Genomic DNA, 52,442 nt, shown 5'->3' with positions numbered 1-52,442 from the left:
CAGAAGGGAGCAGGCCAAACTCTTTTACTCCCAGATGACCTCAGATTCATTCTAGATGCAGCTATATCGACTCAAAGATTTCCAAACCTTTTCAACTCCAGACGCAAATGAGAAATTTATTCTCGCAATAAAGTCCAAACTCATAGATGCACATTATTGAGACCTTTGAAAAGTATGACTGCTATTACTTATTCATCACGCTGTTGCATTATCAAAAAGTCAGTCTGGTCTCAGCTCTGATGAATACGATGGACTTTGTTTTGTTTTTTAATGCACATTCATAGAAGAATCAATCAGCACTTCACTTATGAGTTCATCAAAAAAACATCTGCATTTTCATTCTGTTTATCAATCATGCTTGGATCAAGGGGTATCCTACATTATGCTTGGCCTACACACAAATGAAAATGCATGTGAGTACTAGTTTTTAATATTAATGTGTAACTTACAGTGGAAGTTGCAGTCGTAAAATCACAGTCACAAATTAGGCACTGCGGAAAATCACAATAGCCTAAATTATAGATAGATAGATATACTTTATTCCAGACTCAAGGTCCATAGCAAAACACACAGTATATAAGATTAAAAACACAAAAAAGAGGCTTAGAAAATCAAGTAAATATTGTGTAACTTTGAATTTTCTCTTCCCACACTTCCTTTTTTATGCCAGTGATTAAATAAATCCATTCTGCAGCATTTTTAAGTCAAGAGATAAAATATCACTTGTAGGTTTTTAAGAAAAGATAATTTGATTCATTCGTTTTCTGTTGGGGGTGGGGCCGGGGGTCGGGACGGAACCTATCACAGCTGACTTTGGGCATGAGCCGGGGTACATCCTAGACCTAGACAATGGTCAATGGTCATTTAAAGTCACCAGTTAACCTAAACTGCATGCCTTTGGTTGTGGAAGGAAGTGGGAGAACACCCATCCTCAGACATACAGAAAATGGGGATTAGAGCCCAGGACTTTCTAGTTGTGAGGTAACACTGCAACCTATTGCCCCTCCAAGTGGCAAGAAAAGAAAAGATTCCGTTTGGAGTAAATTGCTCTTTTAATTGTGGAATATGAATATATTAATAATAAAATCAATCAATAAAATATCTTTTTTTATTTTTTTTATATGGGAATACCATTTGTGATTAAATCTTGCAGTCAAATGAAGCAGAGCAGAGCAGTCCGTTTGGTTCACTCTAATTCAATTAATGAACATGCATCTGATCGGGTGCAGGTGGCTGCTATCAAGTTAAAATGAGCAATTTATGACCAATTCTGTGCGGTTGAGAGAGGCCGCGACTCGAGGAGCTCCTCTGTCTGGAAAAAGAACAAGAACAGTGATGGGATTTATTTTTCTTATTTTATTACATAAAGGATTAAAGGTTTCTCAAGACCTCAGGTGATTGAACTGTGTTTATTTCTTTTATCAGACCCTGAACTGCTACGACAGCAAATATGTCAAGTGCCTGAAATTGAGATAAATCAAATGCTCCTTGAGTATTCAAAATATTTTCAACTTTTCGTTGTACTTGATCTGCCAAGCCATTAAAATCCTCGCTGAGTCACTCTACTGTGTCTTAATTAAGGAGACCACTTTGGAGATTTATTCTTGAGACCAATTACAGCATCTATGACTCGACGGTGAAATCAATCAGTGCTGGTAATATGACATCATAAGTGACTATGCAACTCTCCTGAATGACATTATGGCAGCAATGAAAAGAAATGCCTTTGGGAGAGCGACAGGCGAGAAGCCAGAACGAGGGTGTCCAGTCGTTTCTTAAAACTAATTGTATTGAAATAGTGTTGAAATTTACTTGAAAAATACACAGCAACTAAATTATATAATAGAATATGTTAAATGCTATGGCTTTAAGCTGTAATTTTCAATATGTACAAAACCATTTTTTTAAGTCAGGATGTGTTGTAAAGTAATGGTGGAGGTAGATAAAGATGCAATAGAAGGAATATTTTTGTTGCTCTAACAACTTTGTTTTTTGTGAAGGGACTGCATCAGATTGATTCACCGAACCACCTCATTAACTCCTGGATGGAGTACCATTAAATCTGAACCCTGATCAGTTCTGTTGATTTATGTCATGGTTCCACCAATGCTAAACATTTTGGTTGAATAAATCAATCCTGCTTTTTTATTTATTTATTATTATTATTATTAACCAGATTAGTCAAACTTGAAAGTCTAACACAAAATCTGTCACACAGTCCAAACAGCTTCAAAATCCAACGAGTGGTCAAGAACCAAAGCTGCAGTTCGCTTCGTAGTGGAGGACAAAGGGCCACTAATGAGGCTTACCTATGACAGCTAAACGCTAGGACGCAGACCTGGAAGGATTACCCCACAGAAACAGCCTCCACATCATAGACTCTATCCCTCGGCCCGTGGAAGTCTTTCATGAACACCTAGTCGGGGGGTCCTGGGATGAAATGTGTTCCCATTATTTGGTATCAGAGCATGGGGAGAACCTTATTCAGACAGTCCCTGCTTTCATGCATTAAACATCTGAGAGCGGGTGAAACATGAATCATCTAAAGCAGCCCAACACACATTCGTGAAGATTAAAGCACATCCTTTCTGAAGCGACAGACACACACTAAGACATGACAAAGCTTTGTAGCTTTTGGCCGTATAGCTGCTTTTCACTCACAGCCGGGTTTCCGGATATAACCGAGAACGGCAGCGAGAGGATTTCAGTCACTCTGCAGGGGGGCGGTCTCTAGTCTCGATGACCTCCCTTTTTCCTACAACCGACAAAGGATTAGTCATTGGAGAAGGGAAGCGAATGGCTAACGAGATAGCACTGAATAGGACACGCTACACTAGAAGTGGACAAGCTCCCATCGCTCAGGTCTTTGTGACTGATGTGATATATGATTATTATTTTTCTCAACACCGACTCACATTTTTCGTCGTATTTCAGGTTACTTTTCCTTTTAGTATAAAGTATATATTTCCAAAGTGTGACGACATTACCATTAACTTTTTTTTGGAAATGTCAGTGTTAATCCTTGATTCATTCTGTGTCCATTAGTTGCTCCTGTTGTTGCCGGGCAGATGCAACTGTAGGATGTGCATGGCGAGGAATTCAAGCTCAAGAGACGCAAATGGCGCCAGGTGTTAAGTTTGGATTGCTCTCCCAAGCTGGTGGGATGGGAAGGAGGTTTAGTTCACAGTTTTCATTTTGTTATTTTGTGCCGTGCACTTTCACATCTGTTGAGCATGGATCCGTAAGAACACACAATGCAGCTGCAAAGTGCTACACACAACTGCAACGTGGCGGACATACAGACCCGCACAGAGTCTCGCCCATTGACGATGTCCTTCTCCATTCTAAAGAGTCATCAACTGTCCTTAACTGTGATGCTCGCGTTATCTGACCTTTCAATACAGGCCCTTTAATTGAAGTCCAGACAGCTTGGAGCTGGAAGCTGCCAGTGATGTAATCTGATGGAGCAGTTAGCCACTACTTGCAACAACCGATCTTAGCGTCGCACTTTTATAGCTCTCTAAAGGCAAAATATGCATCATTATAATCGATGATGGAACCAATGACCTTCAGAAGGAAGACCGGGTACTACTTTTCATGTAGTAATGTATTTCATGATCTTTTTTTTTTAGTTTTTAGGTATAGGATTGTTGTTTCAGTACCTGTCCGGAGTGCTTCAGGTGATCCACATAAAACTATACACTCAATTAATAGGTTACCTGTTTTAAATTCCTGCAGTACATATTTTAGGGGGGGAAACTATATTTTATGTATTACATTATCTGCACTCCAGTTTAAGATTCAACAAACAAGAATGTTATTTTTGCATACACAGTGTTCTTGAACAAAATGTACCTAATTATGTATTTTCAAAAGCGACAAAGCCAATGGGAAAACTACAATAAAATATATTTTACTGACAAGGAAATGTACACGGATACTGAACATGTAAGTGGCCCCTCTGTCGCGAACGTGGCCCCTCTGTAGAGAATCTGGCCCCTCTGTAGAGAACGTGGCCCCTCTGTAGAGAATCTGGCCCCTCTGTAGAGAACGTGGCCCCTCTGTAGAGAATCTGCCCCCTCTGTAGAGAACGTGGCCCCTCTGTAGAGAATCTGGCCCCTATGTGATGATGAACTGATCTGATTAACCAAAGGTCTGAAAACATACAAAAAAACATTTACAGAAAAATCTGTATTTTATATAAACTCTTATTTCTTCTTTTCTCAACTCCTCATTCCTGTAAATAACATTAAGTTAATGAGTAAATTGGAAGTGAACTCATATCAATCCACAAGTCAAGTGTGGATACAATTTAGAAGTACATTTTTGCACTTGAATTGAAATGCATCTAGGCTAACTCTGTGCAGAAGAGATTAGCATGACCTGCTGTGAATTATGGGTAAGGGCCATAACTCTTAGAATGATGACTTTCCTGACAGTCCTCCCGGCTGTGTGACTAAACAGAGATGATTTTAAGCATTTTAGAGGGTTGCATGCAAGAAATAAATAAAATGAATGAACGGAATTAGATTTAAGAAAACAAATAAATCTTCATTGACTGCGGCCCCATTTAATCCTATATCATTCCCATAATGTGACCAAACTAAAAGCCAAATTGATGGATCACACTGTTCAATGCAAAACCTCTTATTTACAATATGTCACTTGTGCTGTATTTACAGTCAGAACAACAAACTTTGTTTTTAGCCTGATGACTCTGCATTTTTACACTCATCACCGGGAGTTGGAAAAGGCTCATAAAAGAAGAGATTGAATCATTTTCAAGCACATTTCTTCACTTCAAGTTCAAACACACAATATTCCAGAAGTAGGAGTTTATCTTCTGTCAAGTGACAACAACATACATCACACATTTCCCCACCTACTGCTGCACCATTTAATGCATATGCAAATGCATACTCAAACTTACCAGAGTAGTTATTCTGATGCTTTGTTTCAAATGGCAGGTGCATCTCCTGCCACTAGGGGCATCGTAATACTAAATACAATACACGTATCAAAGAATCATGGGAGTGAAATGCGAATGGCACGACTTTAAACACGTTTTAAACATGATCTGAAGCATTTTAAATACGCTGAATTGAAAAAGGCCCAGAATATTATTGTGCATGTCATACTTGAAAGTGCTTTTATATCTAATTGCCCCTTAAATGTGTGGTTGAACCTGCATGAAGCCTCGTAAGTCTGTGATTTGGCCCAGCAGAGCGGGGGGGTGGGTGGGGGGGATGGAGATCCCTTCAGTTCCTCGACACAAAAGGTCTCCATTCACATTTTCAAATTTAGCTGACAGGTGTCAAACTCAGTCTGACAGCATCATTAGTGAGAACCGCCGGATGCGTGTCTGATGAAGGAGCAAACAGAGCAGGAAACAGGGCTGTAGCTGAAGGCAGGTGGAAGAAGGGCTGGAGTGACTAATGGACCCCCCCCTCCCCATTCAGGGTGTTGAACGTGACTGGTGTTTGTTCAGGTGAACCGACTGAACTGATCAGTCAATGTGTTGCTCATAACTTACGTCTCCTGCCTGAGGCACCGCACGGAGTCACTTCTGTACATATTTGACTGCAGCGGCTTTATAGCTGGGGCATTATAATGCAGGAGCTTTGATTAAGGGCCATTCCAGCCTGTGGCATCATGTCGGAGAGTGTGGGAGATGATTGGATGCACTTGTGCATGCTTAACCATAAAGCAGGCAGCATTGTGATTGGCTGAACAAATAGCCATTGGAGAATGAGTCAAAGTGTAGCCATACTCCCGTTGCTCCCGACAGTGATTTTTTTTTCCCTTCTCCCTCTGCTGCTGTTCTTCTCATCTTGTATTCCCTCTTCTCCTTCTTCCTTCCTCGAAAAACACTGGCACAGATCTGAGCCAAAACTAATCGTTTTTTATTCATGCTTTTAGCGGGCCTGCAAAAAGTATTGGATTCCTTTAAGATGGAGCAGAAGGCACAGTTTAAAACAGCATTATCCTTCCAACAACCTTCAAATCAATTAAATTCACTATTGAGAAAAGAAAAAAAATGGGGGGTAAAAAAATGCTACTAATGGAGCCGAAAGAGATTTGGCACACACGCAGATATACCGGTAGGTCCTCCTATACGTTTGTAGAGATGGCCACGTAGCACCTCATGTCTTGGAAACACACAGTAGCTTGTTACAGAGGGCAGATGCTGCCGTTTGATAGTTAGTCTAAGATGCTTTTAACACATTTGGAACCAGAGTATCTGATGCCCTATACATGTACACCCAGTCTGACACACACACACACACACACACTGGCTGCAAACCCAAAGTCAGATGGTTCGAGGCTATGCAGAGCAAACAGCTGTTACCATTTTGGACACTTAGCTGAATGGAGCTTGCTGAGTTTCTCAGTCAATTCTGACCCCCCCCCCACAAAAACAAAAAAACTAATCTCCCAAAGGGAATCGCTCCCTTTCGTGGATTTTGACGGGAACCAACAGGCTCGGCTACCTGTGTCTCGTACTAAATGTGATTAGGGTTTTGTGCTGACAGGTGACTGAATGTCTTGACTCACATCATTAGATCACATCTCCAGAGAGGCTCCTCAATTCTTCTTCTTGGTTTCTTCTCACACACTCCCCTCTCTTTGTTTCCCTTACAAATTAGATCTGCTTTCTCGCTCGTAGTTCAGATGGATTACAACGTCTCCTCAGCTGTAAATCTATTAATATTCACTTTGGAGACCAAATTCTATAAAATATAAAAGCCCCACACAAGGGGACACATACACACATACAAACACACCTGGCCGATGTAGCGTGTTTGTTATGTGTGTCATCATGAGACTGATAAGAAATAGTCCACTCACAATGGCCACGGCTCTCAGATCAGGTAAGGACCAATAAGAGGAGATGATATTGTCCCAACTTCCCAGAGTTGTGGGTTTCCCGAGAGTTGTCTTGATTCAAATCCTAAGACTGACCTGCAAAGAGAACTGAGACGTTAGACTTTGGTTTATGACTTGACCTGCCTCTCTTTGCGTTGTATTTCATTTCAACCTTGCAAGGCCTTTATGTGAGGTAGGCGAGAGAGTCCCCCCCCCCACAGTGAGAACATTTACAACAAGAAAGTATATACAAAAAAAAATGCATACAAATAGAGTTTTATCAAAAGCACAAACCACCGCTCTCGAAGTGTGTGTGTGTGATTGAAAGATGTTGTGTTCCTGAAGAAAGAACTTTGTGCTTATCTGAAACAGCACATTGCCTTTCCCTCCCCCTCACTCACTGTCAGCGGATCAAGGAGAGAGTTGGCGAATCATCATGATTCCTTTTTTATTTGTTGAATCTTTTTGGTTACTCTTCATTTGCAATTGTAATTCCTTTGATGCAACACAATTGATGGAAATATACATATTTTTATTATATTATATGGCACCCTTGTCAGGATAGCAAAGACCATAAGCAGCATCAAAAGCCCCTCCGCATCCCAGTTCAATATCTGACACTGTGGTACAATGAGGGAAGCTGTTTGTAATGCCAAGCAGAACCATTAGTCTTAGTTGACTAAATTAATCTTAATCTTAACCAGTTTATTGGTTCATTGGTGAATTTCTGGAAATGTAGAATATGCTTTAGCAGACTTTTCTGATAAAGACACAACTACAGTGGGATGATTTTAATGTCTTCTGAGTGTGTAAACGATTTGTCTTGCTCCTGGCAGCCTGCGTTGTCATGGTAATACATCAAGCTCAACTTGGGGCAAAGCTAAAGATGAAACAGAGAACATGAGACAAAAGAGAAATGAAAGTGTAGAATGAAAGAAAACATCAGTGAAGCAGAAGAAAGCTGCTCAGCGGGCATAAACTAAAAAGGGTTTGTTAGCACAAATAAAGCCAAATGCACCAAAAACAGCCAATCGTATGACGAGAGAGAGAAACCAAAAGGTCGGAAGTAAGAAAAGTGATAGAACTGAGGGATGAGTGAAAGAGAGGCAGGAAAATAGAGAAGAAAAACAGAGGAAGGGAAGAGGAGAGCAGAAAATGTCAAGCTTAAGGAGGAAAGGAAAGGAGTCGAGGAGAGAGGGAGAGCGAGATGCATGGTGGAGAAAGGTGGAGAAGGGTTTGATAGAAACGGAGGCCATTATTATCTCTTCTCATTAATACTGAGGGAGAATGTCGCACCAAAGAAATGAAAAGTAAAAAAAAAAAGAAGTAGAAATGTCTCAGGAACAAACTGGAATATTTTTGTTTTTGGAACATTTCATGGACAGAATAATAATTTGTGAGGCATCTATACTTCTGGGGGTATTGTAATGTATTCACACATGGTGAGAGGGGAGAATCGACCAAGGGGTGGGTCGGCTATAAACCAAAAACCACTCTCATCAAGAAAAACAGACTTACAACCTCATAAAGACAAGCTACATTCAATCATATTCTTTCAGCCTCCACCCCTTCGATTTTGTTTCCAAATATTTCTCATCCCATCCAAAGTTTACTGACATATTTTTTTACACATCCTCTGTGGCGTCTCCCCCGATTAGACGTCCAAAAAGTGTCCCCTTTTTAACAGCTCTCCAGCTCTATTCTCTTATCCGTTTCAATTCTATCCCTCTTTTCCTCTCATCATTCAGTCCCTGTCATATTCATCCATTCGTTCTCTCACCCACTCTGCCTTTCTTCTCTCTCTGGCCTTTTTCATTAGAGGAGCAGCATGAGGGGTGTGTGTGTGTGTGTGTGTGTGTGTGATTGCTCCAGCATATGTGAGGGGTCTGTGAATCTATCATCACACATCAGCCACAGACACACAAACACACACACACACACAGGGAGAAACAATAAGATGCCGACGCAAAGGAAAGGGAGCATTGCTTCACGCGTCCACACACTTCCCTGTTCTTGTGTGGCCTCAGCGGTGGTGTACTTTACAAAGACGATTGATTTTCACAATAACATTTAAGACGGCACACCTGTCAGTTAAGATGGGATCCCTGTGGGGGGGGGGGGGGGGGGCAAAGGTGACATGAGAGGTTCGAACCGTAGTTCTTGAGGCCCCCCCATTGAGAAAAAGCCGGGGAAGAGACGATCAGAAGCTGGTAATTGGAGCACGAAGATGAGTTTCATATCCCCGAATGCTTTCTGGTGATTTATCCGTCAGCGAGACATTCGGCTGTTCTCCGGGAAAATAAAGTTGTTGTAAGATGACAACGCAAACCCCATTACTGCAGAGCATTTTTTTATGAAGGTGTAAATGCGTAAATCTGTTTGAAATGCTCAAATATATCCAGTAACAGTTTTGCAGTGAATGCTTCCCTTCATAGCCTCCAGCATGGAATAAAACTGTGTAGTTTGGAAACGACTGTCTGTGTAAAAATTGAGCTAAACAAGTTGGGAATTGGTACATTTCTTTCTCTGCTAAAGGATTTCAGCGTTCACTCTCTTTCTTCTTTTCATTCTTGAGTTGGATTGTTTCTGAAAATTTTGATTAAATTCTGGATATCATCTTGTATCTTTTGGGTATAAATCTATGTCGTAAAAAGGCTTTTAGTTTCCATGATATGAATATAAAATGTATTGTGCAGCAAAATATACAGTACAACAAACCAAAGCATGAATGTAGTTCAGAGAAACCTGATGAGGAGCATTCAAAACAAAAACATGTTTTAAAAGTGTGAATAACAACTTTTTACATTTTGCTGTGGAGCGCCAGGAATGCTTTGTGGAAAAAAAAAAAAAAAAACGTAATCAACTTCCCATCTGCAAGAGGCAGATGATGACTGATAAGGACTTGATATTTTGGGTGAACTGCTCCTTTAAGGTGCTCACAGCAGAATAAGCTTCTTTAAGACACTGGGGCAGGTGAGTGTTTCATCAATAATCAATACGTTTATAAATGTGACAAACTCCTTTAGAGCAGATATTAAATGGTGCAGCGCTCTGATGTACTCCCCCCCCCCCCCCCGTGTGTGCACCGATGCTGTGATTGCAGGGTCTGGGACGCAGCCTTGCGTAAAAGCCACCGCTTCATTCCGCACTTAATCACACGCTGCAGCACGGAGTAAATATCTAATCACACACAGCGGGCTGCTTGAATGCTGATGAACGCGCTAATGTGTTTATCATGCCGCAAATACATCAACAAGTAAAAGCAGGAAAGATATTGACACATGTCTTTCGGAAATGGATGAGAAATTCCATCTTTTTCCACTTTAAGTAACATCCGATCACACACACACGCAAACACACACACACACACTGTGTGATCTATCTCAATGCCACGCCTCAACAGATTCAATCAGAGGGGAGACTTAGGAAAAAAACTATCTGTGGTTTTATTTTTCTTTCTATACCCTCTCTCCATTCACCCACCCACCCACGCACACACGCGCACACACACACTCTCTCTCACACACACACGCAATCTCTCTTTCATTTCTCGGTTGGAGCAAAATAACTTCAGTCTGAATGCTTCCACAGTCCTCGCTATAAAACTAAATTCAGATTTACAACAGAAGCACACTCACACACACACACACACACACACACAGAGCACAGTAAAACATCCATCCATTTACTTCCGCTTTTCCGCTTTGCAGGTCACAGGAGTTGCTGGAGCCTATCCCAGCTATGGGTGAGAGGCAGGGTACACCTCGCACGCGTCGCCAGCGCATCGCGGGGACACACAGAGACAGAAAATTGTTCACACACACACTCACACACTACGGACAATTTTGAAGTAATTATTTCACCTAAATTACATGTTTTTGGAGGTGGGAGGAAACCGGAGAAAACCCACACAGACATGGAGAGAACATACAAACTTTCTTGCTGTGAGGCAGTAGCGCTACCCACTGCACCACTGTGCCGCCCTGCACAGTATAATGATGTGTATAATATGTAATATCAGTCAAGGAATAGACGTGAAGAAGGTAGATGACTTCAGGTACCTCGGGTCAAAAGTGCAGAGTGATGGAGAGAATGTGGAAAGGAGGTGAAGAATCGTGTGCAGGCAGGCTGGAATGGGTGGAGGAAAGTATCAGGTGTGCTCTGTGATAGGAGCGTGTCAGCGAGGATGAAGGGAAAGGTCCACAAGACGGCGGTGAGGACAGCCGTGATGGACGGCTTAGAGACAGTGGTGAGGACAGCCGTGATGGATGGCTTAGAGACAGTGTCTCTGAGGAAAAGACAGGAGGCGGAGCTAGAAGTGGAGGAGATGAAGATGCTGAGGTTCAGGTTGTTTAGATGTATGGTGTGTAATCGATCACTGCTGACCTCCTGCCTATCACACAGACATTTGTTTCAACCACAAAGATCACTGTACACGCCATTTAAACGCACTGCTGAAAATATGAATACTATATTCTCCATGCTTTCTCCTACAGGTTCAGCCGTCATTAAGTTAAAGTCTGCTTTTTCTATGCCGTTTTCGCCTCTTTTCATGACACAGAATTGAGAAATATACACAATTCACAGGCTGGAGGAATAAACCATGCAGGTGGGGCGCTGAAATACGGCAGCCGATTGACTAATTAAAAAAGGAAATCCCATTTTCGCATCAACTTTTCATATCCCGGGACTGATTTGATACGCTTGATTCAATACCAAATTCCAAAATCTCACCTGAGGCGGCGGATATTGCCGAGTGTCTGAGTCTAAATCCATCTGTTAGTGTGGGAAACTGAGCCTGCTGCTGTCTGCCTCGGCAGAGCAGGTTGCACTGCAGACTTAAGCAGATGCTAAAACTAAATTAAGATGTCTTATCTTATTTCTTCTTCCTCCTCAACTCCTGAGCCCCAATTGCTCCATCCCAGTCACTACTATCCCGTCCTCCTCCTCTTTCCATTAAGTTATATTTGTTTATTTTTCCTCTTCCTCCCGGTATAAACTCTGACACCGAGCCTAAGGAGTATTAAAAGTTTCAGTGGTGGATTAATGGTGGATTAATGCCAGATGTCAAAAAAAAAATTAAAGTGACCCTTTCATTTCTAGTTATTAGGCCAATTTTGTGGACTTAAAATTAACCACGTTACTAAATGAGAGCTGAAGAAGGTGGGGCTAATGGGTGATGCCATCATCAAGACCAATTGTGATTGGACGACAGACTGTGCTTTTACATTTTCAACAATGTCAGATATATTATGTATTACATTTATTTAAATTTAAGACACGGGAGCACAAAAAATATTTGACTGCAGCTGGCATCGGACCAGAATAATTAGATCAGACATGTTTAAGTTAGCAAAGTCATGATTCAGACGAAAATGTTGACCCAAATATTAGCTCCCATATTGCTGGCTTCTTTAAACTGTATTCATCCGGCAGCGCACAAGTTTATTTTACCTCCAAACTAACCATAGACCTTTCCTCCTCTTCAAACAAGCAGACATGGTAATTAAAACATCTCCCATTAATCAATACACTCTCTTCTACTTTGCAGGTAAAGGGAATTGTCGGAGCCTATGCCAGCTCGCTATGGGCGAGGTACACCCTGAACGTGTCGCCAGCGCTTCACAGGGCCACACACAACCACTCTCTCACACCCTCACACACTACGGACAATTTGGAGCAGCCAATTCGCCAATCTTGCATGTTTTTTGGAGGTGGGAGGAAAACGGAGAACCTGGAGAACACCCACGTGGACAGAGGGAGAATGGGCTCATCTGTGGAACCTTGTTTCTATGAGAATGACCAATGAATACAATCCTTTAATTAGATGCAACATTCATTTCAGCGTTTGTAGGAATCTATCCAACAGAAATAAACTTCAGAAATACAAGACATTATTGGAGATGAAGATACTTTAAAGTCTGACTTGGTTATAAGCCAGATATTCCAGGGATGTGCGAGTCGTTCTGCCGGCTCCCTTCCCTGGCGACGGCAGTTTGTTCAGTTGGGTGAGACGGTTAGGGAGGTTGCCCTCAGAGTGACAGTGGGCAGCGGCCGTGAATACAGATGTCAGCTGACGAGGAAGTCATCTTCTCTATTCGGAGACAGCTTTCATGATGCAGTCGGAAAAATAACATCTGTCATCATCATATACAAATTCATCAGACACCATAAAACCCTGGTCATGAATAAAATCATACCTGCAGTTGTGGTGAAAGAGAACCCAAGCTTGTTTCTTTCAGCACAATTGATTTACTAAGCCCAACATTTTAGATTTGTAGGTCAACCACGATCCTCAGACCCCCGGCGGTAACACACCGTCTAACATTTGAGCGTTTTTAAACCACCACAAAGTCTATGAATCAAACCCAAGCACAAAACCTTCCGACAGGAACTCACCGGCTGCTCCAGGGTCTAGAATGATTTTTTTTTTTTTTTTTATTGGCTCCTACCAGAAAACAAAGGTTTTTATTTGCTGTCTAGATGAAAAACAGCCAATGCAAGCGAAATCAAAGGGCGTAGATCAAATCTAGATAAAGGAAATCAGTCAACAGTTTCTTTCACTTTCTGAAATCGGTGTGTTTCAGGATGTCATCATTGGTACAGGACTTTTGTAGGAACGTTTTATTCTAAAGAACAACTGTGCTAACACGGTGTGTTAAACCACAGTATTTTAAACAGATTTTTCCCATTAGAAGGGATAAACAGACACGCCGAGGGTTGTTCCACCTTGCTGGAGGAAGGCCCCGAAAAAAGTATTTGAATAATACTTTCATAGAATTTGACAGTCGTTGATTCCTAATGAGAGGGGGAGGTTGTTGATCGGTGTCATTGTTATCCAGGCACCTACAACAGCCATTAATAGATATATTGGAGGTGGTCTCAACCCCCCCCCCTCATGTTCCACTGTTGATTTTCTGGGGCCTGGCTCATCTACTGAGACCTTGCTGGGCTTCCGGGAGCACCTCCACTATTTTATCACAACTTTAAATTGTCTTTCAACTTCTTGAATCTGATCAATCATGCAGACCAATGACCATTTCAGTAAAAGCACTTGCAATTAACTTCTGACATTTTATTTAATGTTTAGCGAATGATTCCACAACCAGGCGTGCGTGCATGTGAATGGACCCCATGGGTGCGCTTAACACTCCACTACTTGTCCATTTTCCCTGCACGACTGGCTCGAGCATTTTTCACACGTTAAAATGTGCTGATTACTGCCATAAACACGCAAAGACAAACACTTAGCTCGCTAGTATCCCTGAACCGCGGCCCTCGTCCTGCCCCCCCCTCACTCTGCTGGAGTGATTGCCCTCGACCCTGTAAGGAGACATTGTTTGTTCCTGAACAACAAAAAGGATCAAACGGAAGTAGAGGTACACAGGAAGAGGTGGATGGAAATCTCATCTTCATCACTGAATGGATGCAGCTCCATCTGCAGTTTGAGCGGAGGAAACGAGGAGGACAGATAATGACAAGCAGCGAGACCTTTTTGTTCAACCTTTGGGGGGGTCATTGCTCTGATTACTGAGAAATGAGTCAAGCATGCTTTTTCATAATATTATTTAAGCAGGCTGAACACTACACACAAAGGGCACAACCGATCAGTTCATTATTTGAGCTCAATAGGTAGAAAGATTAAACTATTAAGCTAAAATGCTCAAAGTTCATGGCTTATGGGACTGTTCCGATGATGTCTGGGGGGAAATGATGCTCCTTAATTTGAGATTTATTAGTTATCTCATGATTAGAACCTGCACTGTTCCACACTGGCATTTTCACTGAGGATCTACTCCCCACTGAATAAACAGCATCCACACTTTGGATGCAAAGCTGTCGGCACGAAAGTAAATGGAGCTATAAGAATATAAGGAGCGTGGCGGATCAATGAAGATGAAAACACTGAACAAAGAAGTTAAAATAGGCACTGGAAGGGAACACACAGTTTACTTAACCTGTCCCAACGACTTCAAATGAATTTACTCGAGTCTGCCACGGCAACAGCTCCGATCCGTTCCCAGCGCTCGAGGGGGGAGATGGACGGCTCACACAATTGTCCCCGAGTACAATGACCACAAAGATACGCATCAGTTCCACAAAATCACCCTGGGACCTCGGAGGCTACCCTTACTGTTAGCACAAGGCTAAGGATGCATAGAAGGATGAAAGTCAAAGACAAAAGGGCATGAAATAACATTCATCCAGGAGGCTACCATCTTTACCTGTCCGGCGTGTGTGTGTGTGTGTGAGAGAGGAATTAATCTCACTGCAGCGTTGGTCAAACTTTAAACAGAATAAGCAATGAGGCGCTCCTTCACCTGCGGCTCTGCAAGTACATCCTACATACATATTCAAGAGCGCAGCGGACAAGTCGACATGGAGCACAGCGAGCCTTCCCTACACGACACCGCCGATGGCATGAAAGTATGCTAATGTGTGTGTATCTGTTTACTTCACACATGATACGCCCGCCCAGACGTTCGTTTCCTGCAAGTTAGACAAATGTTCGTTCCACGGCAAGTTGGACAAATGTAAAAGCAGACCAGTGTGTTCAAGGATCGAAAGTCTTTAGGGGGGATTTGACAAACAGGAAATTGATTTGCTCAGGCTGTCTCTTCTCACACTAATTACACAACTAGAAACACTTTGCTCCTGGTTTGTTGTCAGTAATTGACAAAACATTCATGTTTTCACTGAAGTGCAGTCTCAGTGGCACACAGCTGGAGCGAAGCAGCATCTCGGATTCATTCACAATCAGACAGTAATACTCTATGAACGGCCTCGTTCTATAATCTGGATGGCGCTAACACACACACACACACACACACACATGGCATATTGGGATGCAAACATGATCTGCAGGAAAAGCCAGAGGTCTGTTTGGCCTCTGAAAACCTTAACTAGCTGATGGATCTGAGTGTCAGTGTGACTAAACTGTACTTTCCACCCTCTGATCCATCTTAGAAGTCTGGAAATGTGCGAGTCATGTAATATTAAGCGGATCTGAAGATGCAGAGGAGGAGATGAAATGGAAAAGTGTGGTTGAAATGATGATGAAGTGTGTATCCTGCTGGCGCGCCCGGTGGTTAGAGCTATGACACCCGGTGAAAGTGACAAGGTGGCGATAACTTTCCTCTGATCGGGGGGATGCACATGACAGAGCAGACTCGGAGGCGAACACACTCAGACCGGATGGTCTCGTTTTGATTTTGTCACACACACACACACGCTTGCTATGCCTTTAGGTGAGTAGTTCATCTTCTACACCGCCGCCACCCTCCTCCGTCTTGTACATGATCTTCGAGGCCTCAAAGCACAAGCCAAGCATTTACTGTCAAGTATGTTTGATGACGAGTTGAGTCGCAAGCAAATTTTTTTCTTTGCCAATTTGAGAACAAAGTTTCACGAATTAAACCCAATTTATGACCTAATTTTCCCAACATTTTATATAATCCCAAAAATATGAATGGCATTTAATTGGAAACGCATGAACCCTGAACGGTTGGTTGCCGCTCAAGTGGACTAAGAAACGGTGTCAATGTTTCCCGTCATATAAATGTAGGCAATTAATCCAGCACAGGCTAATCCCACTCCCACCAACATGGATTCACTAGTATACTTTTGTTAATTCAACACAGGCCGTATTTATGTGTGAAGATATTTAGATTTGGATGGAATCCATTTCTGCCTGGTCGGTGACAAAGGTGACTGCAGGACAAGGTAATTTTGCTATCCTGCACCCTCTAGTATCTCTGTCAGAACAGCTGAGCTCTCTCGGCATTTAATTCCAAAGTTTACCCCAAACCAAGAAGTACTGAAGACACGCAAATAAAAAACATACAAACTGGTTTTCAGCTCAAATGAAACAAAATCCAGACGCTCCGAGGGATTCAGTTTGATCTCGACTTCAAACAATGTAGTTGTTAAAATCAAACAAAAAAATAAGAAGAAAGTCATTTCAATTTCCATTTAATCAAGAATATATATTTATTATAAGATTAACAGGAAATCAAAGAACATTTCAGCTCCTTCACGTGTCCCGCAGGATCGTTTTGCACACCCATGAAAACTCCAAGACAAAGATAAAATGCAGTGCCAATGGTACAGTATCCAAACAAGAGGCCATCACGGAATAAATAAACTACACAACGCATCTTCTCAAGTCAAAACACTTCAGCCTTTTGTCATTACCAGCGTACAGGATGCAATATTTTCCCCAAGGATGATGAAGCCATGTCATGAACATGAATTCATCCGAAATGTTTGTCCAAGCAGAGCAAGCATTCGTGACATCTAAAGCTGTGATTGTTTTGATTAGAGGATTTTATCAAAAACGGCAAATAACTAAATTCATCTGAGGCGTTAACTGAGGCGATTAGAATAGCTTAGCTGCTGTATAATCTGAGACGACACCTGAGAGCATTTTCAGACCGCCTTTCTAACTCATGGAGATCCTTGTGTTTATGAAATATCCCCCAAACCCTGCACAAACGCAAGGAACACACTTTAGTGAGCTTCGCGTAGTACCGGTAGTTATAATTTGGCTATGTGCCTTTATGTTTTGTACTTATGACCAAATTTCACATTTAAATTGTTTTCCCCAAACTAAAAATTGTAGGAAAATCTGAATGTTAAAAGCAAATCATGGTGAACACACGTGTGAAGATAGTGTCGTGATGTGGTGAGAAAACATGATGGCCATACAATGGACTTGGGTAGAGGGTGGAGGTAATACTCACCTAACCGTGTACTCAGAGAGATATGACTACGTGCGAGGCGCTACTGTACCGACAGATTAGTGGTTACAGCCAATCAGTCAAGAACGATTGTTTGCTGCTCAATAACATTTCAGTTGTTTTGCTTAACATCCCGGGGAAAAAAGAAAAAGACAGAACATTACCAGCACATGTTTCGATAGGACATCGTACCGAGACAGAGATCGTATAGACTTGCGCTTCTAGTAGCCTTCGTTTTGGTATTAGCCGGTTTGTTGGACAAAATATTTGATGACACTGTTCAGAGAAAGATACATCGTCTTACTTCATATCAGTAATACTCTGGGTAAAGGCTGGCACTGGAGAATAGATCAGTTATGACAATCAACAAAGGCACTTCAATATGCGATTACTAGTGATTAAAACCCATTTATGAGTCAGAGTACCTAAAATACATAAAAGTCAATAAAAGACTCTGAATAATCACAGGAGGTATTATAAACATGACGATGGACTTCAAGAGCAGGACTGTGCACATTTTGTAAAGAGGAAGGACAAGAGTGCATTTGGAAAGTCTTCCTGAGGTCCCACAAAACAAAATAGTTTTGGAATAAAACTAAACGCTTCGATAGCAGCACCATAGATGTTGTTTAACTGGATCCTTTGTTTCAAGCTGTTAAAAAGAAAAAGCAAATGGCGACTGGAAGGAAGTCCAACTTCCTGTCTGCAATGGAATGAGTTCAAACTGCGTCTCCATCTAATGAGGCTCCTTTCGATTTGTTGGCTTATGGAATGATCATTTGAAAGAATTTGCACTGCAGGACTTGAAGGTTTCTCTAGAATGCATCAGGAGTTACAGCCAGATGATAAATCAGTTCAGCATCAACATCACAGAATGTGCAATGAAAAACAGAATCGAGCAAGAATAAGGCAAAATTCATTGAAACACTTCATGGCGCAGATTTTTTGCTGCTCGTTAGAACAGTCAAGGTCATGTGGTGCTGCTCCTCCAAACACAGAGGAACGTTTGTCTGATGAATAGATTTGCTTTATTATTGTTCATTAGACTGGCAGAGCTCTTTTAAAAGTGAAAATTACTGCAACAAATTTGTAAAAATCTCCATTCTTTCCACACAAGAATGTGGAAAATTCAAGTACATCTGGGGAAAAGTCCTGGATTTTGTTCTATTGCAAGATACTTCATGAATGTCAGTTCTTTTCTACTGTTGTGCAGGATTACCGGGAATCAGATCTCTCTTGGGTGCAGATTCTGTAGCTCAAGCTAAATTATCGAGCTCTATCTTCTCGTGAATCCTTGGCACACAAGTTAAAAACGGAAGCAATAGATTAAAAACATTCTATATTAAAGTTAGTACCACGTCTAACTGGTCTGCTTGACAGGTTGTACAATTGTCTGAAAAGCAGTTTAGTTTCACTCAGTCAACATTTTCCAAAGAGGTTGACTCAAATTTGACACCATGGCTCCTTCAGACATGATCAGAATTCCAGAACTACAGCTCATTTCACGTTTTCTTAAAATAGTTTGATCCTCCGGACTTTGTTCTTCATCATACCTTCAAAATGTGCAAGATGGACTTTGTTCTTCATCATACCTTCAAAATGTGCCAGACGGACTTTGTTCTTCATCACACCTTCAAAACGTGCCAGATGGTGTTAACGGTGATTGGTTGTGTGGGGAGTTCGGTCCACCGAGATCACCTTCAGACGGAACCTGGCGATAATGTCGATAAACTCATCCGTCGATCTGGGAAGGGGCTTGATCAAATGTCAGTTGTGATGACAGGGGTGACCCCATGGATAAGAAGCGTGGGGCCCAGGCCCTGGGTCAGCAGCTCTAATTGGCCCAAGTAAGTGGCGTAACGGCGGGTGTCAGCTGGGGGGCGGGGCAAGTACAGGAAACGCACGGCAGGAGCAGGCTGTGCCGATTCCAGGATCAGCTTATTAACAGATGACAGGTAGTCGTTTGACAACCGCGTAGTGTTGCTTGGGAAGTTGGTAGCACAATCATCATCTTCTTCCACATCTGCACTCGGGCTGCCCTCATCTGGAGCGGAATGAGCAGACTGCGATGAATTCTTCTTGCCCCACGTGCCTTGGCGCTGCCAGTGAAGCGCAACCTGCTGGTCCCAGGGCACGAGGTAGATCTGAGCTTTGATCCTCAACTCCTTCAGCAGCTGACTCAGCTTCTCCTCCGAGCCCCTCAAGCTTCGGCCTTCCTCTACGCACAGGAAGAGACGGAGCTTTGTCTTGCGCCAGGCTCTCACCATGTTGAGGATACAGGCTAGCTGGAGAAGGAACAGAGAGCAGGTATCGACATAGCTACTGCTGTCGGGACGGAGGAGGTTGACCGGCCAGACGTCAACGTACACAGCTCCCCTCGCAGGAGACGAGGCGGGCGGGGAAAGGATCTGTGATCGCTCAAAGTTGTTGAAGTACCGGGCAAGCACCACATTCTTGAGCATCTTCATAGCATCAGCGATGATCGCTACATATTCTTGTGGCCCAAGTACCTTCCCGTCGTCTTGTCCACCGTTGAAACCCCGTAGGGGAGCAAAATGGAAGAGAGGAGAGTGTCGCTCGTAGTCCTGCGAGGCTTCTATGGCACTTGTGCACTGAATGGTAGCCAGCGATGGATCAATCAGTTTGTCATTTGGGAGACAGTCATCATAAAATCCAAGGACTAGGGTGTTCGGACGCATTCCACCTGGGAGCAATGACGAGGGATAGAATGACACCAATGGTATAAATTATTTCACCGTGCTCGCCACTTTTTCCTATGTTAAATGAAAGGTAAGAAGTAGAGGATTGGTTATTTCATCAATTACAAATAAAAGACAGACGAAGAAAACGAGTATTGGCATGAGAGGGAGCCAAAGCAGCAAGACAGCCACAAGGACAGAACAAGAAAGACAGAAAGTTCAGCCTCTTTACAGATACAAGTTTGGTTTTACAATGACCATCGTGGATCGCGAAGGACCAATTACAACCATAAAGCTGAGAACCGCAGGATGTAGACAAGGACTAGAAGGAGAAACGTCACACAAAAGTTGATTCGCCGTTGTGATACTGACCTAGTCCAGAGATGAAGAGGAGATGCTGAATCCCATGACGCACAGAATCAGCCAGGGTCAAGTTGACAAAAGCCTTGATGTTTAGCTGGTCCACCAGCGACAACCAGGAGTCGTACTGGGACTGCAGAGGGTCAGATGGCAACGTGTCTGTGGGGATGATAGAAAGCAAGATGGAATGAAAGGAGAAATATAGCTGATGGTTCAACAGAAGAATAAAAAAAAAAAATCAGATAGGGTAAAAGGCAAAGAAGGCCTGAAACAATTCATGTCCAAATCAGAGAAGAGCAGTCAATATAACTGACACGTCGCGGGTGGGGAAGGCACTTTAGAGATATTTCCCTTTTAGTTTTAGCCGAACCAAACCTCTAAAACTTCAGATTTCAGGAGCAAGCGATGGAAGTCCGAAACATCAAACTCCTTTTCAGTGAAATTATGCCAACCACTACTTCATATATATGAAAACAAAATGCCTCAGCAGCCAGTCATTCAGAAGGTTTGGATTCTAAAGAATTCACGACAACTCTCAGGTTCCCTTCAACACACCTAAAAAAAACCCTCAACAAAAAGTGACTATTTTTAAGTTTAACACATTCATTATATTGTCAGATTTGTGCATACAGACAAAACAACATCTGGGGGGCCAGTTTCTGGTGGGAGAGCTGGATGTCATTGCCCTTACTTAGGTCTCCTAACTGGACATGCCCCAACACGTACAGGCCGCTCTTCTTGATGTCATTGATGAAGGTGATGAGGCCCACGCTGCTGCGAGGGTTGGAAACCATCAGCAGGATCTGAGGCCTCCAGAATTTGACATGGTCCTTCCTCACATCCAGCATCAGGAGGTACTTGCGCACCTGTAGGAGATGGAACGAGGGCTGTTATTGGGAGGTTTGTTTATTTGTTCATATGTAATGGCTGGGGGGGGGGGGGTCTATCCCACTGGAGTCACTGACATTCAGACAGCCATAAATATGATGAGGGTGTTCCTATAAGAGAGATGTCTCTGCAGCCATCTGAGACTGAGTCTTCCACTTTAATCACACAAAACCCGCTCCCTAAATTAATTTCTGCAGGCAATATAAATTGCGCACATATGCTTGTCAAACTTGCAAGAAAGAGCCACAATTTGTTTATTTATTTATACTTTTCCAGCCAAGAATAAAACCCTGAAATGCTTCAGGGTTTTAATTAAGCAGGTAGAAATTGGCCATATATACATTTTCTTCATGTCTTCTAATGCATTTAATGTCTGGCTGAGTTTGTGTGCAGAAAGGGGAAGCAACTTTCATGGATCATTAGTGTACAATGTTTTTACATGAGTTTATGCAACCACCTGAATTTCAGGCATATAATGAATGTCATTGCATGCAACTTCTTATGCAGTGAAAACAAATCAGTTAAACACTTTAAAAACAACAAAGTTAATGAGCTGACCTGATGCAAAAAAGATAAAAGCAGGTAGTCAACACTGCCGTTTCATCCAATTTCAGTTTTTCTTGTTTCATGAAAAGAGGAGCTGCAGTAATTAATAAAGGTCACCTCTTATTTACCTGATTAAATTCACCTTTGCTCCATATCACTACCCCTCAGCACTCCGTGGCAGTTCCGTTGAGAAGCTTGTCATACTCTTGGGTTTTTGTGCTTTATTTGTGTTTAACTTAAAACCAGCCATTACATTTCTAATGAACATGCTTGATTAATTGGACTTGCTAAATTGTCACCTCATTCTTATTTCATATTCAACAAGCTAAATCTGAGCTCTTGTTTAAAGCTATAAAAAAAAAATCCCCGATTTAGATTATTAGCAAAGTTTAATGCCCGCTAGAATAATCCTGCCAAAATTAACATAGCCTCCACTGCCTAGGTAATTATAACATTAAAACCATCATGAGACCATCTCTTTTGGGTGCCATGACATATGACACAACCTTAGCTGTGGTTGGCACGGTCTCCTTAGTTAGGTTTCGTTTAAATGTATTGTTGGTCTCAGAAGGTTTACAATGTGTACTTAATGTTAGCATGGCAAATAGTGACTACCGGTATACTTATATTGCATATAGCAGTTTGAGCAATCATAAGCCAGCATTCACACACATTCAAAGCCCTGTTAGTGTTAGAAACAAATCAAACCTCAATCAATATCCAAATGGGGGTATCAGACCATGAGAGGGCTCAAAGTTATGTATACACAAGTGTCAATAGCACAAATGATCACCCATCTGTGATTGTTAATGGGTGTAAACTTCAGCCCCGAGTGTAGATCAGTATTATAATGCATACTCTAACACAACCATCATTAGGATTCTGAATGTGTGTTAATGAGGTCGCACCAAGGTACCATTATGGAAAGGTAACCAAGTGGAACCAACCATTAGAGCTAAAACTACAGTCCACGGGGAATGATTAACACTCAGTCTATACGTTCATTGGAATTGATGACCATCACACCAGTGGCGACATGTCCACCATGTAAATGCTGCTGCATACACTCTTGTGGAGATGAAGGAGAACTTTTAGGGATGATTCAGTTTTTCAAGACTTTAAGAAGAGAGACATACAGAGTGGAAACTATAGGGGAGTAAAGCTATGGGAAAAGGTGGTTGAGGCTAGACTAAGGACAGAAGTAAGTATTTGTGAGCAGCATTATGCCAAGGAAGAGTACCAGAGATGCAATGTTCGCATTGAGTCTACCAATGGAGAAGTACAGGGAAGGTCAGAAGGAGCTGCATTGTGTCTCTGTAGATCGAGAGAAAGCCTATGACAGGGTGTCTGGAAAAGAACTGTGGTACCGCATGAGGAAGTCTAGAGTGGAAGAGAAGTATGTCAGAGTAGTTCAGGAGGAGCTAGAAGTGGCGGCGGTTCTCCTTGGGATTGACCAGGTTGGATCGGATTAGAAATGAGACGACAAGAGGGACAGTGAAGGCGAGACGTTTTGTAGATAAGGTTAAAGACGCCAGACTTCAATGGTTTGGACATGTCCAGAGGAGAGACAGGGACTATATATTGATAAAAGTATGGAACCGCCAGGGAACAGGGCTAGAGGTCGGCCTAGTTAGAAGATACATGGACGCTGTGAGGGAGGACATGAGAGTGGCTGGTGCTGGGGAGGACAATGCAAAGGACAGGGTGAAGTGGAGAGGGTTGATTTGCTATGGCGACCCCCTCATGGGACAAGTCGAAAGTACAGTAGTAGTTTACACTCTTGCGTGATCATTATTAAAACTGGAGTGAGTTATACAGTCAAGAGAATGAGGGACAATCTGACAAGCACTTCAAGTAATCACCTTCCATTTAGACAGAGGCGAGTGGAGCATTATTCTTTTAAAGAAGCAGCCCTTAGTCAAAACTTCAATTGGAGAAAACCCCACTCAAGATTCTAAATAGTAAGTGACTCGCATGAAATACTTTCTGGAGGAGCCTGATAAACCTGAGGTAAGAAAGTTTTAGTGAAGTGAAGGAATGACAGTTTGTGTTTCAGCTCCTTTTGAGATGGGAAGTGAAGAGCGGTGATGCCAACGACCCTCTTGGCAGGACAACTTTGCCTCCACATCCTGAAGCTACTGATCACACATGTGTCCATGGACCCATCGATCAAATATGAAGATGCAACACTTTCCAACATTATTACCGTCATAATCCGCATGACCATTGCCATTCTCCCATCGCTGTGAAGTGAAAAAATAATAAGATCTTCCACTCATCTAATCATCCGTCTCCATCTCTCCTCTTCTCATTCATCAGGCTATCATCACTTCTGTCACTTCAGTCTCATCCATCACGTAGTTTCTCAATCAGTCATCCCCTATCCCTGAAAATATTTGGTCTCCATCTTTCCTTCTTGTGATACCATCGGAATTTCTAGTCTGTCATTTTCTTTTTCTTTGTTCTTTTTCTAAACAATTTTCAGCTCCAAGCAGCAGTTCCTCCCATGTCTGCGTCAATGTCACCCAGTTGGCGTCCAGCCACACCGGCTACTGTTAGAGGGTGCAGGGACTGAAGATGAATGCATGATATGTACATGCACACGCTTGGCTGCTGTTAGACACGTTTGTAGAAAAAAAAAAAAAACCCCAGTTATAGCCTCATTTCTTAGCCATCATCTCTTTCTTACAGCTTGTCCCGCCAGGGGTCGCCGCAGCAAATCAACCTTCTCCACTTCACCGTGTCCTTTGCATCGTCCCCCCCAACACCAGCCACTCTCATGTCCTCCCTCACTAATTCCATGCATCTTCTCCTGGGTCGACCTCTAGCCCTGTTCGCTGGCAGTTCCATCCTCAGCATCCTTCTACCGACATAGTCCCTCTCTCTCCTCTGGACATGTCCAAAGTCCAAACCACCAAAGTCTGCTCTCTGACCTTGTCTTCAAAACGTCCAACCTTCACTGTCCCTCTTATTGCCTAATTTCTAATCCTATCCAACCTGGACACTCCCACGGAGAACCTCAGCATCTTCATCTCGGCCTCTTCTAGCTCTTTGATCACTTTTGTATTGGCAATACAATATTAATTATTATTTTGGTGAAATAAATGACTGCCAAATCACAAACATTGTAAGACGAAATCTGATTTATAGCTCCTGTCGCATACTGATCTGTATGCAACCGATCGTTTTGTGTTCGGTAGAAGGATGGACACGGCTTTGTTCACAAAGGCCCCTCTCCGACCTTCAATGCTTTATTACTGCTGTTAAGTATTACTCGCACCGATTTTAAACATTCCGTCATGATTTGAAAACAAGAGCAACAACCCAGTTCAAATCAGGGCTGCAGTCACCTAAAATCCTCGGTCAGCTGTTAGTCATCTTAATCTTCAGGAACATTGATCCAACAATCGACCGCTTGATCAGAAACAAATAAAACATCTTCATTTTACCAACTAATCATCCTTCAAGTTTTGTTTGGGATCGTTTCAAGTGTTTTGTGCCGCAGCTGCCGTCTCCAATCTGAGATGAATAGTCCAGGAGGAGACGGAGAACAGAATGTAGGAAGGAGAAGGAGGACAAGGAAGAAAAGCGCAATAACTTTAGTGGCTGTAATAATGTTCCTTCCTCTGACAAGTTGCTGGCAAACTCTGCCATCCCCCTCCCCCGACCAGAACCCCTTGGCAACAGGCCCTCCTGGCAGAGGTGCCCCCTCTCCTTGAGAGCAACAGGCTTTTCCGAGTTGTAAGATGTAAAACCTGTGTGCATGTGTGTGTCTGGTAAACCTGATAAATGTGATGGATAGCTGCTGGAATGTAAGGTAGTGTGTGTGTGTGTGCGAGATCGAGGGACAATGCGCCTGTATGTGTGTGCGTGCTTGTTTGCTAAACGCGGAGGGTTTGGCCGAGGGAGGGGCAGTAGAGATCAGTCTCTGTGTGTGTGTGTGTGTGTGTGTGTGTGTGCCTCTACAAACTTGATAGAAGATTGCTTGGCAGGGATACAGGTTCTTGTAAAGCTGAGAGGATGACATTTTAGTTGCTCTAGTAATGACAATGCAGGATTGAGAGCGAGTGTCTGATTATGCGTGTGTGTGGGTGCGTGTGTGTTTCATACCTGGTGGAAAATAAGAGCCTGGCTGATGTAGCCCCAGCTGGAAGTGGGACTGAGGTAGTGAATCAGCAGAAGCAGCAGCAGCATGAAGGCGATGCTGGCCGAGGCGTAGACGGCGTTGATTAGAAACATCATGATGCCGCATCCCACAATGCCCAGCACACAGGTGTGCCAGGTGAAGTACCGAAAGGTGGGCCTGTGTGGAGGACAGGAGGAACACAGATGTCACCCGTTCATCAGTAAATCAGAAAGATTTGATGAAGGCAACGCTTTGATATTTAATAATTTATTCACATTCCATTTAATCATCCCCCCCCCCCCCCTCTGGTAAAAGTAGTGTCTAATATTTACAATGTCCTCTCTTCCTAAAAGTCTTCACTGGGCTATTAAACAATTTCTAAAGCATAATAAAATAATGCAACCAAGCAACAAATCAATTTATAACAGAGCTGTAGTAATCAATTGTTTGATCAGAAAAAAAAAGACTTTACTACAAAAAGTAGAGACTATGAAGTACAGAACCACTGTTAGAGTGAACATTCACCAACACAGACGATATGTTAATTTAAGTAGTCGCTACACTCACCAAAAAAACCCCATTTAGTTTGGCTTTTGATGGAGTTCCAGTGTCACCTTAATCCCCCCCCGCCCCCCTCCAGAGCCTCTTGCACCCGACAGAAATAATATTCTTTAGGAAACTTCTCAGGACACTTGATATCTGCCCTTGGGTTAGACCAAATATTTCATACTAGTCCATTTCTGCTGAGACTGTGAAGGTTGTTACCTCAACTCAACGGTCATCTTAGACATAATTAAACAAACATTGTTCTTTCGTTCCGTATCACCCAAGGCTCGAGTCATGACTCATTGTCTGCCTTTTGAACTCGTAGTTTCAAAAAAAATATCCCCTCTCGACTCAGAGTATATCATTTTCTGGCATTTGTTAGTGATGCTTCAGCAGATAGGGCCGCTTCTATCTGGTGTCCCATACGACGACTGGAGGTCCAATTCTAATTAAGAGCGTGTGGCAGCTTCAGCCATACAGACAGACTCAAGGGCAACCACCGTAGACGCATTCATACTCTCAGCTGTAATAACTGCTACTTTAGCTGAACTATAAATTTGGCAAGGCAAACAAATAACTTTTTAATTAAAATTTTCAATCACTTTAAACTTGAGTAATGCAATTTGAGCCTTAGCTCCACTGAAATAGTGAAGTTGTATGAGAAGGTCAAATAACTACAATGTCACTGTTTAATTAGTGCTGGGACCAAAAAAAAGAAAAAAAAAGAACCGAGACTGCATATAGATAAACTCAAGATTAAAGTAGACTTTTACATGTTTGTGTGCGTGAGCTTTAATTCTATTATGAATTAGTTGTTTTCATTGTACCTGTTAAAATGCATTTATCAAATTACAGCAGTCAGGGAGTTATAAGCCACAAAGGGGATGAAATCACTCCCATCATGTAATCGGCCACAATTCCCCTGCTCCATCTGCAGCAATGTGGCTAAATAGTGATTAAAGTAGTCCCAGCTGTAATCACACTTCAGCCTGCATTGGTAAAATAACAGATTCAGATGACTTAGGAGGAGGAAAACCTGCTGCTGTCATGGACATTCAATTAAAAGTGGAGAGAAAGAGGGATAGACGGACAGCTCCATTATAAGTCGTCCTCTTAGTTTAAGTTGACTTTATGATGGCAGGGCAAAGCAGAAAGGGAGGGCTGTAAAATGTCAACTAAAGGTGACTAAAGGAGTGACAATTCACCAGAATCACAGGATTTCTGATTGAATTTGAATTATCAAAACCCAAGTCCAATAAATTACCCGTCATTCCTTTGTAGCTGCGTTAGCATCTATGGATGACAATTTTACTGTCACTTTTTCTATCCCATTCACCCCAAAAGAAATGTCTCAGGTTACCTATTGGAGGGATTGCAAGAAATATGATCCAGACGACAAGCAGGATGATACTCCTGTTTTTTGTGTGAGATACATTTACACAGTTAATGCAGATATTCTGGTTCCCAAGGGGGAGCCTCGGTCCTCCAGCTTAAACCGCAGGTCAAAGTTCAACATTCACTTCGTGGATTAGTAAAAATGTGTGAACAGCCATAATGTTGGTGTACCTCTAGAACTTTAAGTATCCTAATCAAATCTGAGTTCTATGCCGACTAGTTTATGTTACTTCAATCATGAACATGGACAAACATTACGAGTAAACCGTCACCGAAACGCTTGTGATTTCACAGAACCGTTAGCCGGTCTGCAGAGACTTGCAAATAATCACAACTCGGCAAAGACACAAAGTTTGACAAAAATAACTTTATAGTGTCGTCTATTCCTGCACTGCAATATTTTATCACCTGAGACAGTGGATTTTAAGATCGACAATCCTGCCTCGGAACAAAAGGATGATCACTCTCGTGAAAGTTATATCAAATTACAACATACTGCCTTGTGACAACTTGGACGGAAGCACGACCCTGACAGACCAGTATGGCTGCTGCTGACTGGCCTTCTGCCTTTAAACTTTGCTTCCATTTCTTCTCGACTTCATCACTTATCCCAGAGATGTTCACGGTTCTCCTCTCTCTCTTCATTCCATTGCAGAGTGGGTGTAATTAGACTAAAAGCTCACCCACCCATCTCTTTTGTCTCGACGTCCCTCCATACAATCACCTCCCACTCACCCCTTCTGCCGTCCCTCTTGTTCCGCAGCGACTCATCTCATTTAGCCGACGCAGCAAAACACACTCCGATATAATTGCCACCAATCAAGTCCTTTGGGATATTAAGAACGTGAGAGCAATGAAGATGGAAGGAGATCCGACATTTCATCGAGAGAAAAGCAGGGACAACATTTTATACTTTCCCCCCACCGCCCACACACTCAGTGGGACAGCCAGGAGATGCCAAAAGCGAGAGGTCAGTGTGCGAGACGTCACGCCAGTCACCGTCCCAAGATCACAGATCAGTGGAGATGAGAATGAATTTAAGGAATCACTTAGAAACAGGAACTCATTTGAAAGTGGACAAGCCAGGTAGAGCATGGCCACTCAGTGTGACCCAACTTCCATATAATGGCATCACAGGATCAGTCTCGTTAGCCGATAAACGGCCAACATCATCAAGGAGCCCCGCTGTGAAAATGAAAGCCATTATGGCAGCACATTTTCAACAGTCGATGCAGTCATCATTTTAAACACGCCCGTCATCGAATGAAGGGCATTCTTGAGTTCAGCTTCTTTCGTGACTCAAGTCTGTCTCTTTTCCTCATTTTGAGATTTGAGTTTTCTTTTCAAGAATTCATTCTAATAACTAATTCTAAAGTTTGGCATGATGGTGGCGCTAGAGAACAGGTCATGGTTTCATTATCAAGGGGTTATTTGTGTACAAATAAACCATTTTCTGTAACTTTTGCATCTCGTGGAGGCAAATTTCCCCGGGGTTAAAACGTTAGTAATATTTAAGGATAAAAGAATAGTTAAACAATCTGACAATAGGTGGCCTCAGGCATTTTTTTTAACAACCAACTTAGAGAAGACCTCACCACAAGCCGAAGTTCTGAATATCTTGTTTGACCTGAGGCTGATGATAATCATCAAGTCATAGCCCTCCATTAACAGATAATGATTCTACTGTCTCTCATACATTCAGACAGTTGATGATCCATCTGGATTTTTACACACCCCAATCTGTCAAATCACTCTGACTCCTATTTGGATAAATGATGGGTCCTGCAGAGGACAAAGTTCTTTTTTGGAGCCAATAGTTCAGCTGGTCAATTCAAAAAATATTATAAAAGACAATAAGCTGAAGAATTTTGCTCTAATTTGGACACCAAATGTCACCTAGGTCCTCCAAGTAAAAAAAAAAAGTCAATTAACAATGGGCAAATACAGATCCTAAGTAATACCTCGACATACGAGCGCTTTGACATACCAGTGTTGGTATAACTATTAAGTTTATGCAAGGTATAATTACGGTATGTCACAGTATTAAGCGTCTACGTACCGTCCTTCTCAAGTTGCTGTTGGCAGATGTCTGGCACATTTAATGCATTAGTCAGACCTGTTGGCCAGTCCCTAACATGGGACTGTTTCTGTTGAGCTTCCAGTAGTTTTGCAGCCCCCCCCCCCTTACAAACTGAAGGTCACCCACCGCCTGTGAGCTTCACGCTGTCCACAAACATCCTCTGGCATCACTGCAGGCCATTTGTTTGTACCCCAGACTTCTGCGATACTGTGGATGTATATATGGGTTCATGTGAATGTGTGTCCATGCGTGTTTGAGCCACGAGTCAAAATGTCCACGCTGCATCAACAATAGAACAGAGCAACCGCTGAGGAATACGACACACAGCTGCAGCCACCACTGATAAAGCTGGAGCCAGTAGAATCACAAAGAACACAGATATAAATGTAGAAACACATGAACTAAATACTCAAAAGGAGCCACATGCACAGATACTCCTAAACAAATGTGGATTAAATGATCCCCCCCCCCCCAAAAAAAAAAAAGTTAAAATGAATCACTAAATGTGACTGAGCTCTGACAAACTGTCTCCAAATTACACCTTCATTCTCCTGTTGTAGGCAGTTATGGGTAATCGCGTACACAAGCACACACTAAACAAGCAGACACTTTTTCCGCTTAAGCATAATTTCAATCCCTCTCCTCCAACACAACGGCAAATTAAAGGAAAAGTAACATAATTCTGCTAAATTTGTTATGCTAATTACAGAGCGGGTCTCATGGGGGAGAGAGACGTTGCTAAGTGGCTTTTAATTCTTTTTGCCTGGAAAGAGATGTGGGAGAACGCCAGAGTGGAAGAACCACAGAGAATGAGCAAAAAAAAAACAACTAATCCAATACTACTGTTAAAATACGCTCCAACGCAGCAACAACGGCTTAAAGGAATTAAGAACTCGGGGGAAGAGAAAGGAGGCCCAAAGCAGGCAGCAGGCCAGAGAACAAGTAGCCTTATCAGCTCCGGGGCTCCGGGTTCCCCCCCGGCCGGGAGGGGCAGGAGAGGAAAAGGTTTTGAGGCCAACTTCGTGTCCTGTAGCTTTTGCCAGCAGTCATGCGGTGGGTGAGGCAAACTGCCGCATACCGGTACACGGACGGCACCGGAGAAACTCGGGCATGAAAAGCGTGTTGTGCAGCAAATTCTTGTCACACACTCTTCACAAAAATGATTCTTTTGATATTAAGTCGTCTTAAACACTTACTCAAATATCAATGTCTGTTCTTATGACAAATAGGCGAATATTTTTTAAACAGCAGTGTTCTTATGCTTTAATTATCTCCACCAGGTGAAAAGATACATTTGGGAAATAGTATTTCATCACATCAGGCCTCTGAATTCAGCTCAATGAGAGCACAGAACATGCTCTTATTAAGTTCACTGTACGACTAACAAAGGCTAACTTGGAGGCCGTTCCCCCCCACCCCCCTCCCAAGTGCTGTGAAGAAAGACCAGAGGTTCTAATTGAGGGACTTGATACATGGATCTCAGAACAAACTAGATATCAGACCTGATTTATGGAACCCCATCATCCATCTCGTCACCATCATTATGGAAATAGTCCAGAATATATTGAGTAATACAGCGGGCTTGGGCACCGAAGCGTACTTGCATGTCTAGTGGGACCAATCCATGACACCAGAGTTTGTGAAAGATCGCAGATCTATCCCATTAAAAAACATGAAATGCATCATTTCTTTGTGCCCAGAATAAAACAGTGAAATCACATTTTTTTCCTACCATATCTGAATAGAATATTTTCATAATATGTTTGTTTTACTCTGCCACCTGTCCATAATCTGACACAGGCAGGATGAGATAATTCAGTTGGACCATTGGGATCGGATCAAGGCCACTCGGCCGCTTTGGTAAAGGTGACTTACATCACCTAGCGAGTGATATTACGTTAATGAAAATGGAGGCATGACAAAAATGAAGTACGATTGATTGCAATGATTCAGGGCCCATCACTCCAGGATCACAGTTACACGGACCTTTTAAATAAACCGACTCATGTAATCAATAACATGGTTCCTAAATTATTTGCATACATATTTTACTTGGTTTATGCAGCACAATTAGAACTTTCCTTTCTAATAGATCATTTACAATCAGATTTTTATCAAGCAATTCAGCATTTCAAACCCATACTGGTCTGCTGCAACACCAGTTAAATCAAGAAAGAGTTAGCACGTAAGCAAATCAACCTTTTCAAATAAGCACAAATCACACCGACCAGATAAATGGACTCGAGTTATTTTACAAGCCTGTTCGGCGTAACTAAAAGTAATTTCAAATATTCAATTATTTAAATGTAATGAAAGGATAATACTGACATTAGTATTACACAGGTCTCTATCAGCAATCGAGAGTCTTAACCATTATTAGTAATTAAACTGCTGCTTCGGAAGAGAATAAAAAGAAAAAGTCTACATTTATATTCCATATGCAGCTCTTCGTTTTAATCCACTGACATAATGAAATGTTCATAACTGTGGTGACTCAAAATTACAGGAACAACTGCATCGTGATCTCTTGTCCACATTTTACGTACCTCTACTCTTGATTTGAACTAGACTTGCCAGATGGTGAAGTGGGAAGCTGCAAATGTTCTTAAAATGCCTTACGACTCATTTCTAAGCATTACGGCAGAGCGATATGCACTGGATGCGCCGCTGGAGGCAACCCGTCATAACAATAAAGCAGAGTTTAAATAGCTTCTCCACTCTTTAACAAGTAAAATCAACAGTTCTTATATTCAAATGTCTTTAACGGCTACTGGAGTTTATGTCTTAAAAAAGTTTAGTTTATTGAATGTAGAGGTGCACTACATTAAATCAAAATAAATTAAAGACGCTCAAGATTTTATGTGCGATACTATAATGATGCAATCAGAGCCATCCATCACCATCTCCATCCGTGGGTTATGATTTCGTGGTGTGAAAAAGGCCACAAGGAGCTTTTATAAATCAGGATGATTTCAAGTATCTTATGAATACACAGAACACAAACAGACGTCATGAATTTAAACCCAAGCACCTCCCCGTTACTCCCGCATCTAGTTCCAGATGCATCCTCACAAAAACAAAAGCTCAAACTCAGTCTTATTGTTGGTCCGTCCATAAGCTCATGCTTTTAGTGTCCTGTCACCGAAACGGCATCCAGCTGCCAAGCAACCACTTCCTTACAGATAAACAATGACAGAGGTATTTAAAAAAAAGTGTGTAGTGAGGAAAATGCAGCTAGAGTGTCAACCATAGGCCATCTTTATGACAGGCAAACTGCGTGCATGTGCCGAGAAAGTGGCACGCGAGTACCTGAAATTAGGTGCAGATGCCCATTCCAGAGCGAGGCAGGCCATGTCCACGGCAGCGTACACCAACAGAAAGAAAATGGTCACGATGCTGGCGATGGTGTTGAGCTTCCCCGAAAACAACACCAGCTAGAAGGAACACAAGAAAGGTCACTTATCAAAAGTGGCACAGAGTACCGGACAACGTCTCATGACTAGAATCTAACAAGTATTGAAACTACTGGGGTAGTTCTCCCTTTCATCTACATTTATACGTTCTAATGCCCTCGCCGAGAGCATTTTGAACTAACAAACTCCTTACTTTAAAACTCTTTAGAACAGTTAGGAAAGCTAACTGTTTACTGTCAAAGGTATTCATTTCATCTCCAACACGGAACTACAGGAGGTTTAGTTTTGTGACCGACCGCCAAGGCTTCACCAATTCAGCTTTGATGTTGGATTACGATGCTGAATAATAGCTAGAGCTATTCTGATATCATTGTGAAGCTGACCTTTAATGTGTTGGATAGAACATTTTATTACTACATAATTTGATCTTATTAGGCATCTGCGACAGTTTGTCATAATGCATGTAAAAATTGTTCAGGTAATTAAAGCTCATCCTGGAGAGAACCTGGACCATGTGCGGAAGTCTGAAGAATGTCATGAGTGGAATGGGCGCCATGAAAACATCTCAGAATGGAGCTCGCAGAGGAGACATTACAAAAACTTACATCACCAAATTAAAAAAAGGGAAATTCTATGACAAAAGATTTTAGTGATAACAAGGAGCAGAGGTTCCGTATTAGAGACGAGGACCCTACGATAATCAGCCATTGGTCTGTTTTGGTCCCTTGTGAAGGTTTTCTGGCGTTAGATAACGATTATCTTTCTGCACTCTAGTTGGAAGGTGACAGCAAGGACAAATTTGACCAACATCTAGGGAGCAAGTCACTGATAAAATTAATTTCTCTCTTTTTCAAGGGGCCGGTGAAGGACCTAAAGTGGTCCCTCGGCTAAATGATGGGGGTCAGTGATTAAGGGTAATCCTCACTTTGAATTAAGAGGGTAACTTGGCTGCTGCTCAGCTACATGCAGTCAACTCTAAGCTTCAGCAGCAATGTGACAACACAGTCATGTTGTAGAAATATCTGCCCGATTCAGAAAGGGGGGGGGGGGGGGGCGGGGGTCGTAGATTCCCAGTTATCATACATTTCATGATTTGCTAGAAGCTCCACTGCAGTTGGAGTACATCATCTTCAGCTCAAGGGCATAACATTAGTATTAATGGAGGAGGGATTGCTGCAACTCTGATCACCAAGCCCACGACTGAAGCAGAAGTAAACTCGGAGAGGAGAGAGAGGCGAGGTGCTAATGATAGAGAAGTCACTAATAATGTCACATTATTGGCAGATGATCAGAAAGAGAACGCCGAAGACGGAAAGACAAGAGAAAAAGAAGGATGACAGAAATAGAAGGTGACTAAGCGAGCATTTCTGACCTCTGGCAGTCAGAGTCAGTGGGAAATTCGCCACCGCTCCCCGTGGATCTGGGTCCACCACTGCATTAATTAGACATTAACTTGGATACGTATGGGCACCTGCTGACACACCGGAAAGTGTGTGTGGGTGTGTAAGTACATGCATACATTGAATGTGTCCCGGCCGTGTTTTTGTGTGGTGATTTCAAAGACCTCCATTCTTTTTGTTAGAAAGCAGTGTGCATAAATTGCCATAAATCTTTACTGAAATAAGATTCACAAAGACATTTTTTATTAAAGAAGACGTGAGCAGACGCAGCTGAGTAATGCCATGACACAGAAACATCCAAGACTCAGTGGGAAGAATTGGACGGTTTGCTTAAATGTCTGTTTAACTTTGGAGGAAGATAAAGTACCGGTATGCCAAATGAAGGTAGCGAACATTTTCCTTGTTTAATAAAAAACAATAAAAAATGTAAACTAACTAAGTGCTATTAACTGATTAACAAGGCAGGAAGTTGATCATGCCTTGTCTAGTCTAAAAAGAAAAACTTAAGCCATCAATTTGGCAAGTTGTGTCTATTTTATTCATGTCAGTTGTGGTGTCACTTAAAATAAAATGTGACATGGCAGATAAGGGATATTGAAATATTGATCATCTGAATTAGCATTGAATGGATGAATCAATGAATAAACACAGAAGGAGCAAGCGCTTTGGCGGTATTTCATGCATAAGGTTGAACTCAACTGGCTATTTACGGTTGTGGTCAGGATTAAAACTATAAAACACTTTGGACCTTCAAGCGGCAAGTGAAAATGATGTTTATGAATTGCAAAAAGAGGTTTCCTCAGCCATGGAGGGTCAGGAGTCAAGAGGGAAACCAGGGAAGATGTTTTGGGATTTTGTTTTTCCATGCTGCCTGAGTATTTCCATCATCCTGATTGGTGTCAAGATGGAGTAAACTATGGAGCTTGTGAAATTATTTGCAAATACGACAGTTTTAATTGCTGCAATTACGGGATTGTGAGCTCCTGAAGGCATGGAATAAATCTGACTAGCATATGTGCACCTTTAATGCACATGATCTCACCCAGCCCAGGTTAAAAGTCCTATAAGAGAAAGACTTTAATCATATCTTCCCTACTCTTCCTCTCTTTTCCATCCTGTGAGTGTTTGAGGTGAGATTACGATCAGACTTGTGTCATCAGTGAATCATTCAAATGGCAGAGGAAGAGGCAGAGAGAAAGAGGACAAGAGAGTCAATGATCTCTGATGGCAATGGTGGTGGGGTTTAACGATTGCAATCTAAATGCTCTTCAGACTTCTTTCTGAAGAGTGGCAGAGATGAGAAGAGAAAGAGAGGGACAGGAAGAGAGTGAAAACAATGACAAACCATTCAGCCTTTCACACTCACCTCTGATAATGATAAGACAGCCGGGCCTATTTACTCTTGTGATTCCCTCCTCTTTGTGTCGCACTCCTCACTCATTTATTCCGCCAATATTTTCTCCTCAGTCTGAATTACCCGCTTTCTCATACTTACAAAAAGCAATTGAGGCAAAAGAAATTCTTTCGAATTGGTTAAATATTTGTTCTGCATCAACCATGAAGGAAGCATTCTAACCTTTAAAGATCATTTTTACTTTGAATTTTAAATTTTGCAACCAAATCCAAGAAAAAAGAAAAACATTTGAGAAGTACCTCTATATAAAGCCACCTAGAAAGTCTGTGCCCTGATTTCATCCATTCTTGGTTTCAGAGGAGATTCCTACTCTGATGATACTTGACGTTTTATTTAAATCAGATTAATGAAAAATAACTGACATCGGGCATTTTGTATGAGATTTCCCTTCTGAAGTATATCGTCAGTGACTTTCATAAAGCATCTTCAACTTCTAATTGCACGTCCACTAACCTGCACGAGGAACCAGGTCATGATCACTGCGACCCAGGGATTACCGCTGAGAGATGTCCTCTTAGCCGGAGACAACACCTTTCCTTCAAGGATGACAAGAGATATTGATGATATAATAAGAGCCTGGGTAGATTTTAGAGATTAGTATGGATAGTAAATATCTTTCAGCAACACACGCCATATAAAAAGATCAGCACCGTCCTTGGAGATCCTCATCAAAAACAACCCCATGCCTAACGAATGGTTCAAAAACGCTCTCTACATCTGGCCTTATTGAAGAAGTTCCTCGACATCTCCATTGTTCCGCAACATTCGTTTGGCTGTGTCTGAGCCGTGTAATGCTTCCTCCAACATATGCCGGACTGTTCTGCTCTGAGCCATAATCTTTCCACAACAGACCACACTAGTTAGTTTCAGAAGTTAATAAATGCTAATTGAACTGGGGTTTGCTAAACTGCAAACACGTCAGTTTAATTTTCTTAAATAATTTCAGGGTAAAGCTCATGTCAATTACCAGTAACCTCATTAAAAGCATTACTGCAAAACATGTCACTAACTGTAAAAAACAAACTAAGGCAAAAGTTATAACTGACAAGTTGTCACACTCATGGTTCAATCACTTCAACTGGTTTTTCTTTAGATAACATTTTATCATTATCTAACTTATTAGCATGCCATTTAGACACCATGAACAGTAGTAACGTAAACTTAATATTGTCCATTACATTAAGTGCGTCCAACATTTTTTAAAGTCATCCGGGAAATTGGAATACTTTTATCTTGAGGTGAGAGAATAAAGCCCGTTAGAAGACATTGTGTTCCTTTTTCTGTTTCCTTTTCTACTTCATGTTGTTTCTTAAAAAACAGGCAGAAAGATAATTGAACAGAGCAGCGATAATGTTACAGCTGAAAGCACAGACCAGCTCTAGCTAACAGGCAGCGATGTCTAATGTTAGTGACATTTTGTTTGAAACGCTTGTAATTAGTTACAAAAGGGAGAGCGGGGGAGAAAGCGAGAGTCAAACTAAGCTGGCATTATGGCCATTCATTTAGAGCTTCTGGTTTTTCCAAACCTGAAATTTGAGGATGACATTTGTATTGAATAGCGACATAAGAATATAGGACAATAAAGGAAGGGGGTAATGTGGCTGTGGAGGGGAGAGGGAATCACAGCTGATTAAAGTCTCACTGATTTGATTCTAGTCCTTTAAGTCAGAACGGTTCAGCTGAGAGGGCGCCCAGTGCTTAGAAGATGAAAATAAAGGGTGCAGGTGAAGGAGTTAGCGAGTTATAGGGAGGAAAAAAATGGAAGATGTGTGGGATCGCTGAACAAATGGGTATGTGTGTGTGTGTGTGTGTGTGTAGAGTCATGGGTCTCCATCCAGTCTGACTATCGCATAGAGAAGCTCACTAATACCTCCCTGACACGCACGCACAATAGAAAGCCAAATTAAAGTGTAAAGGCCCTGACAAACGGGCCAAGGATGAGAAAAGTGACAGTGCAACGGTTTCATGATAAGTCTTTTTAACATTTCAGCATTTAGATTTCTTGAAGAGTACAGTTTGAATGTCATCAGGGTCGGCACGCCTTCATTAGGAAACAGGCAACCGTAATTTCAGCTACAAAAGAACCTACCGAACAAGTCGTCCCTGGCCAGGGCGTAGAGGATGCGCGAGGCTCCAATCAGGTTACTCATGGCGGCAGAGAGCGTCGAGGAATAAACCCCGATGGTGACAAAGGGGTTCCAGATGTTGATGTCTCTAAGGAAACTGTAATCCCTCTGAAGTAGGACCCTGGAAAAGTTTGAAGAATGTAAGAGATTAGTTTTAGTTGGGTACTGCCCTTCATGAAGAAGTTCAACCAGAACAACTCGTGTTTACACTTCGTCATCTTTCGTGTAACTTTATAACTGCATGTTTTGAATTTTCTTTTTCAAGATTAAGTCGTCCTCTGGATGGAGCATAATAGCTGAACCGCCGTGTCAACAGCTCCATCTCCATTACAGCCGACTCATTACCCTCTGAAGATATTAAGAGTACTGCGAGTAGGGGTTGCTCCGCCAAACAAATCTGTGTGTTGTTTATAGTGAGAATTCAAAGTGAAATATTTAATTTTTTAGAGAATATTTCACTCAGACTGAATGCTTTATCGTGAAACAAAGATAATGGTTAGCCATGTAAACGTTTCTACGCGCCAACATTAGCTCATGGCACAGCTGAAACGTGTGACTAGTTTGGCATTTGTCCATAAAGTATGAGGATGGATCATCCAGAAAAAATTAGGGGTCAAGAAAACTGAACTGATGGTTCTATTTTAGAAGCATCTTCAAAAACTGTTTCCCCCTTGTTCTACAGCAACTATTGAACTGGCTCCAACCAGCCTCCACGGTCCAGGACAGCTGAAAGAGCAGCTATTAAGGGTTCTGTACTGTGCCAGTAAGAAAGTCAGTAGGACCGCAGAGAATTCAAAGAATTAATAAAGTTTAAACCTGCATGACGACTGTTAACTGCTGCCAGGATTACACAAAAATAATAAAAAGTTTAATTCTAAATCAGAGAAGAGATACAGATTCAGGTTGTTGTTTTTTCCACTATTTAATCAATGGTGGTTTTCTAAATATACATAAACATGCCAGCTTCACAAGTCCACTACAGCAACTATTACCATAAAAGTTTAAAAGAAACACTTGCATCATCATCATCATCATCACCCAGAAGACCTCAATATCCTTGCTCTGGCCGCAGAAAGATAAACCCTTGATCATAATCCATTCATACGAGGAGATCAAAATCAAGTGCTTCGAATAGGTTCACTTCAACCTCATTTATTCTGTGGAGGCCAAACGTGTCCAATGAAATAGAACACGCCTGAAGAAGAAGTGATCACTCTGCCGGGGTGCCTAACGATGAGGTCATGAAATATTTCAGCGTGTGTAGGAGCGACTGCTACGCTAGACATGAGGAACGACAGAGGACATAAACCCCAGCAGGGTATGTAAGATTGCGACCCCCCCCCCCCCCCAACCCCCACCCCCACCCCCCACAACTCTTTTCAATATAACACAGCCAGAGAGGGGAATTAGAGTGCAAAGTGCTTCCCTCACTCTCTCCTGATCCATCTCAATCTCTTTGCATTTCAATACACACAAAATGAATCCATTTCCTTCCCTCTTCACCTCCAAAAATGTTTTTAGAGACCCTCAGTATTTTCCTAGCTTCTCTTCACCCCATGTCCGCTTACCACAGTCCGTCCTCACTCTTTGCTTTTCTTTCCCTTCATTTATCTCGCAATTAAATGTATAACCACGTTTTCTTTCACCTCAAGTACTCATCATGGCTCTCTAAGTATTGTTCATTTCATTCACAAATCTAAACATACTATTTACACATGTAGATAGACCAACAGGAAGCACGCATTCAGACAGAGGCCTGCATAAACACTCCTCCATACAGTGCATATGCCTGGGTGCACACAGACGTTCGCAATACTACAAGCCAACTAGACCAACATTCTGAGAAGTAATCAGGCAAAGTAGGACATGCCAAGTGCCTTTCATATTTGTGTGGTTTACGAATTACCAATCACAAACCATTGCTTTTACCAGAGTTTTGGATATACGACGAAAATAAAATATCACAAGTCTCGTATACACAGTTGGATGAAGAGTCTCCTCTTTGAAGCAAACTATAATAAGTAGAACCAACACAAAAAAAAGTTGCTGTATATGATGGAATTCAAGAACGAGTGTTTGCTGCGACGTGTGTGTGTGTGTGTGTGTGTGCGCGCGCGTGTGAGGGGTGAGTAACGATGAGGGTCAGAACTCAGAGGCTGATTAATTTCTCTGACGTGCAGCAGCAGCAAAATAAATCAGGAAAAGCTTGACATTTCCAAACTGGCTCTCAAAAACAAAGCCGCCACAACCTGGGTGACAGCGATGACAAATTGTGTGTGTGTGAGAGAGAGTGAATATATGAGAGAGAGTGCCTGTTTGTGTGTTGGATCGTTCCATCGTTTCTTAGCATGTTGTGTAGTCATTACCATGACAGCATTGCTTATGTGACTACCTGTGCAAGTGTGTGGCCCGAAAAATCATCAAGCTGAAATGAGTTCTGCTAAATAAGGAGAGAACAAAAGCACAAGTGGCAAAATGAAAGAAGCTCATTTAGCGATGACGGGGGGAAATAAAGCTGACTGACTGACATCGGGCTGATTGATCAGAGTTCTCATCAGCTCATATGTTTACCACTTTGATTCCTGCCCTCATTTGTGCATTCATGCAAATTCATCTTTGAATCCATCAGTTCACGTGGTTGTGCCTCTGATAATTAGCCAGCGGTTTGGTCAAATGTTACGGATCCATTATCAGCAATTTCTCAAGTGCGATTCAAAACGCAGTGCCAGGGAGAGGAATGCGAGTTTCGGATGCAGCGGTGTCACGATTCTCATCACACACAGTGCTAATTCTGCTTGTTCAGGTGAGGTCACCCCTAATCAGGACTGGCATAACGATTCAGGATCATCTAGTTTAATGATCCTGATGAAATTAATGTTCAGTCGGGATCAAGGCTGGTTACTGGGATCGCTCCAGTTTATGGAAAACATCACCGTTATGTTCATCGTGTGATCATGTGGCCATTTGTGTCTCTACAAACCTGAACTTTGATTTAGTTCTGCTTTTACGAAAGGACTAATCCATGCAACAACTAACAAGACAAAGCTCCAGCCTACTGCATTTAGCAGCGGAATCCAATGTGGTCACCTTGATCAGTAGGGTAACTGTAGCCCGAAATACAGAGACGTAAAAAGCATCGATGCAATAGAACGTAAAGGGGAGAGATGCGAGAGCCAGAGGAGCAGAGTTAAGTGCTCTCAAGAGAGCAGACTGTGGTTAGGGATTATTAAATGGGATCAATAACTAACAAGGCTTCTCTGCTCACACACTACCTCATTCTCTCTTCCACCATCCTCAATCTCTAGCTTCCCCCTTTCTTCCAGTTTTTCCCCACCCACACTCTGCATGTCTGATTCTACAGAGCCCGTCTAGCGATTCACATTTAAAGAGGTTTTACATTTTCCAGATGCCCTCTTGTTTTCCGGCGCCTCTACATTTCAACATTTCCAATCATTTTCTTCAGTCACTCGTTGCGCCAGCTTCCGAAGTCCAACATTTGCCAATATTGGTTTAAAGAAGGGGCCGACCACACAGAATATAATTTATCCTTTTGTATAAACCTTCTGTCCAACTTAATTCCGTTTCAGTCTCTTTATTGAACGTTCTTTAAATCCATTTTATCAATCCATTAGATTATTTTGGTGTAATCGTGCTTTGGAAAAGAAAATCAATCATAACTTTCTTTTTATTTAGCCAAGGGAGTAATCAGTAAAATGTAAAAACCCAGTTAACAAGTCGCATTAAAATAAAACCCACTTAGATCCAAGAAAACAAGCAGAAATATTACTTGGACTGAAACACTTGACTAAAAATAAACTCAAGTTATGATAATTTAAGACAACATATCTAAACATACCAGGCGAGCTTTATGATTTTTTATTTTCTCTAGTCTGACCCATATTTTCCAGTCAGACATTAGATTTAGTTCTTATTCTTACATTTGAACGATTGAGCTCAAAACTTATGTGGCCATTTCCATAGATTAGGCATCAATAAGTAATTCAAGATGTAAATAACACTATGCATGAGCCATTGACTCAAACTTTTTTGTAAAAAAAATGAATGCCTTAAGTTTGTGGATTGTATTTATTTTAATTATGACAAGATCATTAATTTATATATTAAGATGGCCAGATGGGACGCTTTGGCAGGCCAGATGTCGAGTTCCAGCTGCCAATTTATGATCCCTGCTCCAGAACATAGATAGTAAACTTCAGAGCAGGACTTCTTATCAATGTGTTTAAGGATCTGATTAAATGTTGACTTGGTGCTACCTGTAGCTGATGGGTGAGGTATTTATCGATTATAATAAACTGCTATGTATTATTCATGATCTACACCAAGTGCCTGCCAGCCAACTCTAAATGAAAAAAAACCCTCGATACATAAACCCCGTCACCCAACCCTCCTTCCATCTCCTCTGTTGCTCTCCATTCCCGTGTCACCTCCTCTAATCTCAGCAGCTTGGGCATGTTGTTGAAGGCTGGGCCTTTACTGCCGCCGTTTAAAATACGGGCGCAGCGTTGAAAAGAAGAGGCAAAAGTGAGAGCAATCTCTGCAGTGGAGAGATAGCAGGTGAGTAACAGAAAGGAGGGAACATGGACTGTGTGGATGGATGGATGAATGATAGACAAGGTGGAAAGGCAAAGAAAAAATGGAAAGCAAGCATGCTGCTGCGAGGCGATAGTGCCAAGACAAAAATGGGGGAGTGAGTAACAGAACAGAAGGGAGATTGGATGCTGTATCTTACAATACCTTGGCAACAGTTTGAACAAGGATGGAAAGAAAGAGGGAAAGCGATGACTGGGACAGACGAGCGTTAGGCGACACCAAGTTCCTGAATCCCTTCGGACAGAAAGACAAGAATGAGACAACTTAGATGCCAAGACCATGATTTCAGTATTTTAAGCTGCAATTTAATAAATATTGCCGTCAACATAAAGTGAATAGAAACTGTGTATTTTATCAGACAGCCTCTCTATTCTACATTATTTGATGTGCGAGGGGTCTCGGTGGTCTTTAGGAAGCAGAGGAATACAGGAAGTTAATCACAAAGATTGAAGAACATTAGTCCTTATTAAACTACATCTTCGTTTTTGTACCAATTAAACAAAGGACAGATAGTTTAAGTAACATCCATCAGTCGTGAGTTTTAGAGCTGGATCTGACGCGTCACATTGCATGCGCCTACCGGCTGTACAATACCTTTAATTCATAATGTGCATACGCTTAAACAAATTTGCCAGATCGTGTTAACATACCTTTGGGACATGGAGATTGTATCAGTGTTAATGACAAGTTCAGACAAAAGTTTCATCTGACTTGAAATTAATAACAAAGTTTAGAATTTTCCTTTTTGCCTCAAATGTGCTTTCACATCTTCAGTTGGTGCACAAGACGTAGCACACACACACACACACACACACACACACGCTCCCTGATACTATGAAGACCAGTGTTTCAGACCGAGTGATGCACCTCCTCACGTGATCCCCCTCTCCTGAGCTCCTGGAGAAGCAGATGTTGGATTAGGCCAGAGGTTTCACCGCATTTTTAGTGCAAAAAAATCGAAGGCAGACGGAGAGATCGATTTAGATTGTCTATTCTTCAGTGAGAACAGGAGGCGAGATTGAGTTTCTGTCAGCATTAGCATGCCAGCTAGCATTAGGTTAACAGACACTGGAAGCACCTTCAGCTGCTGCAGAATGTCCTTCATTACCTGTGGCGGATTACTGACGTAATCATCCAGATTTTAAACTTATTAAGACATTAATATTAAACATGTTTGACATTAACAGGATGAATTGAAACTATATTGTCCAGAAATATCTGAAGGCTGCTTTGAACTGTCCATCTTGCTGCTGGTATGTTTGGTAATTAGTTTGTTGATATTAAAACTATAGTAATTGATTTACCAGAGAAGTTGGTAACGAGAAACAACTGAAGATGATGAATGAGTGAAATAGTGAGATTAACAAGGTAACCAGGGTGAGGTAGGAAAACAAGACAACATTATTGAGAGGATGGACAGAAAAAAGAAAAGTGCCGTGACAATTGATTGGTAGGTTGGGGGGGGTTAGACACAGCGGGTGCATATTGTCATACGAGAGTGGAGCCGGAATGAGGGATGCAGCCACTTCAAGGGGTGCAGATTGCGTACACATCGACAAGGCTGCGTGTCAGCGATAACAACAAAAGGAGGCCCGGCACATTCAAATAATATCAAGTCAGTTATTAATGCAATCGTTTCTATAAAAACGCATTAGCCAACGGATCACAGACAGCCATGTGAGACACACGCATCATGCAAAGAGCGCCCCTACAAAGCCAGCTCTACAGACCTGCAAACACACAACACAATTGTGGACCAATAGAACAAGTCGTCATCAGCTTGTATTACACGGGGCATTAAATTCAGAATTCTGTCTCACACACACACACACACACACTACTTAAAGAGCGGGATAAAGTGGCAACGGAACAATTTGTCATGGATGCCCAGCTGGTCACACGGGGTTAATAGATTTCCTCTCTCATCTGTAGATTTCATCTCCATCGGCCACGGCCCCCCTCTTACCATAGTGGCACATCATCATCATCATCATCATCATCAGCAGCAATAATCTCTAAACAGACAAGACGTGGGGTCACTCTATTAACGGTGACCTGGAAAACAGTTCTACAGCGTTCACATTCAAATGAGCAGCATTTGTTTTGCAGCGCTAATATCTGAAGCAGAAACATGCGCTCTCTCACACACACGCACACACACACCAAGTGCAGGCCAGTCAGCGCATCACAGCGATACCATTGTGGAGGGGGCGTAAAATCCGTAACGATCCATAACAAAGTTGCATTACATGGTTGGAGTGCTTCAGAAAACATACTTAAATGTGTGATGGAAAGAAAACGTGTGTAAAATGCGGCAAAATTCTTCACGCTGGAAGAAAGAACTTTCAACAGAATCCTTCCGTGGATCTCCAGGAAATCAAGGACTATTTAATGGCGAATAAAGGAGGAAGCGCTCAGCGTCAAGGAGCTCATCTCTAGTAATGAGCCCACACTGACACACACACACCTCCCGCTCCAGAGGAGGAACCCTTAGTTATTTTCAATCTGTGCTCCTTTGCCTTCCTGGGCGTCACTTAAAAATATAATCTTCACCAATTTCCCTGATTTTGCTCTGCTGCAACTCAAGGGAACTTTTATTGCTCCATCTCAATAATAAAAGAAAGCATGGCAGATGGGAGAGCGTGACTGCCACCTCCTGGATACACCAAGCAACTGCCGAGTTCCTTTTGCTTTCATTTTAGTAGTATCGGAAATACGCTTTAAAATGTAATTGATTGTTCAGTACTGTAAACCCGAGACAAATGTATTCAAACGTGAACAAGTCAAGTTGATTCTTCGTGTTTTGCTCTTTGTGAGATCACAATCATCTGTCCCAGTGTTTAATTTATAGGAACATGCACACATATCAGGATGATCTCATTTCAAGATGAATTTGCAAATGGTAAAAGGATGTATTTTAAACATTTGTGGCATGACAAAAATGTATTTAAATGTCCTTAGAGGGAAATATTTCTGATGTTAGATTTAAAGTTTTTCTTTAGTATGACCCTGCAGAAAGTGTAAAATGAAATACATTGCAGCACACAGCAGGCAGCGATATAGATCACTCAGTGGGTCCCGTCACGCCTCCTATTGGACCGCTTATCTCCGGATAGCGGCTACAGGCCAGCCAGTTTGTGGATCCTTGCGAGTTGGACGTCTAATATTGTCTGGTGACTTATCAAACTGCACAGTCGGAGCATTGTGTTCATCTGGGGAAGTGAAGCCAATAAATTCCACCGCCGGAGATGTTACTGCATTGGAAGGAACCATTTGTGCCGCACAGAATGGAAGACGCAACCATCGACTCGACTATAAATGGTTTGTTACTTCTTGTTTTCCTGATCAAAATGAATGCGATAGAGAGAAACAAGGAAATGCTGCAGCAGAGAGGAATTTCTAAGCCCTTACAAGATTTCATAACTCGTGTTTTCTGGAAGAAAATACTCATCAGTTCTGGTCAGCCTCAATAAGCCGGGCGACAAGGAGCGATAACACAGACACGAGAGCGATAAAACAAGATTCTATGACACGCTTCCCTTTCTCATTGGTTCTTATTTCTTTATCATGTTGTCCATTGCATGAGCAAGTTTGCAGACAGGACTTACACACACTATTGTAATAAACTTTTTACACACAATAAAATGAGACCGTGCTAACGATTGAGCTCAAACTAAAACTCGCTTCTGCAGCGCTACTTTTCTGTGAGTCCAAACATGATGACTACGGAACATAAAAGACCGTTTTTACTATGACCAGAGCATAAACGTGGACGACCTCAAACAGGGAGCTGAGACTGATCCGTGCGCCTAAATGCAGATGATATGAAGCAGGTTTTTACCGGTCCTGAGGCGAGGCTACATCGATGGGAGGAAAATTTAAATTCCACTGAAAGTCTTTCAGTGGAATTTCTCTCAAGACGTCCGAGACGCGTGACAGAAAAACAGGCTTCCAGAAGTAAAGTTACATCTGCGACCCCGGAACTGAAGGAACAAAATGGGCGACTGAGTTGCAATTTGAAAAATTGCGATGATTTGCATTTTGGTGATCGGTATTAGTGTTTGCTGTTTGTATTGACCATGAGCTCTTTTTACAAAAGAAAGCTGGGATTTATGGTGAACAGTGGTCGTGTATTTTCCTCCAGCCACTCAGGGAGCCACAAGCAAACTAATTTGTTGTTCCAGCCCATCCTTTGATAAATAATGACCCAACATGCAGCAGCTGCAGCGATTCCATGTTCTACCGATTCTACATTTGTGACCAAAAATAAATGTTTCCTGCCGTAATTCACAGCCTTACGTTTACAATCGTGAACAAGAAAGTCCAACACTTTTTAAAAAGTAGAGTAATTTATATCTTCAATCGCTGGAAAATATATGTAAGGATACTCTGTACGTACATGTGATCCTGGTGGGCGGAGATAGAGGAGCAGAAAGTGTGTTGAGACAGTTTATTAACAGCCAGTCTCTTATCAGCGAGCATGGTAGGTGGACAGAGAGGACAGTGCAGTGGGGGTGAATGATGGCTATATTGATCTCCAACGCTCTTAACAGCCCTGTCATGTCCAGTTTAGCACCTTGGCAACACCGGCTTTAGAGCTCCATCAATACTGAACTTTGGCACTCGGCACAGACGGAAAGAGACGCACGGAGAGATCGAGAGGGAGGGGAAAATAAATAGAAGTAAATATCAAGGCCAAAGTCAGGGGTAAGGCATCTCTGCTGGGAAGTTAAGGATCAAGTGAGGATACAAACGTACCTAAAGGAATATTCCACTGTATATGGAGCGACAAACCAGGTATTCAAACAGGAATTGATATATACGTACAGTATGAAGCAACTACGGTGAGGAATTGTACGATATGTATTAAACAGTAACTCAAGACGGGCTTCAATCACCGTGTTTATCCGTGTGATTTACTGACCGGTCACAGGAGCAGGCCACCAGAAGGCTGAGCAGATTATAGATGATGAAGGTGAAGATGACGGCTGTGATGGTGCCACGGGGGATAGAGTAACTAGGATTCTTCAGTTCACCTGATACAGATGTTCATTATAAGTTCATATACAATACATAATGTTACACACACACACACACACACACACGATCTCGCCTACCTGACATGTTGGAACCGGCCATAATCCCAGTGCAACCATTAAACATGACAGCAAATACGGTGGTGAAGGTCATCATGGTGTTCGTTGTGTAGTCCAAAGTGTAGTCAGCTGTGGGACGAGGCAACAGGTTGGTTATTGTAGCGCTGCGTCGAAGAGAACAGCGCCGGTTTGGATCTACTCGTCACGAGGAGGAATTGTGCGTCACACTACAGAAAGAACTGTGTGAAAAGACAATATGAATGAGGCAACAATTAAGATATCAGCGTCGGTGTGCGTGTGTGTGTGTGTGTGTGTGTGTGTGTGGCGATACCCCCATCACATACAGATGGACGGCTGAATCAGGGTAACCGGATCTACCCTTACCCCAAAGGTTTCCGAGCAGCGTGTCCAACTTGAAACCGGTGAAGTTGGCTGTGGTGGGAAACCCGGGGTCCGTCCCATTGTTTACCGGGTTGGCAGAACCGGGCAGGTTGACGACTCGAGGGGTTACAGCAAAAAAGCTGATGAAGATGGTGCCCAGGACAAACATGACGACCAGGAAGATGAGGAAGGACGCCTTAGCGTAGATGTGGGCGCCCACCAGGCAAACCAGCAGGCACAGCAGGGCGATGGCTGTGGCGTAAAGCAGAGACCACCAGTAGCCCGACGGCAAGACCTGGTGGGGAGACGCGACCAGAGTCGGGTCTAGAGGGGGGGGTAAAGACGCCCAGTCCAGGGGTGAGGGGGGAAAGAGGGGAGAGAGAACATTCGTCAGTGCCCGGAAACCATTTACAGAATGTGGCGCCACAAAATGCAAGTTGGATTCAATGTTCTGAAAAAGCTTCAGAAGACAAACACTAAGGTCCACACCTTCCATCTAACTCACGCAGAAGACAGAGGCCCAGGCCTCACGCGTTACGTCCTCAGAGAACTACGGCTGGGCTTTAAGCTCGCCTCTAGAAACTTCCTACTGCAAAGCAGCAATAGTCCTCTCAAAATTTCCTTTCGCCTCTTCTGATCAGTTCAAGCAAAACCTGGGTATGCGTAATGGATGGGTGGGAGGAGCTTGCTTTTTCTTTTAAGACGATTATTAAAACTGAACTCACCCTCAGGCACGCCAAAGGTGGCCACGACGGCTTCCACCAGACCCAGCACATAGAGAGCGCTGCCGCACACATTGGCCAGGAAGAACATGATGCCCATGCTGCCGCCGAACTCGGGTCCCAGCGCTCGGCTTATCATGTCTGAGTGGAGGTCAAGTCAAAGTTCACATGCATGAGCCAACACATGAAGTCGTTTTCCTTCCATTTCATTCTTAAATATTCCATTAGAAGACCTTTACAGCAATAGAATTTACTTTGCCTTCCTGCCTAGTTACACGAGATATTGCTGCTGCCAAGCGATGGAAATAAGTACAGTACATCGACACCCGGGAGGCAGCTTAGTGTAATGAGCTCGGTCCAAAGGAAACTTACCCCAAAAGTGCTCTTTTTGTACAGATGAAATAAATGTGACGCAATATTTAATTGGTGATCTTTACAGGAGCCGGCTGAATTTTAAACTGGCTAGAAGAGCTAGCTTCTCACTCTTGTTTCTCGTCTTTGAGCTACGCTTCTCTCACTAACACAACGGTAAAGCGAAGACGAGCACCGACACCGTTCCCAGTGATCGTGGGCGCGAGGATACAGTACGCTCCGCCAGCATCCAGGGCTCCGTTGGTGGAAATGGCACAGACGGACAAGACGGTCATGCAGATGATGAAGTACGCCACCCCATACATGGCGATAGCTTGGTACAGTCCAGACTGGCCCACCACAAACCCTAGCAAGGCAAAACACAAATACAGTCTGATCAACAAAAAAAAGCTTGACATTTCGGTTTCCCAGTCAAGCCAACGAGACTGATGAGGAGGAAGTCACTGACAGACAGAATATGAACACTCAGCTCACATTCCAGCCTCCCTTAACAGAAGGCTAGAATCACCCGAGGACGGTTTCCGTTCCCCATCTCGACTGTCACGCTAACGGCCGCAGTTGTAATTAACAGTAGCACGAAATAGTTGGGTTTTGTCTATCATTATCAGTATTAGTAGTTGTAGTACTAGGAGGATATGCACTCTTGCTACCAAGTGGAATGGATCCTGCACGTCAGTCTGATTCTCTGCACAGTAGTTCCCACCGTGTTTATTTGTAGAGCCTGTTTTTTTCGTTTGGTATTTCAGTCACGCACGGGACACGGGACACGGGACTCCCGGCCGCCTCGCTTCTCGCCGTATTTTACGTGCCAAATTGAGTTGGGTATTTGGCGTGGAGCATGTTTGGTCACTTCACCACGTTGCCTTACCTCTGTTTTAAGTCACGAATCTGTTGCTCTCATAACACCTAAAGACTATCCAAGAGCTCGCATTGGAGTGGCTCTACTCAGCCAGTGGGTTGTTTGGTGTAAATATGTAGAGGCAGCAAGGGAGGGAGGGAGGGAGGGAGGGAGGGGGGGGGGGGGGGGGTCTTTGTTGTCACACCATTTACAGTTTCAAACCCAGCGCCGACAATGAATGAATGGAAAGAGATGAAAACGCATTCACGTACCAGACACACAACATCAACATGCGCCACCAGAACATATCGTTTTCACCAAAATTATGTTTTGATTAACTTTGCAAGTGAAACTCAGATATACATCATTTCAACTAAAATCTATTTCCACTGTATTATTTTCCAATAAACAAAAACCACTGACAGGCTTAGTGTCACAGGCTAAATGCACATTTTTAATTATATTAATCCACATACTATTTCTGTGTATAATTACCCATTCAAAAATCAAATATCTCACACAGATCGCATTGATCAAAAAACACGTATTGGGACATATGAGCCTGATTTGATTTGCATACGCGTTAAACCTAAAGTCTGAGAGATAAACTTTCAACAGGGCGAGGTACAGAAAGAATGAGATAAAGTCATAAAGAACAATAGCTTTGAATGGATTGATCACGTCCGTTCGAGCGTCATCAAGTAGAGCCTTTGTGCAAATGTGATTAGCTCATCAGCAATCAGATCCTTGAATCGATAATGATGAGTCATATTGATAAGAGAAAGCACTCAAGTTGGGTGACTGGTTTCCAAGCCGAATTCCTCAGACGACTCCTCTAAAAAGGTCAAACTATTCGAACGCACTGCGAAGTTAACGTGAAACGCACGCAAACATTAAAACACGGGAATTCTGAACGGGGTTTGGCGGACCCCCGAGGTTTAACCCTCAGCTAACGGGAGTCCAGTCCATTACAGGTGACTTCCGGCACTTGCACACTCACCTATCCTGAGAAACACGACCACGCTGAACATCGAGAGCAATGTGGGGATGACGACACCGAAGAAGATGGAGAGTTTCTTCGGCTGCTGCTGCTGCCGCTGCTGCTGGTCGGACCTCCGCCCGGGGAGACCCAGGCGATGCTCCGAGGCCTTCCCCGCCGGAGTGGACCGCATCTCGGTGTCGCTGCTCGCGAGGCGGTAGTGGAGAAGCGGAGTACGCTCCGTCATGGTGAAACCCGTCTCTGGACCGAGCTTCCCCCACAACCTCTTCAAATGCAGTGAATAATTTGCAGAACTGACTGTCACAACCGCGAAATGTCAGTTTCGTGGAATCATTAGTTAATGCCGACGCTTTTTCTCGGCAAGTTCGACGCTCCTCTCTGCCGGCCGTCTACGAAACATTAGCTGCATAGCAGAGAAGAATTAACTGTTTTGTTTTTTTTAGCGATAAAAATAAATCAGTGTTTACGCACACCTCTGCGCCCGCCACACGAAGTTTAAAGGTATCTTAAGAGTCAACGAGCCAGATATCGTCGCTGTATGCATATGCAATCATTTCTAATAGAGAGTAGGGCGTCATGTGACGTAGACGCAAAGTTAAGCAGCGTCGATGACAAGTTCTGTTTCCGGTTATTACTTCCAGAATAAAGGTATTTGAGATATAACTAAAATATTTCTGGTCCAAAGAATGTGACAAAATTATGGCTTTTTTTTTCTTAAGAAGCAGATCCAAATAATTACTTTATTCCTCTTCATCGATAGAGCGTTAATACATTCACATCATGTATTAATACAATTTAAATCTGTTGGAGTTCACCCAGGGGG

General features: G+C 42.5%; 1 protein-coding gene across 3 annotated transcripts; it reads right to left on the bottom strand.

The window, feature by feature from the left end:
* Positions 1-19,366: 19,366 nt before the first annotated feature.
* On the bottom strand, positions 19,367-51,845 carry LOC137912526 (solute carrier family 12 member 9-like). Of its 3 annotated transcripts, none has more exons than XM_068756681.1 (14): positions 51,620-51,701; positions 49,993-50,127; positions 49,413-49,550; positions 48,691-49,011; positions 48,328-48,435; positions 48,135-48,246; positions 38,563-38,720; positions 36,927-37,009; positions 33,556-33,680; positions 26,210-26,402; positions 21,357-21,531; positions 20,678-20,824; positions 19,695-20,310; positions 19,367-19,589 (listed from the first exon to the last, which is right to left on the bottom strand). In XM_068756681.1, the coding sequence occupies exons 1-14, from the start codon at positions 51,648-51,650 to the stop codon at positions 19,367-19,369; spliced, it is 2,565 nt and encodes an 854-aa protein (XP_068612782.1). In that variant the 5' UTR covers positions 51,651-51,701. The 3 variants fall into 3 exon arrangements, with proteins under 3 accessions (XP_068612782.1, XP_068612781.1, XP_068612780.1); XM_068756680.1 differs by having other exon boundaries at positions 19,367-19,620; positions 19,699-20,310; positions 51,620-51,698; XM_068756679.1 differs by having other exon boundaries at positions 19,367-20,310; positions 51,620-51,845.
* Positions 51,846-52,442: the final 597 nt, after the last annotated feature.

This window comes from Brachionichthys hirsutus, unplaced genomic scaffold (assembly GCF_040956055.1).
Source record: "Brachionichthys hirsutus isolate HB-005 unplaced genomic scaffold, CSIRO-AGI_Bhir_v1 contig_976, whole genome shotgun sequence".
Taxonomy (NCBI): Eukaryota; Metazoa; Chordata; class Actinopteri; order Lophiiformes; family Brachionichthyidae; genus Brachionichthys; species Brachionichthys hirsutus.
This window is presented reverse-complemented; position numbering and strand designations above follow the sequence as displayed.

What these genes read in the sequence shown, in the direction of transcription:
- LOC137912526 (XM_068756679.1), bottom strand. Translation starts at nt 51,845, where the DNA reads ATGACGGAGCGTACTCCGCTTCTCCACTACCGCCTCGCGAGCAGCGAC. An exon ending in GGCCGGTTCCAACATGTCAG is followed by an intron (nt 48,247 to 48,327) that starts GTAGGCGAGATC and finishes CATCTGTATCAG; the next exon opens with GTGAACTGAAGAATCCTAGT. An exon ending in GTGGCCTGCTCCTGTGACCG is followed by an intron (nt 38,721 to 48,134) that starts GTCAGTAAATCA and finishes AAACTTTTCCAG; the next exon opens with GGTCCTACTTCAGAGGGATT.